This window comes from Astyanax mexicanus, chromosome 10 (genome assembly GCF_023375975.1).
Source record: "Astyanax mexicanus isolate ESR-SI-001 chromosome 10, AstMex3_surface, whole genome shotgun sequence".
Classification (NCBI taxonomy): Eukaryota; Metazoa; Chordata; class Actinopteri; order Characiformes; family Acestrorhamphidae; genus Astyanax; species Astyanax mexicanus.
This window is the reverse complement of record NC_064417.1, coordinates 19,695,167-19,767,255: the sequence shown is the minus strand read 5'-3', so window position 1 is coordinate 19,767,255 and position 72,089 is coordinate 19,695,167. Positions and strand designations below refer to the sequence as shown.

The window sequence follows — 72,089 nt, the reverse complement described above, 5'->3', positions numbered from 1 at the left end:
ATGGAAGGAGACTTAGAATCGTTAATTACGAATTACATGACCATACAAGACCTGGAGCATAGATTGTCTGCCCGAACCCGACCTGACCCGAGGCCGAGATTTACCACCACATTCATCGGGCCGGGTTGGGTCGGGCTCCAGAAAATAGTCTGAGATGTAGGCATCTGTTTTTCTATTATATTTTTATTTTTAAATAAAGCTCTGGTGTGATAATCACAATGTTGCTAAGTAACCAATTATTATTGTTAAGGAAAACCAACCAAATAACGAAAACTGAAAGTGAAAAAACTAATTTATTTATAAGCGCTGTTTTCACTCCCGCAGTTGTACAGCGGGGGGGTGTTGGGCCGATTCTGTCCACAAAGCGGGAGTTGGATTCAGCAGGGTTTCGGATTCGGCACAACAGCGGCAGCGCGGCGGCACCTCGCGGTCCGCGGTGTTAGTTTTAAGCGCTCGCGCTAGCCGCAAAATACGACAGAAAACACTGAGAAACTGCAGAATTCTGTATGGGACTAGAATATGAGCACGAGGAGATAAAAGAGAAACAGGAGATACAGTATGTGAGAACCTTTACCTGTGAGTAGCTCATACACCAGAACACGCAACTCTCTCTCTCTTTCTCTCTCTCTCTCTCTCTCTCTCTCTCTCTCGCACGTGAACTCCTCCGCGTTTGACGTGCAGCACTGTGTGTAGCTGTTCTTAAAAATCATTTTAATTAAATAATAGCTCTATGCTTCTATGTTACAGTGTTAATTACCATAATTCTGATCATATTTCACTCATTCAAACAGCCTGGCGGGTCGGGCTCAGGCAGAACGTGCACGGGCTCGGGCTGGGTCGGGTCGGATTTTTTGGGCCCGATCTAACCTCTAGGACTGACCGGCCACTTCAGAGTGCAGCCCTCAATAGCCATTAATGTGGACAGTGATAAAAACATTGTAGGGTTGGAAATATCTCCCTACAGAGATTGACACCAAAAAAATTGGAAATCTGAAAATGAGCCTCCTGAAATCATGGAATCTATAATAAGGGTAAAAGAAGGTTATTTTAGATATAGAGGGAAAGGTATAGTCTGAAACTTTACCTCATTTTTCCTAACTAATATACAGTGGAGTGAAACAGATTTTTTTTTTTTTTTTGCAAAACAATGATCTAACACACTATAATAATATAAAACCAATATAACCTGAGTAAATATAAAAAGCACTTTCTTTCAATTATGATGTCTTTTATTAAGGTAAAAAAAAACTATCCAAACCAATCTAGCCCTTTGTTTAAAAGTGTTTGACCCACATAAATTAACTGTGATTAATCATCCTTTTCGGAAATTTAAGTTCAATTTCACTACTAACCAGAACCAGGCCTTATTACTCTCAGACCTGTAGAATCAAGAAGTCACTTAAATATGGATCAGGATAAAATATCTAAAAAAGCTACGCATTATATGCCCTGATCTGAAAAAATTCAAAAACAGATGAGAAAACAAAGTTATTGATCATCTATCCATCTGGAAAAGGTTACAAAGTCATTTCTAAGGATTTGGGACTCCAGTGGACCACACTGAAAGCTATTAATCACAAATGGAAAAACATGGAACACTGGTGAACCTTACGGCTGACCGAAACTATTACAAAAGGGCATGGACAACTCATCCAGGAGGTCACAAAAGATCACAGAACAACATTAAAAGAACTGCAGGTCTCACTTAGCTCAGTTAAGTCAGTGTTGATGATTCAATAATAAATATGAGACTGGGTGAAAATGGTCTTCATGGGAAAAATAAATAATTCTGACCAAAAAGAACACATTGGCCCATCTCACATTTACCAACAAACATCATACTGACCGTAAAACATGGTGGTGGTAGTGTGATGATCTGGGGCTGCGTTCCTGCTTCAGGGTCTGAACGACTTGCTGTAATAGATGAAACCTTGAATTGTGCTGTTTAACAGACAATCCTGAAGGAGAATATCTGGGCATCTGTTCATGACCTCAAGCTCAGGAGTACTTGGGTTCTGCAGCAGGACAATGATCCAAAAACAAAATGACTAAATGAATGTTTTAAAGTGGTCTAGTCAAAGTCTGATTGAGATGCTGTGGATGATCTAAAACAGGTGGTTTATGCTTGAAAACCCTCCAGTGTGTCGGAATTAAAACAATTCTGTAAAGAAGAGTGAATTAAAATTCCTCCACAGAGATGTGAAAGACTCTTTGCCAGTTATCGGTAAAGCTTGATTGCAATTGTTGCTGTAACACAGAAGAGGAGGCAGGATGCAAAAGCAGGTCACTTTTATTTTCCATAATTAAAATAAACAAAGAACAAAACACTAGGGACAAACTAAAAGACTTAAACAAACTAGCAAAATAATCAAACAAAGAAACAAACTAAAGAAAACAAACCAGAACACTGTAGACAAAAACACGGCAGGTCAAAGTTTCAACAAACACAACTAAACAAGATACAAACAGAGTAACAGGATGAGGTCAAACAAAAAGCATGACAAAGAACAAAGGAGCACATGGGGTATTTATACACAGGCACACACAAGGGACACCTGTGGAATTAACAAGGGGGTGGGGTTACAAATGAGACAGCAGGGATTACAGATGACAGGGCGGGGCTAAGGCGGAGACAGGACAATAACAAAAACAAAATAGCACATGGCTGGAAACACATGACAGGAGCACAAGGGACCAAATGAGGGAAAAACACAAGACAGACATGGGCTAAGGTGTGACAGTTGCCACAAAGGGTGGCACAACCAAGTTATTAGGTTATAAGGTGGCAAACACTTATTTCACACAGGGCTAGATTGGTTTGGATAGTTGGATGGTTTTATATTTACTCAGGTTATCTTTGTCTCATATTAAAATTTGTTTGATAATATGAAAAATATATCAGTATGACCAAAAAAAAAAAAAAGCTAAATTACATTTGTAATGTATTGTAATGAATGTATTGTTTTATTTTACAATAATCAGCTATTTTCACAATTCTCTGTGCTTGTCCCAGCAATTACCTCAGTTGCCTTCTTGGGTTGGAATCAGTATTCATGATGCAAGCCCATCAATCATGTCGTGTAGTGGATAATTTAATTCTTCAGGGTAAAATGGCTGCCTTCTTTAAACTTCCAGTTGTGATCCATTTAAATATTGCAAGTCGTTAGATATTTATTAGATTCATGTGTGACTCTGGGAACAGGCAGCGGTTAGCATTGGCGGCAGTGGCCTTCGGAGGGAAACTGGAACAAAATGTTTATGAATTTGCATGGGCACACTGAGAGCTTAATAAGATGGCTATCTTTCTCATAATGCATGAGTCATTGTGAATTGTTGGAGTCTGTGATTCAAGGAAATTAGTAAGACCGCAGACTAGTAATTTGCAATTAGGCCCTCTTCAGATTTGACAAGCAGACCAAGTGAAAGAGCTGGGCTTTTAAAAATAATAAAAGGAAAAGCATTTTTTCACTTACCTTCAAAATAGCTTTTATGACAAACCTAAAATTACCTGTATATTAACTGCTCCTATAAAATAAATATAAACAGACCTAAAATGACCTTTACATCCAAATGCACATCAATCCTCTACAATTTCCAGAAAATCAAGACACCACATGACACCTTATGCAGAGCACGTAGCTTTAAAGTACACACCGGCATTCATATGCATGTGAAGATTGACCTTCTGAGAGGATCAGAAATATATCAGCTCCATGCAGTGGGAGGTTTGGTGGGAGTTACATTTATAGCAAGAAACAGTACGTGGTGCATCCTGCTAATTAAAGCTACCGAATATGAACCGAATGGTATCGAAATAGTCTGAAAAGGCCTGGCCCAAATCATGCTCAGTAATGGGGATAGCCTCATAAAGATTTATGGCTGACAGATTGCAAGAGTAAGCAAATATTGATGAGTGCAGTGATAAGGAAAAAAATGCCCAAAGGGTCCTGGCATTTCCCCAGTAATTATTTATAGGCCTACTCAGATGAAACAGAAAGATAATTGGATAAAAAAATGGGGAGATGGTGGTGTAATGTTGATTTTCTTTTTTTTTTTTCTTCATTTTTGGTCCTCTGATGAAACTGGTACTGTCGTTTTATCAATTATTTAAAGTAACTGTTTCTATTTTTGCTACATGTTTTCATACATGAATGTGGTACAGTCTTGCAAGTATATGTGGAAAAAAGTCTTTTTATCCATCAAAATTATGTAAATTAGCAATAAAAAAAACAGAATATACAACAGGCCAAAATTGAGTAGGAAAAAAAAAAACAAGAACAAGGTTTAGAATATTGGGTACCACTTTAAAATAAGGCTCCTTTATGAAGAGTTTATAAACAGTTTATTAATTATGTTGTAAATACTTTATAAACCTTTTATAAGCAGTTATAACATACATAGGAAGGACAACAGTGGCCTGTTTGGCTGTTTGCCAAATAGTGATTTCACATTCATATATACTGTTAAAGCTCAGATCTTTCTGGATGCTTATCTTACTTTGTCTATTACATTAGTCAGCAGTCATTACCATATCTGTTAATAACTTTAACTACCCAGATTAATCATTTATACAATAATCATAGCATGGTTTATATTAACATTAAATAACTAAACTGACTTTCTATATTATTTTATTAGATATGTTGAAGCTGACAGATTAAAAAAAAAATAAACTAAGTATGATACGTTTTATGTGTTGAAAGTAGTTACTAATGGTTCATAAAGTATTTACAATGTAATTATTAAGCATTAATAAACTTCCTCATAGACTATTTATAAACCCTTTATAAAGGAGCCTTATTTTAAAGTGGTACCCACATTTTAATAATCCAGTAACATGATATACTGTTTAATTATTGTCATTTTTATAGCTTCATATACCATGTATAGACAATTATATAATTGTTGTTACACTTATGTCATCACTTAAGCCACAACCCAAAACTCCCTATAATACCCTATAATTGTCAATACTACATGTTTACTATATGTTTGAGTAAAATTAACATTGTTGTTTTATTCTATAAACTACGGACAACATTTCTCCTATTTTTCTTCCATTTCTGCATTTATATGCAGAAAACGAGAAATGGCTAAAATAACAAAAAAGATTCAGAGCTTTCAGACTTCAAATAATGCAAAGAAAACAAGTTCATATTCATAAAGTTTTAGGAGTTCAGAAATCAAATATTTGGTGGAATAACCCTTTAATCCCAGTTTTTTAATCCCAGTTTTCATGCATCTTGGCATGTTCTCCTCCACCAGCCTTACACACTGCTTTTGGATAACTTTATGCCACTCCTGGTTCAAAAAGTCAAGCAGTTCAGCTTGGTTTAATGACTTGTGATCTTGATTATATTTGAGGTTTTCAATTTGGTAAAATTAAAGAAACATATAATTTTTAAATGGTCTCTTATTTTTTTTTCTTTCTAGAGCTGTATACATAATTTCTATATTGAAAAAAAAAGAAAAACAACAGAGTAAATATATTTTGGACAGTTAATGAACTGATTAAATAATTAGGCTATGATGTTACATTTCTAGGAAAGGCCCTTAATCGGGTATAGATACTTTGTACTATTGTAACAATACTTTTCTTTAAAATTTACTCAAAATTATTTTTCCTTAATACAGAAAACTGGTTATTTTTATGAACTGCTTCTTTTTTCATAATATTGTAATTATGATGTACTGTAGCAATTAATGTTAAATGCAATTAATGTTTCTAAACGAATGTGTGCCATCTAACATTTGCTGTAATTAAAAAATTACAGTATTTTGTTTCAGTATTATGGAATGCTAATTGTCTTTAAACAAGCCTGTTTGAGACAAATCTCATTAGAAGTGTGAGGTTGTGTTCAGTTTTTTTTCCTGCTGAGAGGAAAAACTAGCTAGGACCTTGGAGACCCAGCAATTAACCTACACACAGTTTCATATTTCATCACAGATATAACTGCCTATCCTGATCAAGCACTGAATCAAGTGCTATTCCCAGGCCTCAGCTTCCACACGTAACATTCTCATCCCAGAGGTAATCTCCTACTAACGGAAAGAAATCCACCATGAATTCATTACTCACACAGCTGTTGGTGTGGAATATCAATGCGGTTTGTGCAGGCATGCTCTGTGCGTTTAACCTCTACAGTAAGCTAAACGTCAAGTAGACAAACTTAGGGGCTGGGTTTTTTTTATGTTTTTTCATGGAGGCATTTATGCATTTTGCTGTGTTTTGAAGGTCTTTGAAGGTCTTGAAGCTTTTTTCTTTTACAGGAGACCACAGATAAGACTGATCTCAGGTAAAAAAAAAAAAAAAGCTACGAACAGTCCTGGCCACTCTTTAACTAATGCATTTTCAGTCTAAAGGACCATTACACATTAAGTGTTAAAAAATTTTTAATAGTAGACTGTAGACTAGTAATTCCAAAAAGTAATCTGCACTTCTCGATTAGTCCATGAAAAACATTTATAAGCAGCTTGCCAATGGGGACTAATGTAGTAGGATGTGCTGAAGGTTAAGGTGGCAGCTAGGCACTGTAGTATCTGTCCATAAAAAGTAAAAAGTATTGGTGTAAACCAGAAATAGGTTCTTGAGATAGTGACTCGAGTTTGAGTCACAACTTGACTCAGAACTTGACTCACAGCATTTTTGAGGCAAATGTTACAAAGGTTTGTGGAGACTACTTCCACAAGGAATGTATTCAGCTATTTGGAGCAGCACTCATTGCTAACACAGATGTGCAATTACCATATAAATATTTATTGCCAAATAGAATAGGATTACTTGGTGTGGCTAAACATGCTCCAACAGTAGCAGAATAAACTCTCTTTTTAAAAGCCTTGATCTTGGGCCCTAGAATTATGACTTGATATAGAGTTTAGCATATCTACTTTACTTAGCCTCTACCCTAAAGACTTGTGGCTTTATTTAGCCTCTACCCTACAAGATTAGTGGCTTTACTTAACCTCTTCCCTAAAGACTCATGGCTTTACTTAGTCTCTACCCTAAGGACTTCTGGCTTTAATTAGCCTCTACCCTAAAGACTCATGGCTTCAGTTATCCTCTACTCTAAAGACTTGTGGCTTTTTTAATCTCTACCCTAGAGACTTATTGCTTTACTTGGACTCTACTCTAAAGGCTCATGGCTTTACTTAACCTTTAACTTAAAGACTCATAGGTTCACTTAGACTCTAGCTTATAGACTTGTGGCTTTAACTTTCCTCTACTCTAAAGACTCCTGGCTGTACTTAGACTCTTCCCTAAAGACTTTTGGCTTTATTTAGCCTCTACCCTAGAGACTCATGGCTTTAATTAGCCTCTACCCTAAAGACTCTTTGCTTTACTTAGCTTCTACCCTAAAGACTCATGGGTTCACTTAGACTCTAGTCAATAGACGTGTGGCTTTACTTATCCTCTACCCTAAATACTCATGCCTTTTATTAGCCTCTACTCTAAACACTTGTGGTTTTAATTTGCCTCTACCGTAAAGACACATAGGTTCACTTAGACTCTAGCCTAAAGACTCGTGGCTTTACTTAACCTCTACTTTAAAGACTTGTGGCTTTGTTTAACCTAAAGACCCTAAAGACTCATAGGTTCACTTAGACTCTAGCCTAAGGACTTGTGGCTCTAAATACCTGGGGCTTTACTTTGCCTCTACCATAAAGACTCTTGGCTTTACTTAGACTCTAGCCTATGAACTTATGACTTTGCCTCTATCAAGACTCATGGTTTTACTTAGCCCCTATGCTAAAGACTCATGTCTTTACTTATCCTCTGCCCTAAAGACGTGTTGCTTTAATTAGCCTCAAACCAAAAGACTTATGACTTTGCTTAGACTTTAGCCTATAGCCAAAATATACTAAACTGTAACACAGCAACAGTTTCCAAATGCAAATGCCACACCTGGAATCTACTCCAGGTTTGCTCCGGCTTAACCGATGATTGATTAAATAGCGAATGGCCCATGCATCCCATGAAATAAGCTTTTGAGATCATTTGCCAATTACTTTTGAACCCCTGGAATGAGGAGGCTTTGTAAAAAAGGATGACTGCAGTTCCTAAATATCTCATAAGATTTTTTTTATTCAACCCTTTAAAAGTCTACACTTAAACTTCATTTGATTGGTTTCATTTTAAATTAGTGTGGTAGTATCCAGAGCCAAATCATAAAAATTGTTTTACTGTTCAAATATGTATGTGTACTGTACATGATATATGTTTGGTAGTAGAAATCAGTAGCCTCAAAAGAGGCTTATAGAGTAAAGAAAACACATGTACTCCACCAGGGTACAAATATTTCTGGACTCAGATTAGTAGTCGACTCCACACTGTCTGGCCTGGTGTAAAACAGCACAAAATGCTACATGTATGACCAAAAGTAATTTCCCAATCAGTTCTACCACCAGTATTCACTATTGAATCCCAAGCCAGTTACCCTGTTGTAGCACTGGTCTGTTATTGGTTCAGTGATTTCTTTGTGCTGTTGATATGTAATTAAGGGTTCTGACTACCAGGCCGTGATCTTCTCCTCCAAATAACAGAGACTCTTTTCATCCCATTTTCGATTTGTATCCAGTTATAAAATCAATATTTGAAGGCCAAAGTCTTTAACTTGTTGTTTTTGTAGCTTTAGACAGTTTTATGGCCCATAGGGTTACGATTCTACTCTCGAAATCACTGCTGCATTCAACCTATGGTCAGTGTAAAGGGTTGCAAAAATAGTTGAACCAGGAAGAAAGTGTTGTAATGCTATTTTGTAAGAAAGATGAAGATTTAAAGTTATTAAATGTCTAGACTGATATGGACACACAGATGTAGTCCAAGTTGTATATGTTTCTAATGGTGTCTTGAAACAATCCAGTCTATGCATCTTAAAGTGACAGTCCGTATTATTTTGTTTCTAAACTGAAAGCAGAAGCATTTCTAAGTGGAGAAGGGATAAAATATTGTGTTTAATGAACCAGTGTGCTGGAATGACCATCCCTGCTAAGCAAACATATTCATTTTTAAATCTGGGGTGTCAGGTGACTTTTTGTGGGAGTTTTTCTGGCCACATCACACATCTTTAAATACTTACGTCACATGTACAGTCTCTAAAAGAGGATCCGGCTCAGTTTTACTAAACACGAGTGAATGGTGGAGCATTGGAGACTTCAGAAGGACATACTCAGACCTCAGTAGCTCATTCACCCAAAGCAATAAACAAAGTGTGTAGTTGAAGTGAAGTTTCTGATTGAACATAACCTGGAATTGGATTCATCTGCTCTGAAAGGAGACCGCATCACACCCACCCAGTTTAAAATGATTCTTCCCCATGCTGGGTGCAATTCTGGTGCCATTCTCACCAGAGAGGGCCCTAAATCCCAAAACCTATGGACATCAGTTTTAAATATTCAAGCAGTTCCGTCAGATTTTGCCATTTGAAGGAGTTTTGATAGCACAAAAACCCAATAGCAATCTACGCATTTTCAATGGGAGATAGGTCCGCTGATGTGGCAGGCCACTGCGGAGTATATGTGCCTGCAGGGCCGTTTCAAAGGCATTTGTGGGCCCCAAGCAAAATGGACCCGACCACATCAAGTGTAGTTCAAACAGCAAAGCAATGGTATAAAACACACTATAACCACCATCTTTACTGAAATGTTTTACTGTGGTTTGACCAAGATTGAGGCAAAATGAACTGAGTTCAGAGAGAGCACGGCTGCAAATATAACCATATAAAACTCAGTTCAGTTAAATAAACTTAAGATGAGTAAGTACATGTACATCCTGTCAAATATTAAGAATAGGTTGAGGTTTTGGTGTGTTGTTTCCATGATTGGAAAGTGAAACTAATGTCAGAGAGTCAGTAGCTTTATTCATTCTAGTGTTAAAGACAGTGAAAGGCTGGTGTATATGAATACTGCTGAACATGTTCCAGTCTGGTTATATTCTACTGTCAGTAACTAGTGGGAGTCCTGCCCTTGAGGGGGATTCTGATAACAGTGTTGTTGTACTTTCCTGCATTGTCTGTCGCATAATTTTAATAATAATAAATGGCATTCAATTCAGAACCAGTCTTTGGATAAGCATTATCCTGTTGGAATAGCACGCCAAATCTGTGTGCAGAAAAAAGTCTTGTTGCCAGATTGCCAGAGTTATTCTATGACTTTTTGTCAAGACTGCTCTCCAAATTTTATTTCTGTCAGTTGATGTCTTCTGGATGCAACATTTTTATTATTGGGTTGTTTTTGCGAATCTGCTGTGAAGTGGATGTTTAGCTGAGGGTCTCCATCATATCACTGCGTTGTTACACTGCGGATTCCCGTAGCTTGACCCTGTTTTCATTATGGCAGTGGTCTATTATTATTGCTTTGATGTTGTCTTTGCTTAGCGGATGTTTAATTGAGGGTCTCTAATCTACGCCTCTGAACCTGGACTCCGTATCATAGAGACAGTCATGGTCTTACACCCTTTTGAACTGCTCCAATTGCTAATGGCTGACTAGTTACGCTATAATTCTCAACCACTCACGACAGGAGCCGTGCTGAAGTGAGTAAACATGTAAGAAGTTCTCCCAGCAGGCCGGTTAGTGGAGCGCTTCCCTCCCTCGCAGCTCCACTACAACTTGACACGCTTGACATGCGGTTCCCTGCAGCTTCTCCTCCAGCCCCCAGAACCTAATCTCGTCTCAAGGGAGCCTAGTCTGAGTCTCCAGAGTGGGGCCAAAGAGCTCAGTCACGCTCTCCAAAACTGTTTTCATTCTCACCTCCGGCGTGAGGCCTCCTCCAGCGCAGGTCATTCCGCTGACACCACTTTTGGCTCACTGGGGCTTAGAGAGTCTAAAGATGGAGAAACACCTGAGGTTTGCTGCTGGACTCAAGTCCTGAACTTTGCTTTCATTCTGTGCACCATCTAGCTCACGAGCATTGGGTATGTTTTCGCTTTTATGACCAGCGATTTGTGAAACTCCATCACAGACCAGTTTAGACCATCTGAAACCAACCAAAAAATGAGCTAAAGCTGAATTAGTGTGAAGTGTGAAACTACCTGCAACTAAAGCTAGGTATGGCACTACTTTATATAGTTTTTATTTTACTTGCACATTTTTACTAAGTAGTTATTTTGCCATAAACATTTATTTTTATTTATTTTGGTTTTCTTTGTGTGTCCTGATCAAAATACTGAAAGGCATAGGTGGCTCTGAGTGTCAGGTTTTTAGTAATCTACATGTGTCCTAGAGGTGTGATCATCAATATTCTTATGCTTTCAACTCATAAACACTCTAATCTAACCATTTTTGAAAAGATATCTTAGGTGTGAATATATTTAAAGTCTATACATTCAAAAATAATAAAAAATAAAAAAAACAGGCGCTTGGTAAACATGACCTGTTCCAGGAAAATATAACAATTCTGCTACATTTTACATTTTAAATGATTATATTTTTGAGCAGCCGTATGTCTTCTGGAGTAAAAGAGATCAGGGCATGTGTCTGTCTGATATAATTACTGTGTTATAAGACCTGAAAGAGGAACTGACAAAAACAACAAAAAACACCACAAAACAGCCTAGAGTTCAAAGGGTTAAACTGGGCTCAAGTTGAGCCCTCATCTTTCCCTCATCTCTCACTTAAAGCAATGCTAATTAGTGCAGGTGTCAATTAGTGTTCTCCTCCAAGCGTGTTCAGCTGTTGTTGCTTCTAGCAGCAGTTTAATATGATGCAGTTGGCTGGCTTATCAGAACGAGGAGGACATTTCAGAAGTATCAACAACGATTGATATGATGAGGAGATTTGTAGTGCTGAAACAATGCAGTAAATTATTTATCATTAAATTTGTCAAGGAATCTAAGTCCACAGTATTCAAATCCATGTTTTGTCACTTGTTTTTCCACTCAGAGGAGGCCGTGTGAAGTGTGCGAACGGGCACAATCCAGGACAGTAAATATTCACTTATGTCAGCAAATCATTGGGGGGACTTGAGAAAGGTCACACATGCTTGAGAGATCATGCTGGGTGGAAATTGGTCTCCGCTCACGCGTCCTGTTGCCTGGCTGCACTAAGAGGCCGATTTGAACGCAGTCAAGCTGAGCACTTTTGTGATAAATTTCCCTCCGAATTGCAGACATCCCAGCGCTAATGTTTCTGACACTTTCTGTATTTCACCCCACATTACATCTGAGCCAGGGACTCCAGTTCTCAGCGGCTGTCTTGTGAAGCGGCACACCATTTGGGGGATGCTCTCCTGAACAGACTATTGGCTGCACTTGCAACGACCTCAAAGACCTGATTGAAAATTCGAACGAAAAGGAAAGCGAGAAAAAGATGTTTGGGTTACCCCGTTTAAACCTGATTTTAACATACAGCTCTGGAAAAAAAATAAGAGACCACTTCAGTTTCTGAATCAGTTTCCCTGATCTTGCTATTTATAGGTTTATGTTTGAGTAAAATGAACATTGTTGTTTTATTTTATAAACTACAGACAACATTTCTCTCAAATTACAAATAAAAACTTTGTCATTTAGAGCATTTATTTATTTTTTTTAATAGATCTTGCCATGTTCTCCTCCACCAGTCTTACACACTGCTTTTGGATAACGTTATGCCACTCCTGGTGCAAAAATTTAAGCAGTTCAGTTTGGTTTGATGGCTGATTTTTTTTTTTTCCAGAGCTGAATGACTAGCGTTGCTCAGTTAAAAGTGACCAGTAATGATGTGCCATATTGTACTGTACACAATATTATCGCTTTAAATAAGTAAAAGCTGTATTCTCTCGTAAACACTGTCTAGTTTGTATTTGTTGTGCTTTTTACTGTGAAGCTGTATTTTTAATGCATCTACTAAATATACTGCCCTTTAGTATAGTGGAACATTTATTGTTACATTACATAGCTTTTAAGTAACAGGATTTAGTTTGTTACAATATTATTTAGACTTAAATTTGAAAAGTTACTATTGTTTACAAAATAGACAGATGTTTACAGCTTTTACAGTTTTTGTTTTTACTAAATGTTTGAAACTTTCTATTTATACATAATAAAACCTTAAGAAAAAACATTTTAAATATTTTTTTGTTTGCAGTAGTATAGTTTTAAAATAAAATAAGTTTTTATCCTTTCTTTTCTTTGTCAAAAATAGTATAATATAATCGTAATCTAATATCTCAAGCCACATCCGTAGTGTGAACTTTATGACTTGCCATGACTGGCCTCTACCTCAGTGAAAACAATGTGACAAATCAACACATCATTTAAAATATAAAAAAAAAAAAAAACATTTATAGTGCAGTTTTGGCAATCATTTCCAACATTAAATGATCAATCAGCTTCATCTAATTAGTGGTAGCATTGGCTGAGACTTGACATCTGCCATGTGATATTGGGCTAAATGTTGTTTATAACCACCAACCAGAGTATTGTCAAAAGTGTCACGGACCAATATTCCCATAATATACTCAGCAACCGGGGTACTGGCACATGCAGCTTAAGACTATTAACATATTATACTGTAAGTGTCAACCGGGATATTGGCACATGCGGCTCAGGATAATTGCCATGTTATACTCCATGTTATGCACCCAGGCAGTTGATATAAGTGGTCGATTCTCATAATATAGTCATCTACCAGGGTTAGCATAAGTGATTAGGGCTAATTTTGTTATTATTCTCACAGATTGGCCATTTTATACTCTGCAACTGATGTGTTGGCACATGTCACTCAAGCCAAATCCCCATACTATACTCAGCAGCTGGGGTGTTTGCATGACTGACTTGGGTTAATTCCTATATTATACTCAGCAAGTGGGGTGTTGGCACTTGTCACTCAAGCCAAATCCCCATATTATACTTAACAAATGGGTTGTTGGCTCGACTAACTTGGGTTGATTCCTACATTATCCTCAGCAACTGGGATGTTGGCACAAGTTTATTAGGCTGATTGTCACATTATACTCAGTTACTGGGGTGTTGGCACATATTACTCAAGCCATATCCCCATATTATACTCAGCAACTGGGGTGTTAGCACAACTGACTTGGCTAAATCACTACATTATACTCAACAACTGGGGTGTTGGCACAAGTTCCTCAGGCTGATTGTCACATTATACTCAGCCACTGGGGTGTTGGCACATGTTACTCAAGCCAAATCCCCATATTATACTTCACAACTAGGGTGTTGGCAAAACTGACTTGGGTTGATTCCTATATTATACTCAGCAACTGGGGTGTTGGCACAACTGACTTGGGTAAATCACTACATTACACTCAACAACTGGGGTGTTGGCACAAGTGGCTCAGGCTGATTGTCACATTATACTCAGTCACGGGGTGTTGGCACATGTCACTCAAGTCATAACCCCATATTATACTCAGCAACTGGGGTGTTGGCATGACTTACTTGGGTTGACTCCTATAGTATATTTGGCAACTGGGGTGTTGGCACAAGTGGCTCGGGCTAATTGTCACATTATTAAAAACAACCAAAAAGTAAGTTATTCTCTGTAACATATTATACTACTTGCCAACTTAGGAACTCCATATTATACTTGGCAACTGGGGTTGTTAGCACAGTACTTAGCATTTGGGCCAGAATCGGGCATATCTTAAAATTGGAGCCAGGCCAAACACCACATTTTAACTGTTTTGGTAATCGAAACACCCAGTATAAATGTTAATGCAAGGTGTGAATGCATTCAAAAAGAGCTTTGGGGAGTCATCAATCCAGATACTGTCTGGAATTGGTCAAAGATGTTTCCCAAACCATGAAGAATACGGCATATTATAAAGGATTAGAAGCATTAAAAGTCGCTCAGGCATCTGACCGTGTTTTAGCATCAGAGCATGAGGCAGATACTTGTGGAAAATTAGCCATTTCCTGTTGCCTTATGCTAATCGGCCTCAGTTATATAAGCTTTAATTTGACGGATTGTGTGATTTCAGGAGAAACAATGTTTGTTAGGAGGCTGAATACATTAACCAGCCGAGCAGAAATAAAGCACATGTTCTGCCTCCTCTGACGTTCTTTAAAAAGCATTCATTCAACTCAAAATATAATCCCACTGAGCTCGGGAGATTAAGATATTTTGCATGCTAATACCCTCCTGTGCAATTTTAAACATTAATAACTTTAAAGATTATGTGCTGACATAGTATTTGTTCTCTCTCTCTCTCTCTCTCTCGCTCTCTGTTCTTTCTCTCTGATTTCCTCTTTCTCTCTCTCCTGCTCTTCACTTCCATGCACATCTCTTCCTGTCAACAATTCAACACTATAGCGTGGGTGTGCACTTAGGGTCAAGCTGTGTTCTATCTGAGCAAATGAGTCCTTTTCCACTCATTTCCTAACATCCGTATGAATCGGGAAGAAGAGCACGGAGGAAGCTGCATGAATAATTGTTGCAGAAGCGTGTACTAAACATGTGGAAGTGAAATGTGGATGCATAATAAATCTGGGAGTTTTGAGCATGAATAATTAAAAATAATCTAAATATAAAACAGTATGATTTTTTAATCTGAAAAAAAAAATGTCAGGATTAAAGAAGGTGTACTTTTGAAAAACAAAACTTACTTACTTAAAAAATTGCTTAACATATTTGGATTTCCAGTTTTCAAAAAATAAAAAAAAAATCTAAATGGAATATTTAACAGTCAAACTTAACAATGACATTTTTTCAACAGTTAGTAATTGGAAGAAATTATATGACTATGTTTTGTTCCCTGTTGTTGTTTATTCACTGTCTATTTTTCTATTGTTCATTATTATAGTGATTTTAACTGTAATTTATTTGATTTAATTTGTAACGTATTTGTCTGTGTCACACATCCCCTATATTCTCCTCACCTCAGTTGTTAAATGTGTAAAAAGCAAATAAAAAGTGGATCACAAAAAATGTGTTTAGAGTCAGGCCTATATATTGTTACTGTCCAATTAAAAACAAGTATCTCCAGAACAGCAACTTTACAGAAGAAAAAAAAAAACCCTTCTAAACGTTCAATGGAAGTCAATGTAAAAAGAGTTTATTTCAGGTCATCTAAAGGAGTTTCTTTTGGTCCATTCATCAAGAAATTTTGGCACAGTGTAAGGGACAGTTTAACTGTTCAAATTCTGTAGTAAATTAAAAATTGACAAAAATAGAGATTATTGTTTTTCATTGGACAGCAACGAAATCCAATTACCAATTCCAAAAAAGTTGTGGTACTTTGTAAAATGTAAATAAAAACAGAATGCAATTATCTGCAAATCTGATACACCCATATATTATTGACAATAGAATGAAAAAATATATATCAGATCTTAATGGCAGTAACACATCTCAAAAAAACTTGCACCGCACCAGGGCTACTGTTTTTTAGCATCTCCTCTTCTTTTAAAAACAGTCTATAAATATCTTGAAAGTAAAAAGACAAATTGCTGGAGTTTTGAAAGAGGAACCAACTTGTCTGAAGTATGTTTCTAGCTTCTTAATAGTAATGCATCTTCTTTTTTCCCCATTTAGTTTGTTTTATAATGTGCCAAAGTTTTCTTTGGTAAAGGTTTAAACCACGGGTCGGCACTTAGTTTTGGCCGTGGGCCAGATATTTTCCAAGCCATTGCGTGGCGGGCCACAAAAAAAATCTGTTTTTGGAAAATGAAGCAGGTAAACCATAGAAATACACTACTGCTGCCCTGTCTAGTGAATTGGGACACAGCCAGGAAAAAAGGCCTTACAAGGAGATAGGGATCCCATTAAAGGGCGGAAAAATGAGAACTCGTTCACCAGAGAAGCATTTTATTTTTATTTAATTTTTTTTTATTAACGTTCATTATAGTTCAAACAACCTCACAGGCCAGATGTTTCACGCTTGCGACCCTTGGTCTAGACAGCAATTCAGCATCCAGACTTTTCATCTGCAAAGTAATGCTGTTGTGATGGATGCAGTGTGTGGTTCAGCATCGTCTCGCTAAAATATGCAAGACCTTTTTGAAAGAGACTGAATTGTCTGGATAGGAGCAATACTGTTCACTATTGATAGTGTCTTTCCAGATGTTTGAAATGCCCACACCATAGACACTAATGCAACCCAATACCATTAGAGATGTAAGCTTTAGGACTGTGCACTGATAGCAAGTTGGATGCTCCAATCTCTTCTTGACTCTGTAGAATACGACATCCATTGTTTAAAAAAAAAAGATTAATCTCATCACAGAACAGTTTTCTATTTCGTCTCATTTTTATTCATTTTCAATGAGCTTTGGTCCAGAGAAGAGACGTACAATATGTATACATATACATATGGCTTCTTCTTTGCATTATACAGCTTTAAGCTTTATTTGTGGATTGCACAATGAACTGTGTTCAGAGACAACAAAAAAAGAAACAGAAAGTGTTTTTCAGCGCAGTGATGTGATTTCCAGTACAGAATCATGCTTGTGTTTCATGCAGTGTCACCTGAGGGCCCAAAGATCACCAGCGTTCAATTTTGACTGCCGGCCTTGTACTTTACACAAAAGGATTTCTACATATCGTCGCTGTCCAATGAAAAACACTTTACAGGAGAGAGAAAAAACCTTGTAAACTTTCAATGGAAGTCAATGTAAAAAGAGTTCATTTCAGGTCATTCTGAAGAGCTTCTATTGGTCCGTTTATCAAGAAATTTTGGCACAGTGAGAGGGACAGTTTGCCTGTTTAAATTGTGTAGTAAACTAAAATTCGACAAAAATGGAGATGAGTGTTGGCCATTGGACAGCGACGTTATTCTCTGAACATTTCAATAATATTATGTTTTGCAGATGGTTTGGTGGGATCTCCAAACTCTAACAACAATTTTTTGTAGAGGAAAACTTTTCTTAAATTGTTCTAGTTTTTTTAGACACATTTTTGCTTCAGAGAGACTCTGTAAAATGCTCTTTTTTACCCAGCAAATTGCTCCTCCAGATGTTTTTTTGCTGTATTTTTATCACTACAACTTACTTTTCCAGCAATTTGTTTCCCCCTCACTTACTGAGGACAAAACTAAAGGCCAAAGTGTGCACAAATAAGCAGCAATTGAAGATGGCTGCAGTTTTAGGCCTGGAAAAGAGAGAAAACTCAGGATTTGGACTAAAAGCTTTCTAAAAGCTTAATGCAGTATTTTTGTAAACTCCACAAAATAAACCTAGAAACTAGAAACTGTTACTGACCAAAACGTATAAAACAGATTGCACATAAGCACATACGCTTGCTTTAAATCTCGCACACTGATGCAGCAAGGCATGCCCAAGATGCTGTCTCTGTGCTAGACATCTGCTTTACAGCATATGCAGTACAACCTGCTCGGAGGCGAGTTTGAGAGCAGGATGCAGGAGGTGTAGCTGGAGCGTCAGACATGGGACCTGGGAAGAACCTGGCAAGGCCTGAGTTTCTCTTTCACCTGGCTGCCGGATCAGAAGCTCAGCAGAACACCGCGTGAGGGGGTTCCGGGAGCTCCAGGGCCAGATGGCATAAAGGTAACATAATTATTCAGCCCATTAGCCAGCCTAATTAAACACTCCCCTCATTCAGCTCCACTGCTATCTCTTATGACTGTGGTATATTTCGCAAAGTGCTATGTATATATATAACCCCAATTCCAAAATAGTCGGGGTGCTGTGTAGAATGTAAATAAAGGTCACTAAAGGAAGAATGCAAAAAATGTACAGATGTGATGAAAATGTACATCTCATAAAATACTATTTATTTACAATATATAACATAGAACATGCAGTGACATGAGAAATGATTTGTCCCCTTGTTTTCTTTTGTTTTTGCATTTTTGTCAACACACGTTAATATCAGACAAAGATAACCTGAGTAAATATAAAAAGGGCATTTTTTTCAAATGATTATTTTGTTTATTAAAGAAAAAAAATACTACTCAAACCAATATAGCCCTGTGTGAAAAAGTGATTAATCACACTTTTTGAAAAACTGAGTTCAATTTCACTAAACACAACCAGGCCTGATTACTGCCAGATGTATAGAATCAAGATGTCACTTAAATAGAGCCAATCTGAGAACATGAAGCAGCTAAAAGATCTCAAAAACAACACAATTATGCCCTGATCTGAAGAAATTCAAAAACACATAAGAAAAGGTTACAAAGTCATTTTTAAAGCTTTGGGACTCCAGCAGACCATAGTAAGAGCTACTATTCACAAATGTAGAAAACATGGAAGCTGCCGGATAATCAAATTTCTTCCAAAAGGGCATGGACAACTCATCCACGAGGTCACAAAATAGGCTGTTTTTATGGTCTCTCAACAACTCTTAAATAGTGTTATGAGCAACAAAACTTTTGAAAATAAAGAAAAGACATGATGTCCATTGTAATGGATGAAGGATTTCAAAATATTTCAAAAATTGTGAATTGAGTGTATTAAACAGAAATCTGTCCTCAAAAATATGGATTTTGCAGCAAACGTAAGCATGTTTGATTCCTTACACTTCAAGGATCTCCATTACATTTATCCTTGCAATTCTTTGTTTATTAAATACTGTGAATTCCATTTGTAATTAGGTTTTTATAGCTTCTTATTATTATTGCAAGAATATATTTTGATGTAATTAATTTTTTTTGTGTGTATCAAAAAACAAATCATCCTCATACATTAATATGATAGACTGCAAGCTCTCATATTTTTCTCTGTTTGTTCTAAACGGGGAAAAATAAAGGCTATTTTCCAGTTAACTGGAAAATATTGGACTTTAGGTTTTGTTCGTGAGACTCAAAGCCGACTGCCAACATACAAAGCCCGCTTTGAAAGCACCAACCGCAGGGAGTTTTCTACCAGCACTTTTGATCAGGTATTATTCCCCAGGTTATGAAAGTCTCTAAGTTGAAAAGTGTTTCATGTGTCAATAAAGGGGAGTTATAAGTAGCGATTTCGAAGTTTATTCCCCGATGTGGGAACTTCAAAATCACATGTTTTATGTATGAGAGCTTGGGAAACAAACAAAGAGTAGGAACACCAACCTGCAGTCAGAAGTAACCTGTTTGAACAGTGTCAAATCTGAACAGTAAAGAAAGGTACTTTTAAGTTATCCCAGTAGACTAGTGTACAATTACATCTCTAGGAACAGCGAGTCGTTTTCATCCCTGGAAAGGTTTAGTCTTTTTTTTTACTTTGTAAAAATAATTAAGCACGATTAGGCAAGTCGTGTCTGAACGCAATTAGTGAGAAATAAAAAAAAAAAGATTAAATGTGATTAGATGTGACAAAAAAACAAACAGACACAACAACAGAATACTGTGGCATAAAGAGAGAGAGAGAAAGAGAGAGAGAGGCCATTAAATAAAAAAATGCTGCATATATGAAGGACTTCAAAATGTCTTCTTTCTGCACAGTTCTGCTGTTCCTGCGCCTCCAGGCGTCTGTGGTGGTCTCTTGTGAAGTCTCAGAGTGGTAAACAAACACATCTTTAAACTCAACCATAACACCATAAACCATCTACACAACTTTAAAACTTTATTTTGTAAGTGAAAATCAGTGATTTATTTACACATATTTGTTAGTTTTCCATGGGTGATGAGTGTGATGTACACTACCAGTCTATAGATTCGATACACCTTCTGATTTAATGTTGTTTTTTTTTTTTTTTTTTTTTCTACTTTATATATGAATACTGAAGTCATCCAGACTATAAAGGAACACATAAGGAATCATGTAGTAACTTTAATGTATTAAACAAGCCAAAATACTCTATGAAGCATTTAGGTGCTCCTAATGGCAATCGGAAAAGTCAGGTGAGCCGGAACGTTGTAGTGTCACATGATCCGGCTTTTTCGGGAGGTTAGACACAGGTGCATTCTGGGAAATGCAGTCTTCAGAGCGAGAATCAGGACAGAGAGTCTGGCAGTTACTATGAAAATTGAATAATGTAGTATAAAATATGGAGTAATATCCGTGACAATGGTCCAGCAGGGAAGACAACATATGTGTTATAGAACCTCAGAACTGTTTGACTAGAAGACACTGCTAGAACACATGCATGAATGTACCAGTAACACCCAAGACACATTTGTGACACTAACCCTAGTTTATTAGTAGACAATTTAATTTTGAAAGTCTGGTGTTTAGTTAAGAAGTTCTTGCCATAATATTGATTAGAATATTACTCAAAACAAGCTATTCACTGTATACCTGTGACTCTACCTCTTCACAACTTTACAACTGATGCTCTCAAACACATTAAAAGACAAAAAAATCAAGAAATTAACTCTCGACGAGTTCAGCACAGCTGTTAACTCAAAGTTATTCCAGGTGATTCTACCTCACAAATTTGTCTCATCTAAGCATCAAACATAAAACACATTCTGGCTTGTTTAATACTTTTTAATTGACATCATTTGTGCCTTATTTTTTTCTTTGTAGTATATTTAGAATACTACAGAACCCTGCTGTTGGGTTGTAGCTAAAAAAATGAAGAAAACTGTGATGGGTTTTTATTATTTATCGTATATACTGTGTCCCTAAACCCCTGCAGAGGTCATGTAAGTGCATAGTGTTTTTTAAGTGCCTTAAGGCCACTCTCCCCTGATGCTTGCACGTAAAAAAAACAATGCATCAATCTGAATCAAAACATTAATAATAGTTTACAGCACGCACTTAAGGGTCCTGCCCTGTCTGATGACAGGATCCCAGTCAGAAATTGTCAGACTAATTAGATTAGCTCATGCTCTTCCAGCTTATTCAGAATAACGTCAGAATGCCAGAGATGACCTAGGGGAGTTTGTGTTCCAGACCTTAAATGACAGATGAGAGCGTGGGTGGGTTTTGCATAATGATCAGTGTCGCATACAGATGAACCGGGACTGAGACGAGATTGCATGGCTTCCTAGGGAGCTCCTGGAGGTTACATTGTGGGAAAAGATCAAAGGTTGATTATGAACTGACATGGATGCACGTCTCTATCTTTTTCCCTTTTCTCTTTTTTTATTTTTCGTAGGAGTCACAATTGCTCAACAGGGAATTTTAAGCATGAGCTAATGTACATTTTCCACGCACAGTTAGGGCTCAAAACCTCATCATAGATAGGAAAAAATAGAATTAATTATTCTCTAATGCTTTCCTTACTATTGCTACATGACCCAGATCCAACTCATGTTCCTGCAGTAAACGCTCATTGGAGTTTTATTTATTGAAATATCTTCTCAGGGCAGCATGTCATACGATTGGCTCTGGGAGACAGCCAATCGGAACACTGGGGGGCGTGGCTATCAGTAATTTGTAATTTGCGCCAAACGGCAATCCCTACGGAGCAACGAGGCGGAGAGGACCACGAGAGTTAAATAGAGTAAGGGAGAATCCTTGAAATAAAGAGGTAAGTGCAGGCGTAATAGCAATTTGACATGTTTTACTTTTGGGTATTTTAAACAAGAGAAAGCATAGCAGTTGAGAAGTTATTTCATTGAGCTAGCTAGCACGGTTGATAGCTGACTGTCTGCTTAACTTTACCTTGAAATTAACCACAACCTGCTAACATGCTAATCTAACTTGCCTTCTAATAGTAAGAGACTAGAAGCAAATGCCTGAAACGCTGGTTTCTGAGCCTCAGCTCTTAAAACACCTGCATTTTAACTACTGGGCTAGCTAGCTAGCGTTAGCTTGCACAATTTAATCCATATCCTTTTAACAGTTTGCCCTTTTCTGTAGCTTACAGCTCCTAAAGCAGCTTGTGGTGGTTATGTTTATATTCTTTTCTTAGAGCAGCTTACAGTACAGCTCCTCTACATTCTGCTCCTAAAGCAGCTTGTGGTGGTTATATTTATATTCTGTTCTTAGAGCAGCTTACAGTACAGCTCCTCTATATTCTGCTCCTAAAGCAGCTTGTGGTGGTTATATTTATATTCTGTTCTTAGAGCAGCTTACAGTACAGCTCCTCTATATTCTGCTCCTAAAGCAGCTTGTGGTGGTTATGTTTATATTCTTTTCTTAGAGCAGCTTACAGCACAGCTCCTCTATATTCTGCTTCTAAAGCAGCTTTTGGTGGTTTTGTTTATATTCTGTTCTTAGAGCAGCTTACAGTACAGCTCCTCTACATTCTGCTCCTAAAGCAGCTTGTGGTGGTTATATTTATATTCTGTTCTTAGAGCAGCTTACAGTACAGCTCCTCTATATTCTGCTTCTAAAGCAGCTTTTGGTGGTTTTGTTTATATTCTGTTCTTAGAGCAGCTTACAGTACAGCTCCTCTATATTCTGCTCCTAAAGCAGCTTGTGGTGGTTATATTTATATTCTGTTCTTAGAGCAGCTTACAGTACAGCTCCTCTATATTCTGCTCCTAAAGCAGCTTGTGGTGGTTATGTTTATATTCTTTTCTTAGAGCAGCTTACAGTACAGCTCCTCTATATTCTGCTCCTAAAGCAGCTTGTGGTGGTTATATTTATATTCTGTTCTTAGAGCAGCTTACAGTACAGCTCCTCTACATTCTGCTCCTAAAGCAGCTTGTGGTGGTTATATTTATATTCTTTTCTTAGTGCAACTTACAGTACAGCTCCTCTATATTCTGCTTCTAAAGCAGCTTGTGGTGGTTTTGTTTATATTCTGTTCTTAGAGCAGCTTACAGTACAGCTCCTCTACATTCTGCTCCTAAAGCAGCTTGTGGTGGTTATATTTATATTCTGTTCTTAGAGCAGCTTACAGTACAGCTCCTCTATATTCTGCTCCTAAAGCAGCTTGTGGTGGTTATGTTTATATTCTTTTCTTAGAGCAGCTTACAGTACAGCTCCTCTACATTCTGCTCCTAAAGCAGCTTGTGGTGGTTATATTTATATTCTTTTCTTAGTGCAACTTACAGTACAGCTCCTCTATATTCTGCTCCTAAAGCAGCTTGTGGTGGTTATATTTATATTCTTTTCTTAGTGCAACTTACAGTACAGCTCCTCTATATTCTGCTCCTAAAGCAGCTTGTGGTGGTTATGTTTATATTCTTTTCTTAGAGCAGCTTACAGTACAGCTCCTCTACATTCTGCTCCTAAAGCAGCTTGTGGTGGTTATATTTATATTCTTTTCTTAGTGCAACTTACAGTACAGCTCCTCTACATTCTGCTCCTAAAGCAGCTTGTGGTGGTTATGTTTATATTCTGTTCTTAGAGCACCTTACAGTTTGCAAGTTTTTTGTAACTAATTTTAAAACATTTAGCTTAACATTCACTTTATGCCTCCTTTTTACAGTTTGCAACACTTATGTTGAATTTTCATTGAATTCTCTCTAAGAGTTCTGTTTTAAATTCCCACAGGAATATTGTCCTACTTCCTGTAATGTACGGTAGGTATGTCTTAATACTGGATACACATTGATGATTTGTGAGTATCAATTTGAATTCTGTTTAGAATTTAAAATTATATAATATATTAATTTGTTTTTTTCATTTATACAGACCTTGAGAAACTAATGAAGAAGGATGACGTCCCTGGCCATATTCTTTTGGGACATGTGGGGCTGTTCCCACTAACTGTAGACAGCTTTCGGTCATTGTATGGCCCAAACAGAATTTCAGATGAGGTATGTATAGCCTGAAACACACCAACATTGGACCTTTGCACAGGGAGCCACTCATAAATTCTTTGCCATTACAATTGCATTTGTATATTGCAATATTTTTATTCTTTATTTTCTGTACCACAATGTAATGTCTGGCTTTTAATTTTAATGATGTATTTCTTAGAGCATGTTTGAATAAAATGTGCTATTTTTTTTCTGCCATCATCACATATCTGGTAATGCAAAAATAAATTTGCGTCTTAATTTTAGTGCTGTTAGAGTTAAATGTTTTAATGTAGTTGAAGTGTATTGGTTTTACTTGGTGACGCAAAAATGATCCACAATCTTGCTGTAAAATTTATTGTAAAAGACAAATAGATAAATTCTCCACATGATTTTCTACTTTTCATTTCACTCTGTCCATCTATCACCAACCTTTCGTATTCCCTTTAATAAAACATCTTTCAGGACAAGTTGGAGCACAAATGCACCACTGTTTTCTTTATTTTCATGACTATTTACATTGTAGATTCTTACTGAACGCATCAAAACTGTGAATGAACATGGAATTGAATGAACGTGGAGTTTTGTACTTCACAAAAAAGGTGAAATAACTGAAAACATGTTTTATATTTTAATTTCTTCTAAATAGCCACCCTTTGCTCTGATTACTGCTTTGTACACTCTTGGCATTCTGAAATGGTTTTCCAAGAGTCTTGAAGGAAGGAGTTCCCAGAGGTGTTTAGCACTTGTTGCCCCTTTGCCTTTGTTGCCCCTTTGCCCCTTTTGCCCCTTTGCTCCAGCTCACCCCAAACCATCTGGATTGGGTTCAGGTCCGGTGACTGTGGAGGCCAAGTAATTTTTTGTTAAGTACATAAAACTCCACATGTGTTCATTCATAGTTTTGATGCCTTCAGTGAGAATCTACAATGTAAATAGTCATAAAAATAAAGAACGCATTGAATGAGAAGGTGTGTCCAAACTTTTGGCCTGTACTGCATATTACTATTATTACCCCTACTTTCTTTGTTTCCAATGTGTGAATTCCTCTGATATTTGTGTATACTGACTTCTGTGCACTGATGTCTTATTTGTCAAAACTGTTGAATAAACAACAATTTGCTTTTAGATCATGGATGCCCTTTTCCACATTAAGAGCAAGGTAATGTGCTATTTCATATTTTGCAGTGTTATTTTTTTACTTAACATTCTTGAATATTAAGAAAAAATGGCCTCTGCAACATTCATAGGGTGATTTGGATCTTCTTGCCATAACGACCCATAGCATGTCAAAGATCCTTGATGGGTGCAAAAGGGCAAGGAGTACATACTTCATGAAGGTATAATTAACATTCTTAAAACCTGACGTTTTATATATATATATATATATATATATATATATATATATGTGCGTGCGTGTGTGTGTTAAGACACAATCCTTTCCAATATTATTTTGCTTTCAAGACTGACAAACTACAAAACTACAAAAGAGTTATGGGTCCTTACCTAGAGGGAGATCACTGGACCTTTGTTGTAAGTAAATCGGTTTTGCAAATCATTATTTAAGTGTTTGCTTGCAGTTAGGTTGAGTATTTGAGGTAATTGTGGTGTCACAATGATTGTGAAGGTTTGAAGCAAGGAACAGATGGATCAAGCAGTTTAAGTACATCTTTTTAAATTTAGATTACCCTATTAATCGGTTCAGTTCTTACTCATTATCTATATAATATTTTATATATAACTTTTGAATATTTGATGCTAATTGAAATCTCTAGAATTGTGACTTGCTCTATATTTGTCTTTGTTTTAGCATTGCAACTTGGAAAGTAAAGAGATTGTGTATTGTAATTCCTTTGGAGAGTCAAAGGAGAAATGTGAAACCATCAGAGACACCTGGGAGTAGGCAAAATCTTTCATTAATATTTCCTGTCTTTCATATTGCATATGATTTCACTTTCACTGTGACATTTTATATTCTGTTTTTGTCTTTTAATAGACTGTTTGCAAAGAGGAGAGATATTCTTGGTCCATGGACAGTCAAAACCTTACCACATTCAACACAGCTGGATTCCGTGTCATGTGGAGTTTTCACCATAATGGTAAATTAATGTGGCACACTTATGTGTTTTAAGTTTGAGAACCTTTGAACTTAAAGCAATGATATTTTTGGGTTTTAGTTTGCAGAATGTGTTCTTGATGGTAAGGAGTTTCCCAACATCTGTATACTAAACAAACGTAAAGACCTGGCTTCTGAGCTGTGGGCAGGACTAGGTAAAGGCTAATTTTTGAGATTTCATTTATTTAACATCTGTACTCATAATTTCAGCTAATTTCACATGACTAATAAGATAATTGATTTACTCAGTTTGTATGCATTCCTTAGATCACAAAAGAAATTATTGCAGTTGTGGTGAAAGATTCCTGCCTAAAGATGGGGTACAACAACATTTTAGAATCTATTAATTATTTGTTAATGTCCATATTTAATTTTTGTCAGATAAATATTACTCATTTAATTTTATTTTTTTTATTTTCATTGATGTCTCTTCTCTCTTATGTACAAGGTTAAATGCAGTGCCTGCAGTGGGTATTTTCATGGCAAGTGCCTCAAAGCAAAAGGCCAGTGTGTCATCTGTGCAGGTATGTGCAGCTTTTTTAATTAGGGATTTTTAAGCGTTCCTATTCATTTGGTACCCTCCTCTACCTGCTTTGTTGTGGCTTCTTCTCTCAAAGGATAAATTCTTTGGATATTTTCAGCTGGCTGTAGCAGCACTGAGCAGGTGAACACTGATGTCTGTGAGACCAGTCAGAAGAGTGGGTATTCGTGTAAGCTCACTGGATGTTTAAATTAGGAAAAGAGAGACAAATCAATGCATTTTAAGGAGCCTATGAGTATTTATAGGCATGCTTTACTATACAATATTAACTTAAATGTTTGTAATTATTTTTTTCCCTGTCTTCAAAAAGGTGTGGATGAAGACCAGATCACCCTCAGGGTCTGTGACATGGGTCAGTATCAGCTCATACATTATGCACCATTTAATGACCAAACTTTTGTTTTACACAGGCTGTGGTGCTACACTTCCTAGGACTTCAGTCTTTATTGGTTTGTATAGGTTTGCATTTTTGGAAGGTTTGCCAAAACAACTGTCAATCTCACCATTTTACATGTCTGTTTGTTCTATACAGTCAGCTGTGAAACTGAGGAGCCACATGAGGAGGAGCCACATGAGGAGGAGCCACATGAGGAGGAGCCACATGAGGAGGAGCCACATGAGGAGGAGAGAAAAGGTATTTATAAAAAGTAATAATACAAAATAAAGATGCAGTGTCTGTGTAAACTGCTTATAATTCATGGACATTATACATTTACACATGACTTTTTACATCTGTTGTTTTTGTGGTATTTGCACAGGTCAGGTTAAATTGTAATAACTCATTGTACTTTGCCATCCTACTCTGTTTGAATGTGTACATTTACTGACATTGCAGATGGGTTCTATGTAGAGAGCCTTCTCAAAGTTGCAAGCTCCAAGAAAGTTAAAAGGTACATACAGAGTGCTTATTCATCAACTTGTTGCATGAGTAATAAAGATAAATTTGTTTATGGAACAGATACATTTTCCGGATAATCATCATACAGGAAATGCAGACAAAAAAAGTGTCTTAAAACTTGGTACCACATTCCGCAACTCAGATAATTTTGGGATGATTGTACTGATTTTATTGTACAGGCACTTTGTAACAGTTGCAGAGCTACAGAGGAGATGCTCAGCCCCAGAAAACTACTCTGCCAACCTCATGGTCACATACTTGAGGAAGGCAAAACATAAGAAAAAGGAGTTAGAAGGGCAGTTGAGACAGGCAGGAGTGCAACCTTCTAAATATGCAGCAAACACTACTATGTGCTCCCGGCTGGTGGAAGGTAACATTTAGGCTTAGGCAGTACTTTCTGAGGTTGTAAAAAACGTGTTTCTGTTCTGAGTACATAGTTCATTCTTCACGTAAGGTTGAAGTAATATATTTAGTGTTTCAGTGAATGGATAGACAGTTAGTTTGTATTTTTTCTTGTACATCACAGATGAGTGCAAAAGTCTGGCAGAGGACCTTGGACAGCTCACAAAGCACATCCCCTTTGAAAGCATTGGGAAAAGACTGGCTGAGGGCAACAAAAACATACCATCTGCTATTGTAAAAGTTGAAGAATTGAGGTAAATTTCTTATACTTCTAGTTTCCTTTGTCTTCCCTACGTTACACACACATGCGGCAAAAAGTACCACTGCATTTATATATACAGGCAGAAAACAGTGTGAATTGAATTTCTTTTGATTACATGTTTCACACTATGCAAATGATGACTTATTTTTGTATGTTTGCAGTGCTGAACTACAGGAAGTGGAGAAAGTCCTTAATGAACACTTTGAGACCTATAACAAGGTCACACACACGCTTGGGCCCAGTGTCAGCCATGTGGTGTTCAGTTTGATAAAACAGTGCCTAACTGCAAAAATGACTGCTCTAGAAGAGATGAACAGCTGCTGATCAGCTTAGTTGTTTTTTTTTTGTACATATGCACATTGTTCAAATTGCACATTGTTTAAAAAAAAAAAAAAAAAAGTTTGTGTTATCTGGCAGTTCTTGCTTAGCAAACTGAAGAGTCAATTCTGTGATTGGATAGCTTTTATGCCCAGTGGGTTGTAATACAAACGTTTGTAGTACAAACGTTCTGGATGCAAATTTATCTGTAGTAGGCCAGTGTAGCTGCTGGTTTCTGTTCAGTTCACTTCTTTTAATTAGCTAGGGGGAGTACCACAAATCAGGTTTTGTCCAGTTCCTTTCTAGGTCTCAGTACTTGCTAGATTTTCATTGGCATTGCACTTGTCATGTAATTCTGTTTTTATCTTTCTAGGTTTTTCTTTTATAATTTTTTTTATCATTTGCTCTGGCAGTATCTCAACTGGAGTTTATGGCCTATTTGTACTTGACATTCATTTGTGCTAGTGACAGAACACTAAGCATTTTTGTATAAGTTGCTCTAAATAAGAACAGCTGCTTAATGCTGTAAAATTTAAAATTATAAATACTCTTGAATATCTTGTTTCTTTCCTTTGTTGTTTGTTTATATTTCTATCACTGCATTTGAAAATATTTCAACTGTGGCGTCATACAACCTGATTGGTATAATGATGAAGTTGAATTTAATTGAATACTTCATTAGTTAGATGTGATTTAAGGCAGATAAAGTTTGTCATTCCTTTTAGGACTTTTTAAACAAATTAAAACAAAGCTTAAAAAACAAAGTAATCAACAATTTATTTACATTTATAACATCCATATCAAGAATCAACATCCAAATATACACTTGGTGGAGTTTTTAAACACTGTCCATTCTGTTGAGTTACCTTGACCTAACTAGTTGTAAAGTCAGAGATGATGGCTCAATTATTGCTGCCATTTTTGTTATAGTCCTTCATCAGTGCTTTCCAGTTGGCTAAAAAGTTTTGGTTGGTGGACCAGTCCAAAGTGTCACAAGAGGTAAAAAAAAAAAAAGCACAGCACAGCTGTGTCTGATCTACCCACACCAGCAACACATAAGTGTCACTGCAATGCTGAGAATGAAAAACAACACAAATAATACCTGCTACATGGGGATACTTAGTATTGAAGAACTAGGTAACTGCTGTGACTGATGGATGACAGCAAATGTAATTTGCTGTAACAAAGTGGTCCTACATGTTCATTGGAGCTGATAAATTACCATTAGGGTATATCCACCATATTTTTAAAGTGTTCACTGAGAAAAGGAGAAAAGAAATGTGACCAACAGTTACACAATTCCCTCTCTTGACACACTTTTCTTCTTTATGTTCCGCACACGTAACCTGTGTGACCTTACAGGTTTAAAAGTCTCTCTAGCTTCACGTTTGGCCTTCTCAATACGTTGCCGATATGCATGCAGGGCAGAGATTTTGCGTTTCTTAGAAACTATTCCAAAGTTTGCAAATGCCATTTTGTGTGCTTTCTGGATTGTATTGTGCAGTTCTCTGCTGTACTTGTAGTTTGGTGAGTGACTCCATTCAAGCAAGTCTGACAGCATGGTCTGCACTGTAGGCTTTGGTTTAGGACACAGCTGATGGGCAATCTCACTTTCAGTCATGGCCATGCAAGAAGAGGTCATGTTAATTTCAAGGATATCCGCAAGATGTAGGCACACACATTTTTCTTGGTAACTGTTGGCAGTACAAGTGCAAAAAGCAGATTCACCTCTAAAGACAAATGTGGCATTGCCATCATGATGGTATACTGAAAGACAGTCTCCATCTATGTAGAACTGATCATTGTCAAAATATTGTTTTGCCACTCTATTGCGTAAAACTTGTATGTTTATGCCTCTTCTTTGTGCCTCAGTTTTGGCCATCATGGTGTGCTTGCACAGATTGCCTCTGTCATAGGTTTTGCAGTCACAGAGCATCCAGACTAAATCAACTGTAATTATACGAGGGTCTGACACTGTTGACATGAAATCTTCTGGCAGTGAACATCTCCCATCTTCACCTATGTGAATTTTTTCATGCAGACCATCCCCCAGCATACTTGTAGTAGGTACAGAAGTAGATGATGATGATGATGATGATGATGAAGAAGTGTTAAGTCGTCCAGCATGTATGAGGTCATCCAAATAACTAGAAGAAAGCAATACATTGTATAATAACAACCACCAATGAATAACAAATAAACCAAAAACCCTAATTGAATCTGACCACTTTCCTATTTATTTATATATTTTTTTAAACAATAGAGAAACAGTCTTATTTATTCAAGTTTCCCCATGCAACTAACATAATAGCTAATTGATGAAAGCCAAGACCTAATGAACTTACTTGTAATATTTTTGGACATCTCCACAAAGCAATTGAAGAAGCTGGTCAACTCGTTTGTTTGCTTGACCTCGCAAAAACTGGTATTTTATAGTGAAGAAGAATCTGAAAAGGGGAAGAAACATACATGCACCTGTAGTAAAATCCTGAATAACACAGCAGAATAATTTCACACCTGAAGCTTCTTGCTAGGTGGTTGCAAAGGTGGTTGTTCCTGTTACTGTGGTATTAGTGTTTTTGGGATTAGGAACAGGATTGCAACTGTGGATTAAAAACAGAGGAGTGATGGTCAGTACAGATGTGGATTAAAAACAGGAGTGATGGTCAGTACAGATGTGGATTAGAAACAGGAGTGATGGTCAGTACAGATGTGGATTAGAAACAGGAGTGGTGGTCAGAATAGCTGTGGATTAAAAACAGAGGAGTGATGTTCAGTACAGATGTGGATTAGAAACAGGAGTGGTGGTCAGAATAGCTGTGGATTAAAAACAGAGGAGTGATGTTCAGTACAGATGTGGATTAAAAACAGGAGTGATGGTCAGTACAGATGTGGATTAGAAACAGGAGTAATGGTCAGAACAGATGTGGATTAGAAACATGGAGCAATGGTCAGTATAGCTGTGGATTAGAAACAGGAGTGATTCTTAGAATAGCTGTGGATTAGAAACAGGGGTAATGGTCAGAACAGCTGTGGATTAGAAACAAGAATGATGGTCATTATAGCTGTGGATTTAGAAACAAAGGAGTGATGTCAGAATAGCTGTGGATTAGGCACAGAGTAATGCAGGTTGCTGTTAAGTAATAATAGTGATGCAAAATTCTTTGCATTTAACATCATAATTTTAAATGAAATACATTATGCCATTTTACAGTTGCTAAGATTAATCTGTGGAAACATACAAGTTTGCTTTATTTACATAATTCCTTAATAACTGATTGCAGGAACTACCTGTATGATTACTCTATGCCAGTACCTCTCTGCTTTGTTGTTGGTGTCACTGCTGTTGTGCTGAAACAATCGTCCAAAGTTTGCCCAGAGTGCGGCGAAAGGAAACCATTGGTCCCTGAGGTAATGGGTTACCCGGCTGCTACCAAACTGGGCCTCAAGGTCTCTACACTTTGAAGCAGACACACTTTCAAAATCTTCTTCCTGAAATGTGTCACAAGCAGACGATTATCTTTTTCAATTTATCTTGCAAACAACGTAACATATAGAAATATATATTTTTCCTTTGACAAAGTGAAACAAGAATAATAACATTCAGTTGCAAGATGTCACAGAAATCCCTCCTTTAGTACCGTCATGCAGGCTTTCATTGTCATCATGGCATGTATAACGGTGTTTCTTTGGGCAGGTGATAGGTTTCCTCCATCTTTTTTCACCAGCCAGCGATGTACAGCCTTGAACATACAATACAAATACACTTAGTGCTGGGCGATAAAAAGATAACAATATTTATTGCAAAATAATAGAGGGAAGCTTGTGTGATTTGGGACGGGTCCTTGCACGAGTAAAGGCAGTGCAGCTTTTAGCAATCAGCTTTTGTGATTAAACTATGAGAGTGTTTCTGTCAAAGTCACTAAATATTGAAATGAATAATAATGATAAATAATATAAATAACAACAGTCATTATTATTATTATTATGTCAGTCAATTCTATTTGTGTCAATGTAAAAGTTGGTGAAACAAGTTTTGGTTTGTGTATTAGTATTTATTATTTATGCATTTTATTTTTCAACACATTTAAACAATATCACTATAATATGATAAGCGTGACAGTTTTGGTCATTATAATGCTGATATAAAATGCAAATATTGTTTCATCAAATATTGTTTCAAGCACACAGCACAGAGTGCAGAGGGAGCAGTGGTTTAATCCACATGCTAATGTTTTGGTTACTGCAGATGAATGAATCACAGACATTTGACATGAATAATTGCGCACCCTGTGTGAGGCAACAAACTCCCACATCTCAATATCTTCACTTATCAATGAGTAGTACAAAGTAACCTTTAGATGTAACAGAAATAATGGTTTGATTATATCGTGATATATATTGATATTGACTGATATAAAAAAAATATTGTGATATGATTTTTTCCCATATTCCCAAGCCTTAAATACACTGTTATATGTAGAGGGTAAATTGTTGGACAAATATAAGAAAATGCAGCTGAAAAGTACATTTTATATTTCTGTAGACCATAGGTGTCAAATTCTGGCCCGCGGACCAAATTTGGCCCATAGTGTAAACATATTTGGCCAGTGAGACAATACCGCATGACTCATAGAACTGGTCCACTGGTATTATACAGCGCATGTATCACTAATATAACTGCAATGCTCTGGGGCAGATACCTTGCAACCGGAGTGCAGTATGATAACTACAAATCCCAGAATGCTCTGCTGTTTTTTTTGGCGTTTAAAATTCAATTTTGCATGTATTCAATATTAACCCTTGTTTTAGGGTCTGTGGGACCCGTTTAATTTTTTTATCAAAAGAAAAAAAAAGATAGTTATTGTAATTGGGAAGAAGTAAACATTTGTTTAATATTTTAACATATAACTGATTGTGTTGATTTGAAAACCTGAGAACCTGAACACTGGCTGAACACAAAAATAGGAACAACACAAGGGTTACGTTATATATTATATAATATTAAGCTTTGCTTGTTCCGTTTATGTTTGAGCAAAAATTGTTCATGACCATATAAAAAGGTTAATTGTTATATCTAGTGGAAGATTTTTTATCATAACTATCAATGTCGGCCCGCAACTTTGTCCAAGTTTTAAATTTTGTCCCACTGTGTATTTGAGTTTGACACCCCTTCTGTAAACCATTCTGAACAAAATTAAGGGAGGCAAGTAGTGCATCAGGTAAAATTGAGAACAGGCAAAATTATTTCCAAAGCTGATTGATATTATTATACAGCTTGTTCTATAATTACATTTTATATAGGGAAATATATAAAAATGTATTTATACTAACTAACTAACTGAATACTACCTACACAAATAATGCAATTCCTCCAGGAGATATTTCGAAATTGTTAAAAACTAAAAAATAAAGTAGTGTTTTTCTACTTAATGTTAAAATAGTGTTTAACAGTTTTTCAGAGCAAATAAACCATTACTGTTCAGATAAATATTTTTTTCATTCCTATTTTCTCAGATAACATGTTCACATATTATATTATTACACTGAATATTCTGTGTTATGGAAGTGTAATACACACCTGCAAAACATGAAACCAGCATAAGAGAACTTTGGTCTTTGGGAAGGTCTGTCGTATGGCACCAAGTTCTTTTAAGTCACGATCTATCATTACTGACCTACAGAACACACACACACACACACACACACACACACACACACACACAGAACATACATATGCAAATAGAAATATGTATGTGGGTACAGTGTTATGGGTGCAATTATAATTGTCAGGTCAGGTGGCTGGGTGACAGGTTATGGGGACATTGAACATTTTGATTTTTTTTGAGAGAACATGACTAGTGGATACATGTGAATGGACAGACAGGTGACTGGAGACAGGTGACTGGAGACAGGTGGGTGGGTGGAGACAGGTGGGTGGGTGGAGACAGGTGGGTGGGTGGAGACAGGTGGGTGGGTGGAGACAGGTGGGTGGGTGGGTGGAGACAGGTGGGTGGGTGGGTGGAGACAGGTGGGTGGGTGGAGACAGGTGGGTGGGCAGGCACTCACCTTGGGTAAAAGCCTGGATTGCACGAGGATAGGCTCTTCAAGCAAACAGTCAGTGTTTCAGATGATTCATGGCTTACAATAAAGTAGGCAAAAGGAACTCCTCTTCCTGTTTGATTCACTAATAAAAGGGCATAAAAGGCATAACCATATGAGGTTAAACCTTTGTAGGACGCATCCACGAAAATCATGGGATTGGGATTTTCTTGCAAAAGAGCCTTCTGTGCTGGTGTTTGAACTACTATGATCAAAGGTTGATCTTTTGTGATTGGTTGATAAAAACAAATGTTTTCCTTCAGGTCAGTGCTGATCAACTTGTCAACACTCACAGAATCATCAATATCAGGTAAAATGATGGATTGCAAACTTCGCTTTACTAATCTAACATCATTAGGGGTGAGATAGTATCTTCTGTTGTGCTTATCTGTGTGCCCATGACTTTGTGCCCAATTACAACTTTTTAACACAACTTGGGATACTGACAGTCCTTGGTTAAGCCACATCTCCACAAATCCTAATAATTCAGGATCAACTGGGTTCTTCGTTAGCTCTTCAGGATTGGATACATTGTGTCCTGTATGTTCCAACATGTGTCGAATTATTACAGCTTTGTATCCAGCCTCCCTGACCATTTTAAAAGAAACATAAGCCTGGCAGGAATTGGCTCTTGTTTTACTGGACTCCCCTTTGCTTTGTCCTTTTGCCTTATTTGATCTTTCACAGGCATAAAAATAATAGTCTTTGCTGGTGGACTTAGGTGCTTGGAAAAAATAATTCCTTTCCTCTTGGATCTTGGTGATGTAGGAGTCCATAAATTCCTTCTCATTTCCATTAATAAGTTGGACTTCTGTATTTACTTTAGAATCTTTGGGTTTCCTCAGATTTTTTGCTATTCCTTCAAGCCACACCTTCTGCATTGTCTACAAGAAACACAATTAGAGATATTAATAACTTGCCATAATAACATTTTAAATGAACTAAATTTAGATTTTATTGTATTTAAACATAATAAAACATACAGAATGAAAGAAAACGGTAGAGTAAAGAAACTGATATACAAAACAATGAATATTATGATTGTGCAGGAAAAATCAAACGTTTGTCATGTCTACTACATACACATTAGAATAATCTAAACATAGGAAAGGGATGTAATTAATAAAAAACTGCTTATAGAATATTTAGGAGTATAATGTAGAGGAGCTGTTCTGTAAGCTGCTCTAAGAACAGAATATAAACATAACCACCACAAGCTGCTTTAGGAGCAGAATGTAGAGGAGCTGCACTGTAAACTGCTCTAAGAACAGAATATAAACAAAACCACCACAAGCTGCTTTAGAAGCAGAATGTAGAGGAGCTGTACTGTAAGCTGCTCTAAGAACAGAATATAAACAAAACCACCACAAGCTGCTTTAGGAGCAGAATGTAGAGGAGCTGTGCTGTAAGCTGCTCTAAGAACAGAATATAAACAAAACCACCACAAGCTGCTTTAGGAGCAGAATATAGAGGAGCTGTACTGTAAGCTGCTCTAAGAACAGAATATAAACAAAACCACCACAAGCTGCTTTAGGAGCATAATGTAGAGGAGCTGTACTGTAAGCTGCTCTAAGAACAGAATATAAATATAACTACCACAAGGTGCTTTAGGAGCAGAATGTAGAGGAGCTGTACTGTAAGCTGCTCTAAGAACAGAATATAAACATAACCACCACAAGCTGCTTTAGGAGCAGAATGTAGAGGAGCTGTACTGTAAGCTGCTCTAAGAAAAGAACATAAACATAACCACCACAAGCTGCTTTAGGAGCAGAATGTAGAGGAGCTGTACTGTAAGCTGCTCTAAGAACAGAATATAAATATAACCACCACAAGCTGCTTTAGAAGCAGAATATAGAGGAGCTGTACTGTAAGCTGCTCTAAGAAAAGAATATAAACAAAACCACCACAAGCTGCTTTAGGAGCAGAATGTAGAGGAGCTGTACTGTAAGCTGCTCTAAGAACAGAATATAAATATAACCACCACAAGCTGCTTTAGAAGCAGAATATAGAGGAGCTGTACTGTAAGCTGCTCTAAGAAAAGAATATAAACAAAACCACCACAAGCTGCTTTAGGAGCAGAATGTAGAGGAGCTGTACTGTAAGCTGCTCTAAGAACAGAATATAAACAAAACCACCACAAGCTGCTTTAGGAGCAGAATGTAGAGGAGCTGTGCTGTAAGCTGCTCTAAGAACAGAATATAAACAAAACCACCACAAGCTGCTTTAGGAGCATAATGTAGAGGAGCCGTGCTGTAAGCTGCTCTAAGAACAGAATATAAATATAACCACCACAAGCTGCTTTAGGAGCAGAATGTAGAGGAGCTGTGCTGTAAGCTGCTCTAAGAACAGAATATAAACAAAACCACCACAAGCTGCTTTAGGAGCAGAATATAGAGGAGCTGTACTGTAAGCTGCTCTAAGAACAGAATATAAACAAAACCACCACAAGCTGCTTTAGGAGCATAATGTAGAGGAGCTGTACTGTAAGCTGCTCTAAGAACAGAATATAAACAAAACCACCACAAGCTGCTTTAGGAGCATAATGTAGAGGAGCTGTACTGTAAGCTGCTCTAAGAACAGAATATAAATATAACTACCACAAGGTGCTTTAGGAGCAGAATGTAGAGGAGCTGTTCTGTAAGCTGCTCTAAGAACAGAATATAAACATAACCACCACAAGCTGCTTTAGGAGCAGAATGTAGAGGAGCTGTACTGTAAGCTGCTCTAAGAACAGAATATAAATATAACCACCACAAGCTGCTTTAGAAGCAGAATATAGAGGAGCTGTACTGTAAGCTGCTCTAAGAACAGAATATAAATATAACCACCACAAGCTGCTTTAGAAGCAGAATATAGAGGAGCTGTACTGTAAGCTGCTCTAAGAAAAGAATATAAACAAAACCACCACAAGCTGCTTTAGGAGCAGAATGTAGAGGAGCTGTACTGTAAGCTGCTCTAAGAACAGAATATAAACAAAACCACCACAAGCTGCTTTAGGAGCAGAATGTAGAGGAGCTGTACTGTAAGCTGCTCTAAGAACAGAATATAAACAAAACCACCACAAGCTGCTTTAGGAGCAGAATGTAGAGGAGCTGTACTGTAAGCTGCTCTAAGAACAGAATATAAACAAAACCACCACAAGCTGCTTTAGGAGCAGAATGTAGAGGAGCTGTACTGTAAGCTGCTCTAAGAACAGAATATAAACAAAACCACCACAAGCTGCTTTAGGAGCATAATGTAGAGGAGCCGTGCTGTAAGCTGCTCTAAGAACAGAATATAAATATAACCACCACAAGCTGCTTTAGGAGCAGAATGTAGAGGAGCTGTGCTGTAAGCTGCTCTAAGAACAGAATATAAACAAAACCACCACAAGCTGCTTTAGGAGCTGTAAGCTACAGAAAAGGGCAAACTGTTAAAAGGATATGGATTAAATTGTGCAAGCTAACGCTAGCTAGCTAGCCCAGTAGTTAAAATGCAGGTGTTTTAAGAGCTGAGGCTCAGAAACCAGCGTTTCAGGCATTTGCTTCTAGTCTCTTACTATTAGAAGGCAAGTTAGATTAGCATGTTAGCAGGTTGTGGTTAATTTCAAGGTAAAGTTAAGCAGACAGTCAGCTATCAACCGTGCTAGCTAGCTCAATGAAATAACTTCTCAACTGCTATGCTTTCTCTTGTTTAAAATACCCAAAAGTAAAACATGTCAAATTGTAGTGATGCTACCCTTGAACCTGAAGCTTCGAGGCGTGTGTTGAAAAAACGACACGCATTGGTTCGAATCACTGAGCCGATGCTTGATTCGTTCTACAAAGATCACGTGACCAATGACGTCCGAAGCTTCATTTCGGCACACAACCACGTGACTGCTTCAGGGAAAGATTCAAAAGCGGCAAATCCTGGCGCGCAGTTCGAGGGTTGTTAGCGGAGATACAGAGACAGAGAGCGAGAGAGCGAGAGAGAGAGAGAGAGAGAGAGAGAGAGAGAGAGAGAGAGAGAGAGAGAGATAGATAGATAGATAGATAAGATAAGATATAGATAGATCATATATAGATAGATAGATAAGATATAGATAGTAGATAATAAAATATTAGAATGGAACCAGTAAGAAAAAGAGGCCGTTCTGAAGTTTGGGAACACTTTGAACTTTTGCCATCAAATAAGGTAGAAAATTATTATTTAGAAAATATAAACTTTGAAAGAAAACTATGCCTTTTAGACATATGGCATTTTATTAGTTCTGTAAGAGTGTACAATAATTATATATATATATATATCCTCATAGTTCAATGTGTGTACTGTCATGGCATACATCCAGTAAAAGTGTTGCCTTATGACAACATATTTTGAAATAACCAACTGAACCCCAGCACTGTGGAAAATTTTTTATTCCTAAATAAAAACTAAATTACACATGTACATAACCACGTCCATTAAATATGTGCCCCCTGCCCCTTACACAAGCACCTTCACCTTTATGAGCATACATTTCTTTCATCAAATTCTTCCATATCCCCCATGCAGCATATCTACATGAGCCTTGCCTATGGACAAATAGGCAATGGACTAGTGATACATGTAAACATGTTACAAACCCTGCTTGGAAAGATGTGAATAATAGTGAATAATATAATTTTAAAATGTGGTATATTAACAGATTAATAACATGGTGAAGGGAAAAAAGCAACAATGTGAATGCAATTAGAATTACAAGTGTAGTTTCTCCAGTGTGCCTTATCAAGGTACATTCTAAGTGTATTATATATTAATTAAAAATATATTACAGTTATGTCTTTTAATATAATGCATTAAATTATCCAGACATCAAAGTATTCTTCCATTTCCTTTTTTCAGTTTTTATTTAAACCTCAAATGTCATGTAAATGCACTGGAACAGGTTTAAAAACTGTAAAAAGACAAAAAAAACGCCCCTCGTCCTTTAAATACACAAAGCACTTTCAGGTTTTGCCCACCAGGTGCCGCTGATGTCCACTGTGTTATGAAGCTCCGAGTAATGAACCTTTTTTCGATACAATTAGGAAAAAGGCTTCAGTGCTTCAGAAAGCCTCGGTTTGCCATCACTATCAAATTGCTATTACGCCTGCACTTACCTCTTTATTTCAAGGATTCTCCCTTACTCTATTTAACTCTCGTGGTCCTCTCCGCCTCGTTGCTCCGTAGGGATTGCCGTTTGGCGCAAATTACAAATTACTGATAGCCACGCCCCCCAGTGTTTCGATTGGCTGTCTCCCAGAGCCAATCGTATGACATGCTGCCCTGAGAAGATATTTCAATAAATAAAACTCCAACGAGCGCAGTAAACCAATCTCAGAAGCAAAGCCAATTCCTAGATGGTTAAAATGTAAAAGTGTTGGGGATTTGCCAATGCTTTTCTGGCATCCCATTTCCATGCAATGCTTGGGCAACTCTTCAGGGAGACACATTTCACTGAATATCAAAAGCCTGGCTAGTGGTACAGCTTTCTACTAATGGAGGAATGTTCGGATTTAGGAACATCTTTAACCCTCTGTAGTCTGAGGCCCTTCAGACACTTCTGAATTAGTATAAAATAAAAATAAAAATTTACAAAAGGTGCTTCCTGTTACTAATATATCTCGCAAAGTGATCTGGAAATATGTTTACATACATTTTAATACTATACAGTGGCATGGGAATTGTGTACTGTATTTGCCCCCTGCAGAATTCTTTTGTTTTTGCTTCTTTGTCATACTAATATTTTTCCAATTATCAAAAAAATTAATATACAGACAAGATAACCTGAGTTAATATTAAAAAGCACTTTTTTAGTACTTATTTTATCTATTAAAGCTGGAAAAAAGTCTAGCCATGTGAAAAAAACATGTTTTCCACCTAAACGTTTACTGATAACTAGCAATGAGTCTTTTACATCTCTGTGAAGGGATTTTGTTCCACTCTTATTTACGAACAGATGGCTAGACATTCTCCTTCAGGATTGTCTGGTAAACAGCAGAATTCATGGCTTCATCTATTACAGTAAGTTGTTCAGGCCCTAAAACAGCAAAGTGGCCCCAATCCATCACACTACCACCACCATGTTTTATGTTTAGTGTGAAATAAAACCGCGAGAGGAGGTGATCTCAGTCCAGTTTCAAACAGACTATAGATCCGACCTTGATTTGAGAAACCCCTCATGTTGGGTCTAAACTGTTTTTCAGGTGCAGTTTAACCTGATTTATTACCCAGATAATTACTACAGTTACTATATAATGCCAGCTACGCTGCTGCTGCCCTATGCTAATCTGTTTCACACTGAAAACCTTGCTGCTCACACCGCACAGCTCAGCTTAATAGGAATTTTATGCCATGTTTTCAGAATAGACCGTATGCTTCTGTGTTTGTTTTTTTTTTTTTTTTGGGTGCATTTCAGTGCATTTAAGTTTGAGCCTGTGTGAAAACAAACCAAACCAAGTAAACCAACTTATCAACTGATTTGGACAAGAGAAACAAACTAGGCTCTTATACCCTGTACACACCTTGCTTTAACTTGCATACTGGGTTATCCAATCACAAGTAGGCAGAAAAAAGTACTGGTGTAAATGGGATACAATGTATCTTAAGAAAAAACATCAAAATCCAATCACTCAAACCACATTTGGAGCTGGCCAGAGACAAATATGAACACATTTTAACTATAGTGTGAAGAGCACACAAGACCACACCATCCACACCAGTAAGCTGAGCATGCTACACTAACGAGCTGACGAATAAAAGTGATATTACTACATGCCTCATCTAGTAGATATGGGCTGAGGAGAAAGAAAAGAAAATAGGAAACCTTGTATTGTAACTGCTGCCTCCTCCATTCACAAGCATTCACAAGGAGATGCATTTCAAATGCCTGGTGTGAATGGCTATGCATTTTCCGCAATCATCTGTGATCAGATCACCCTTGAAACATGTTAATGGCAGGTTTGAACAGGGCTTTAAAATACATTTTTAGGTTTAGATTGTGAACCTTTTGAACCAGTAAGTTTTTCTCTGATTTTACTTTTACTGTTTCAGATCTTAGAACACTGTTTAAGAAAATCATGCAATTAATCGTATTTTAAAACTCTGGAATCATCCCTTTATATCCTGTTTCATCTGCCTCTGCTTTCGAACCCCAAAAAAGAACTGAAAAATGCTTCCAAAAAGAAAGTTTGAGTTAAACCACTTTGCGCTAAATATCCGAGTCAGAGAAGCATGTTTAAAATAGCTAATGCATGCTACAGTGTCCTAATGATGCAGTGCTGGGTGGTATTTATTTAAATATCTGGCTGGAGGCGAGTGAAAGAACACATAGAGGCGATTACTGTCAGCCTCTCCTTATCAGCGCCCTATTAGCTTCCCCAGCATTCCCGCCTCGCGTAATCCCAGCTGACTATGTATAGCATGGCACCTTAAGACATCAAACAGATATACATTTTCCTTTGTCTCCATTAACACGACTGACTTAATCCTAACACAGTGGGCCGCGCTAATGCAACATCAAGGAAGCAGATGGCAACTGCTAATCCAAAGCACTTTGGAGAGCCCTGGATAGCACTGGATACAGCAGAGCTAATCTGGAAAACCAGCAAATCCTAAATGGAGAAAGCGAAGATGTCAATTCATACTGGAATAGAATGTGACACTCGGTGTAAGGACTTGTCGTGGCGGGGGGTACGGCGCTCAGGGCTCTGCAGTGTGTTCTTGGCCTTTCTCCATCCAACACAGCCAAGCCCTGGGAGGTAAGCTTAGTAGTACCCACGTCGCACCTTCAAGCGTGTAATCAGAAAATTAATTTCAAATTAATTTAGTCTCTAGACAACCTGAGAGAAAAATGCCTCTGCTCTGTTGTGTGGGAACTTCTTTGGGACACGGGGGAGACAAACTTTAGAGGTTAAAAGGTTAAAACCTTTAATTACACTTTGTTTAGCTCATTTTTTGGCATATTAACAATTGGGAATTCTACTTAGATGGACTATTTAAACAATGCCGCCAAAAATATCAGTAAATACACTGCGAAAATCCATTTGTAATTCACTGTGCTTCTTAAATACATGAGATTACTGCCTCTCAAGGGCTCTATGTTTAAATCAGGGCATTTGTTTAATCAAAAGTGAGAAAATTCAGCTGATACTCACCAATATTTAAAATGTCTGTACAGTATTTACCATGGCATTCCAAAATCATGTGTCAGAAATAAAATAATTGCATTGTGTGTTGACCAAAACAATCACACCAAGACCAAGCTTACTTTTAAACATATTTAAACACACAAACACATCATACTTTAGTTCCCGAATACATTGCATTTTGGCTAGCTTCCAACAACAGCCTAAAGACTAAAGACAACCTGGAAGAAAATGCCATTGCTTTGTTGTGTGGGAACATTTGTGGGGCACAAGGGAACTAAACTAAAGAGATTGCAAGGTTAAAACTTTTAATTACAATTCGTTTAGCTCATTTTTGGCATATTAACAATTGGGAATTCTACTCTGGACCATTTAGACAATACTGCCAACAATTTCAGTAAATATACTGCGAAAATCCATCTGTAATTTGCTGTGTTTCTTAAATACATGAGATTACAGTCTCTCAAGGGCTCTATGTTAAAATCAGGGCATTTGTTTAATCAAAACTGTGAAAATACAGCTGATACTCACCAATATTTAAAATCTCTGCACCAACTATCAGGTGCAGAAGAGTCAAAAGCATTTATATTGTTGGGGAGGGGGGCACTGTTGAAGGGATTGTGGTTTGTTGGGGGTCTTCCACTTTTAGATCTGTAAGGAATTAGATGTGATTTCCTGCATTCTGGTGTATTTTAACATGTTTTGAACACCTAATTTAACCTACAATAGTGACTAATGACTATTTTAGAGTCACAGCTCCCTAGAGTCAGTAGCTCTATCTCTACGCAGCTCAGTGTCCAGTGTTCTGTTTTTTTTAAGATTAGTTAAACACACTTTTAAACATATTTAAACACACAAGCACATCATACTTTAGCCCTACTGAATTAGCTAGCAAACCTCATACATGCCATTGTGGCTAGCTTCAAACAACAGCCTAAAGAAAATGCCTTTGCTTTGTTGTGTGGGAACTTCTTTGGGACACGAGGGAGACAAAGTAAAGAGGTTAAAAGGTTAAAACCTTTAATTACACTTTGTTTAGCTCATTTTGGGCATATTAACAATTGGGAATTCTACTTAGACGGGTCATTTAAACAATACTGCCAAAAATATTAGTAAATACACTGTGAAAATCCATCTGTAATTTGCTGTGTTTCTTAAATACACAAGATTACTGCCTCTCAAGGGCTCTATGTTTAAATCAGGGCATTTGTTTAATCAAAAGTGAGAAAATTCAGCTGATACTCACCAATATTTAAAATGTCTGTACAGTATTTACCATGGCATACAAAAACCATCTGACAAATATACTGTAAAATAACTACACTCCAGTGTGGACCAAAAGAAAATCACACCAAGACCCTTGAAAAGAGGAGATAGTGTCGAACCTGTTGCAAACAAACTGGATGGGGCAGTTTGTTTGTGGTGAGAATATAATCTGACTATCAGGTGCAATAGGATAAAGAACATCATCAAAACAATAATGTTTTGGGGGGGTACACTTTTTTAAGGGACATTTTAGTTTGTTCGAGTTTTCCACTTTCAAATCGGTAATGAATTAAATGTAATATCCTAAAATATGTATTTTATTAAGTTTTAAACACCTAATTTTACCTACAATACTGACTAATTACTGTTTTAGTGTCACAGCTCCCTTGTCAGTAGCTCTAGCTCGGTGAAGCTCAATGTTCGTGTCCTGTATTTAGTAAAAGAATGGGTCGCTCTCAGAAGCTCAGTGTTACTGTGGTAGGATGCCACTTGTGCAACAAGTCCAGTCATGAAATTTCACTACTCACTACTAAAAATTCCACAGCCAACTTTCAGATATATTTTAACAAAGTGTAAGTGGCTGGGGATGACAGCAACTCATCGTCAACATAAAATGACAGAGCAGGGTCAGCAGATGCTTAGGAGCACAGTGTGCAGAGATCACCAACTTTATGCAGAGTCCTTCAGTGGCCTTTAGATTAACTCAAGAACAGTAGAGCATAGAGAGCATCATGGAATAAGGTTCCATGGCCAAGCAGCTCCATCCCAGTCTAAAACCACTACGGCAAGGCAAGGCAAGGAAGGTGAACGGATACTTTTGGCAAGGTAGTGTATATGTAAATCTATGTAACCCTTATTATGTGTCCTTATATGTAAAATTCAGTGTGCATTGCCCCAGTATCACATGATGCAACCAGTGCTGGAGGGTGAAGGCTAGCGTGTGCTTCCTCCTCCAAGTCACATTATGCAAGCCACCGCTTCTTTGCCACCTGACGCTAATGCAACGTGATTGGACAGCTGAAGGAGTAAACGCTTGGAGGAGAGCACTAAGCTGCCAGTTACATTATGTCATCCTACAGGCCCCCTCACTGTTCTTTTTTACTGTGCTTTAAAAATTGGTTCAACCTTTCAACTTACAAAAAAAACTTTGTGTGGCAACAAAGAACTGAACTGTTGTTGTTGTTGTTTTTTTTAAATTCAACTCTTTGATTTAAAGAACCATTAATTATTATATTTTCTGTAGTATTCATGGAAATCTATGTGGGTTGTGGCCCTTAAATCTGGCAACCACCCTTCCCCCAGTCCCATTTCTACACCCAGGGTTGCCAGGTATAACAGATAACAACATGCAAACAGTGTGCTGCATCCATGGACAAAGAAAGGCTGGCTATTTTGTCTGCTGAACAGGTAATCACTGAGCTTTAGTAGGGTTGCTGAACGTAGGTATTTTACCACCAGCACTAGCATTAAAGAGATTAACTTTTTGGAAATTGTTAAGCATATTTTCACTAATAAGCTACAGAGGAACACTCATAATTGCTTGCCACTGTGTGTCAATCTGGCAACCTGTGAGAGCTTCACATCTGGGAGGAAAGGGAAGGGAAGAGAACTATGTCCAGTGTTTGGAAATTTTTCACATTTTCACACAGTGTTTTTTTAGGTTGAACAGACAAACACCCTCTACAGTGAATTGTATCTCTGAGGCTCTTAACCTTTTGTATCTCCTCCATAATAAAAATATGAAATCTTTTAATTCAAGCTTATATACATAAATCAACTGATGTTTGGCATGTTAACCAAATAGACCTTCTATTTACATATACCATATTTATTTCTAGAATAAGAGTCTTTCATAGTCTTACTTAAATTGCACTACATTTGCGATACATTTGGGCTAACTATCTAACTATCAGGTCACTTGTGAGAGGAAAACTGGGGATTGGGGTTTGTTGGGGGTCCTCAGCTTATCCCTTTTAATGATTTAGAATCCATTTCCTGCATTCTGGTGTATTTTAACACCTAGGTCCCTGTTTAAGCGATCTATTGTGCACTGGTCAAATGTGTATCGTGATGCGTGTGTTTGGTATTGTGAGGGCGGAAAAAATACACCTTGCTAATCTGAAGTTGTTATCAATGTTCAGAAATGGGTCTGGGCTCTTATGGGCTAATCTGAAGTCCACATGCTATTATGCATCTCAGTGACCTAACTGTCATTTCCACTGTGTTATAATATCACTGACAGTTGGCTGTGGAATATATAGTAGTGAGGAATTTTCACAACTGGACTTGTTGCACAGGTGCTGCATTCTATCACAGTATCATGCTGGAATTCACTGATCTCTAGAAGTGATCTGTGTGCCTAGACCAGGGGTATTTAATTATAAGTCAGTACAGTGCAGTTAGAGAAAATTTTGTCAGGCCAAGATCCGGACCGTTGTCATTTTTAACTTGAGTTATAAGTCAGAGCTATATCCTGTTTACTGAAAAAACAGGCCTAGTAGTTCTAGTGTTTTATGTCGTCAACAACTGAAAGACAAAACAAATTACAAATACTATACAAATACTATTTATACAATATATAGTATATATTGTATATATACTATATACAAAATTTATTGTTTTAAATAGGCCTGTCACAATAAATACATTATCAACTTATCATACAATAAATGGACACCCCCTATTATTTAACTGATTGTGTCTATTAATGTGAATATGTATGTCAATTCTGTTTAAAAATGCTATATTTATTCTATTTGATTTTATTTATAATAGATTTAGGCCTGCCTGTCATGATAATTATATGAATGACAAATCGTACAATATATGGAGAAATGTTTGCTGAACTTGGCCAGAATGTCAGCTTTGTTTAAAAACAGCAGTTTTATTTTATTTACTGTTATTTTAATTACTGTTAGTATGTTTTTATAAATGTAGTATTTTAATTTCTTTTCTAGTGCACACCATATAAGTTTAGCCTTTCTCGCTTTACTCTCTGACTGCAACGTCTCACTGTGTAATCCACCTGTGTGTGGTTCCGCCCTCCTGCATCTGCACAGATCTGATTGGCAGAGGAGGGCGTTTGGTGATCTAACAGCACACCTGATTGGTGTGTGAGTTTACTGCGCCGCAAAGCACGTAAACCACAAAGACAGTAAAAGTTCCGCCACTTTAAATGAACTCTGTCAGAATTAAATCCTTCTCAGTAGTTTATAGGTTTGGGTCCGCATTGAACAACGTCTGGGTCCGGACCCGCCTATTAGTGACCTCTGGCCTAGATGCATGTTTTATACACTTGTGGTCATGGAAGTGATTGGAACTGGCACAGTAAAATCCACAGTGTTAAAATCACAGTGTAAACATGCTCTCTGTGTCTCTGTGACTTTTTTAACAACCCTTTGTGATAAACAATCCACAGAGTTGGTGATATTATTCAGAGTTAATATTTAATTATTGTCCACCTCTTGATTCTGCTTACCTATTATCCATTATTCTTTCTTTAGTGTGTGTGTGTGTGTGTTGTGTATCTTATATGTGTTTGTAGGTAAATGAAATTTAGTTGTGGTGGTTTCCCTGATGGAGCGTTATTCATCCTCTTGGTGGTGTTGGGTTGGATGGTGGATAAGGGTCTCCACCCAAGAGTTATTGTGTTATGGGAGAACCACTGCTTTTTTTGGCAATTGTGGATGGTCTCTCTTGTTCTAGATGAGAAAGTATTTTTTTCTGTGCTCACATTTTATAATGTTTTATAGATATTCAGTTATATAGTTTCGGGTGAAGCTCAGAAAACATACAAAATAAATTCAAACGGACTTAAAAAATGAAAATCATTAATAATTTTGAGAGTTTGTTTTTACCTTGTGGGTTAAAATGTGTTAACACTGATTTGAGTTACATAAAATACATATATATGACTCCATACAGTGTTAAACAAACTCTATAGTGAATGGGACCATATGGTATCTAGGACAGTGTTAAATGTAATTAACTTAGTGTTAAAAAAAGTTAATTTAACACTGTAAAATTTGCTGTGATTTGATAAGTTCAGTGATTTTATTAGGTGAGTGAATACTTTTGAATATAAAGCTCTTTTCCCTGTTGTTCAACCTCCACTGCAAGCTATCAATCCAACCCTTTGGGTGCTGCCAATGGCTAGGTAAGGCTAGGTACACATATCCACGTGATAGCACTTTTTCATTATTCCGTTTTTTTCTTTTTTTAGCTGCGTTCTCTCGCTTTCCTGGAAAACCTCAGGGCTAACTCTAGTGTTTTTGACCCTTGAAATTAGTGAGAACAACCGAATTAGAGCTGCAGCTTGTATGATGGATTACCTCAGAACTTGCTGTCAGGTGTAGCAATGGCACAGGAACATGTGCATGTAGCGCAGTACACGTTCCCTCATGTTGCTGCTCTCGCTTTCCCGACTTCAAGCAGTTCTGGAGCGACCAATCCCAGTGTTTTCCAGCGTACTTATGCAAGAATTCTCTACTTTAAATCGGATTGGTGTGATTTTAAGCGGGCCTGTCTCAGACGCCGCTGTTGGAGCTTCGGGGAGACGGGCTGTTTGTTGTCGTCTTTGTTGGCGATATTCCTTCTGACAGCATTAATCTCACTTTTAAAAGAAAAGATGTTTAAGTACTAGAGGTGGGCGATACCGGGAATTTTGGTATCGATCCAATACCAAGTAAATGCAGAGCCAGTATTGCCGATATCGATACTGATACCGATACTTTTTAATATTTAAGCTTTATACATGCAAATGATCCAAAAATCCAGGATATAATTTTGCCAAACATTGTAAGTGATAGCAAAATACTTTATCACAATCAACATTTTTTGTTTAGAAACAATGGAACAGTAACAAAAGTTTGCCTTAACATTAGGAAAATATATGTCTTTAAAAAAAATAAAATAAAAATTCTACCCTCACTAGACATCTTTTCTAATTCTAGGCATCTTTTCTAAAAAAAAAAGGAATTGTCTTTCTTTCAGTGCAGTTCTTTCAGTTTTTTTCTTAAATTAACAGTGTAAAAAAATACCACTCAACACAAATCTCCTAAGGTAGATTCGTGTCAACTCATGGAGAGCGCTGAGTGGGCGGGGCCAGGCTGAGCCACGTGACGCAAGAGACCAGAGAGTAGACTGTGGTGAATCTCGTGCGAAGCAGTCAGTGCGTGCGGCAGAGAAAAAAGCTTGAATATTGATATTTTTACACGAGTATTGCTCAATACCAATACCAGCGTTGGTATCGATATTATCGATATTTGGATCGATCCGCCCACCTCTATTAAGTACGTTGCTGATTAGACGGTGAAGCGTCTCTTGGTAATGGCTGCAGTTTAGTAATTACCCATTCAGTTACACCATCTCATTTGCTTATTACCTATCCGACCACTTCATCGCTGCAGCTATACAAAGCGCGTTCCCTTATTCAGCCATTTCCCCAGAATATCCTCATTTTCCTCAAACATTAAGAGCGAACCTCGCTGGATAAGATGCTCTGTGCATGCTGACAGTGTCCCCTAGGCCGGAGCACATGAGTCAACCAGTGCAACCTTCTTGGTAATGCCAGCGTGTTCACCGACATAGTCTACAGCATGCTAAGCGCTGCCTTGCTTACTGACGCTGTAGTATTTATGTTTATCTGCCGACATTTTTACTGACACTATCTGACAGTATCTGCACTTATTTACCTTACGATCTGAGTAGTACTATATATAGTCATTTTGTGATATATTTTAAGTTTTATTTTAAGTAAGTATATCAGTTTTAGAAATTCAGCAAAAACAAACAGTAACTTACCAAGACCAAGGTGTTTCCTACATTGTAAATGAATACTAAAGTCATCCAGACTATGAAGGAACACATAAGGAATCATGTAGTAACTTAAAAGTGTTAAACAAACCAAAATACTCTGTGAAACATTTAGGTGAGAAAGGTAAGAAAGGTAAGAAGGTAAAAAAGCCCAGCAGCGCCTCTACTTCCTACGGAGACTGAGGAAAGCACATCTCCCACCCCCCATCCTCACCATGTTCTACAGAGGGATTGTAGAAAGCATCCTGAGCACCTGCATTACCGTCTGGTTTGGGAACTGCAACACCTCAGACCGCAAGACCCTACAGCGGATAGTGCGGACAGCTGAGAAAAAAGAGTCCCTCTTCCCTCCATCACCGAGATCTACACCACACGCTGCATCCGCAAAGCTACCAGCATTGTGAATGACCCCATCCATCCCTCACACGGACTCTTCGCTCTGATGCCGTCCGGCAGAAGATACAGGAGCATCCAAGCCTCCTGCAACAGCTTCATCCACCAGGCAGTCAGACTTCTCAACGCACAGAGACAGAACTGAACCCCCACCCCACCCACCACTCACACAACACACTCACACAAAACTAAACTGAACACCCCACCCCCCCTTACACACACAAAGACTGAGCTTCACCCACCCACACACACACACACACACAGTCAGCACACAGAGACTGACATGACTTTATTCCCTTCAGCAATATTTGCTGCACTCTTAAAAACTATAAACTATCTACCTCAGTAACTGCTGTGATTATATATGTTCTATATGTTACAGTATGTCACACATCTCTGCACCTTATCCTCACTAAACACTCTATATAACACTCTATATAACACATTATACCGTATCAGTACTGCACTGTCCTGTCTTTAAATTGTCTCGCCTATTGTATTTATTGTTATTTAGTGTTATAATTTTATAATTTTATGTTGCACTGTCGTCACTCCTGCACTTAATGTTGTCTATTGCTTGTTGTTCCATGTTGCACCATGGTTCAGGAGGAACGTAATTTCATTACACTGTGTACCTGTACTCAGATGTAATGACAAAGCCTCTTGACTTGACTCTTGAATTGACTTTACTTGAGGTGGCTTTTTCTGAGGCTGGTAACTCTGATGAACTTATCCTGGTCTTCCTTTTCTGGGGCAGTCCTGATGAGAGCATTTGTCCTGTGTGGGTGTGGGCATCCGTACACTGATTACATTAGTTAAACATGGTGACACCCTAGTTTGATGTAGGCATCCTTAGCAGTGTACAACATTGAAATAAAGAAAAATAGCCGTCGTCCAACGGAAATGCCGTGTGTGCTCCACACAGTTTTTTTTACGCACAGATTTACAGCATTGTTAACGATACTAAAATAATGTTTTATGGTGGGATTGTGAAAATAAAGTTCAAGTGTTCGTCTAAGGCAGGAACTGGCATGTTTTGGGAGAGGGATGCAATTCTGGGTGAGTTACGCCACTATCTGCCAATAGATCGTGGATGCCTGGGCTAAGGTATCACTCTCAAGTGTCGTCTGACGAGACTGATTTGGATAATGATGAGAGGGATCTGGACATGCTTGATGCTGATATCGCCCAACTGTTAAACTCAGACACTGAAGTTGAAGAATTTGATGGATTTGTGGAATAAATTGAACAGAAAAAATGAGTGTATTGTCTTGTATTTTGTGTTTAGCAACTAAACAATGTTAAGAGTTATTGTTAATGAGTTGAATAAAGTATGACTTACAGTTTCTAAATGTTTTGTTTTGCTTGATGCACCTTATAATCTGGTGCACCATATGTATGAAAATACATCCATTCATTGATAGTGCCTTATAATCTGGTGCACCTTATATTCCGAAAAAATATATACATATATTATAAATATATGTATATACATATACATATATACCAAAATATTAAAGTACAATAATGATGCATATACAGGGTTGGACAATGAAACTGAAACACCTGGTTTTAGACCACAATAATGTATTGTCCTGACGGACAGTTCTGGTGGAAACAGGAGAGTTGAGGTACACTTTGAATTCTGCTGTGATGTTGTGAAGCTGTGGTTTTATGTTTTTTGGATACAATCCGGGTTAGCACCCGAACATGCCTTTCAGACAGCTTCCTCTTACAGCGTCCACAGTTAATCCTGTTGGATGTGGTTAATTCTTCTTGGTGGTATGCTGACATTACCCTGGATACCGTGGCTCTTGATACATCACAAAGACTTGCTGTCTTGGTCACAGATGCGCCAGCAAGACGTGCACCAACAATTTGTCCTCTTTTGAACTCTGGTATGTCACCCATAATGTTGTGTGCATTGCAATATTTTGAGCAAGACTGTGCTCTTACCCTGCTAATTGAACCTTCACACTCTGCTCTTACTGGTGCAATGAGCAATTAATTGGACAGATTAGGGAATGAAGATGGCCACCAGGCTGCTCCAATTTAGCCATGAAACCTCCCACACTAAAATGACAGGTGTTTCAGTTTCATTGTCCAACCCCTGTTTGTTTCCACTTTCTTTACATATTCAAAACAATATGTATTTTCTGTTACACAGATCCCTCGCTATACATCAGTATTATACAATTTCGTATATGGATAGAATTTAGGCATAGCTACAGGGGTGCCCTGGGGGGGTTCATCCCACACAGCAAATTTCTGGAGTTCGAAAATCTGGAGTTAAACAGAAATGTGTGAAAGTGTTCAATTGTGTGAGTTTATTCTACAACTTAAACTACAAGTTGAGCTGAGGGGAACTATTTAGTGGTGTAGTATTTCAGAGTGTATTACAAGGTGTTAAGGGGCGTGACTAAACTCTCTAATAGGTGTGTCCCCCAATCCCAGCTTACCATCAGTGTGAAGTCTTGCCCACGAGGGCTCCTTCCATGGGGTATTTTCTATTATACTTTATAAAATAGTTGTTTGGCTAGCCATCATGTTGTAGGCTAGAAGAGCAAGTTACCATCTTCTGCATTGTAAAGTGTGACAAAGTGCTGGCAATGCACTTAGAACCACAGTGCAAGATTAAAACTCCCATGCAAAGGAAAATTACACTGGCATACACTTGTTAAGTATGAAATTGATATTGTAATCAGTAATGATGCTTTTTGTTGTCATTTTTACTCCTAAATGTTTCAGGGTTTTAAAATATTCAAATGTTTTTGTTTATAATATTGTCACACTGCCTTGCTCTCCTTCCACACTACCAGACTCCATTTCCCAGAAACCTATGGTTTATGACGTCACCGTCAGTCGCTCTCCTTCACCCAATCGCGTTACGCTCCGTTGCTCTAATTCACCTGTGTTCTGAGGAAGTTCCGGGTTATGCTCATCTAGTTTTCTGTATTTAAGGCTGCATTTTGTAAACAAACTCCGCAAGGTATTGTCGACTTTAGTTGCATACTGAGCGTTATTTCCATGTGTTTTTCTCGGTTATCGGTTTATGTCTCTTGTTTTGCCTCTTTTGGATTTAGTGTTTGGTTGGACTGTCTTTTGGTTTCGAACACAGACTGTTTATACTACTACGACTCCTGTATTCGATGCGATTATTGTCTGTTTGGCTCTTGTATCTGTAATATCTGGTTATCAGCCTGTTAATAAACCTGTCTGTTCATTTTACTCAGCTAGCGTCACTCCACTCTGTCTGGCGTTACAAATATTAGTTTAAAAACACAAATGTTTGCATTATTTGTTAACACTATAACGTAGTTTATGGTAAAATGAACTCCAGCAGAGAGCTGTATTTTATTCTAGATGGGATAAATATTTAAATTTCCACAACAGTTCAGATTTAACTCCTGAACAGAGTTAAAAAGCCAACTCCCAGAAAAGAGTTACTTTAACTCTGGAATGATCCATCCGTCTGGAAGCCACTATTAGGCCTCACTCAAACTGGTTGTAATCTACATTGCCTTGCCATGAGCATGGTTAAATACTGTTGAGTATACGGAACGTTTAATATTCAATTACAGTGCAAAAGTATTCATACTCCTTGTCACATTACAACCAAGAACATAAATATATTTCATTGGAATTTAATGTGAAAGACCAGCACAAGGTGGTATACAATTGTGAAGTGGAAATAAATAATAAAAAAAAAAAAAACTGCCAGAAGCAATATGGGAGATACAGCTAACATGTGGAACAAGGTGTTGTGATCAGATGAGACCAAAATTGAACTTTATGGCCAAAATGCGAAATGCTGCTTTGTGTGGCAGAGAATTAACACTGCACATCACTCTGAACACACCATCCCCACTGTAAAACATGGTGGTGGCAGCATCATGGTCTGGGGCTGCTTTTCTACAGCAGGGACAAAGAAGTAGTTCATAGTTGATAGGAAGATGGATGGAGATAAATACAGGGCAATCCTGGAAGAAAATCTGCTGGAGTCTGTAAAAGATTTGAGACTGGGACGGAGGTTTACCTTCCAGCAGGACAATGACCCTAAACATAAAGCCAGGGCTATAATGGAATGGTTTAAAACAAAACATATTCATGTGTTAGAACGACCCAGTCAAAGTCCAGATCTAAACCCAATCGAGAACTTGTGGCAAGATCTGAGAACTGCTGTTCACAGATGCTCTCCATCTGATCTGACTGAGCTTGAGCTGTTTTGCAAAGAAGAATGGGCAAAATTTCAGTCACTAGTCACTGTGCAAAGCTGGTGGAGACATACCCTAAAAGATTTGCAGCTGTAATTGCAGCAAAAGTGTTTTTTATTTATTTTTTTTTTATTCCAATGAAATATATTTATGTTTGTGATTGTAACGTGACAAAATATGGAAAAGTTCAAGCGTTATTTCTCATTCATAGTCCTAGAGGCAACCTGCCCTGCACAATTTAGTGATTTCCCTGCTTTAACACACCAACTGCTACTGCAAATGACTTTTTAATCAACCGATTAGTTAAATTAGGAATGGGTGGAGAATAAAAAGCACTAAAATGTTTAAGGTCTGGTGCCTCCAGGACTGAGATTGAGAAACACAGAGAGCAACGTGGTATTTTTAGGTGTTAGATCAATCTTGACCTAGAAATGACATGTGATGTGTGTAAAAAAAAAAATAAAAAAAAAACTAGCAGCACTCTCACACCAGCACCCTGTATTGTACCATGTCATTGTCACTGCCGAGCCAGAGTAATATCAGGACAACAGCCATGCTGTGGTCAGAAAATGAACAATGATGAGTGGAGAGGTTGACGAATTGTGCCTGACACCAGACATGATAGGTCAGAAATTGAACATGTGTATAGTGGAGCAGGAAAGTACATGAATCTGATAATTGAAGATCTCTGAAGTGGACCTAGCACATAGATGGGTCTTACATTGAAGGTCAGTATAGTGGATCTTGAGCGTACATGTATTTCATAATTGAAGATTTTTAAAGTGGACCAAGCAGGTGCATGAATCTCTTTAATAAAGATGTGTTTAATAGGACTTGGCCCTAGAAGGTCAAGAGATTTCATAATAAAAAATAAAAAAAATCTGTAAAGTGGATCTAAAAGATACACAGCTGAACAAACAGTAATGTACTTTATAACCTTACTTATAGTTATACCCATAACTGTATCTAATAAGTATAATAATAAACTGTATAATGGCCCTTCAAGGTGCATTTAATTTATAATTGAAGATGTATATACAGGTGTATCTCAAAAATTAGAATATTATTGAACAGTTACTTTATTTTAGTAATTCAGTTCAAAATGTGAATCTCATATATTATATAAATGTATGACACACGGAGTGATCTATTTTAAGTGTTTATATCTTTTATTGTGGATGAAAACCCAAAAATAATTGTCTAAAAAATTGAATTTTATATAAGTCCAGTTGGTACTTTTGGCAGTGTGCCAAGTCCTGCTGGAAAATGAAATCTGCATCTCCATAGACATTGTCAGCAGAGGGAAGCATGAAGGTGCTGTAAGATTTTCCAGGAAAACACTGCACTGACTTTGGACTTGATAAAACGCAGTGGATGAACACAGATTTTATTTTCCAGCAGGACTTGGCACACTGCCCGCCCACACTGTCAAAAGTACCTATTGGTCTATCTGGTAAAATCTGGTAAAGATCTAGTGGATCTTGAACGTACATACAGTAGATCTCATTATCGAAAATATGTGTAATACAGTTAGGACACATATTCTCATTCAATGTTTTTTTTTTTTTGTGGTCCTACTGTTACGACTGGGCAGAACACATGTAGATGCAAATTAAAATATACTTAATTAAATAAATTAGCAGACAAAGGGGTAGTCAGGAGGAGCCAACATAGGTAAACAGCAGCAAGAGAGAGTACACATAACAGAATCGTAATACACTGCAAGGCAATATCGGACGGAAAGGCAAAATCAGGGTTGGTAAATACAAAAACAAGGTTGTATACAAGAGAGTTAACGAAGGCAAGGAAAAACACGTTGTATGAGGATAAAACGTAAATACTCAGCAAGGACAGTGGGAGGTAAGGGTGTGTATATAGTGAGTGATACAGGTGAAATCAATACTCAGGTGATTGACTCCCTGGAAGTGCCACGTGCTCGTGAATGTGATCGTGAATGGGAGGGATGTCAGTGTGTGGTGCATCCTGGGTAACGTAGTCCAGAGACTAGAGATTGCAGGTAGAGCTGAGTGTGGGAGAGACAGGAGTGCTTTCGGCACCAGGCTTAACACCTATGCTGTAAATTAATAGTGAAGTCATCCAGACTATGAAAGAACACATAAGGAATCATGTAGTAGCTTAAAAGTGTTAAACAAACCACAATGCTCTTATCTGATGTACTGTTAACTTGTGATTTGTGAGGCCGGTAACTCTGAGGAACTTATTTTAGGCAACAGAGGTAACTCTTGGTCTTCCTTTCCTGTGGTAGTTCTGATGAGAGCCAGTTTCATCATTAACATTTTTTATGTTTTTTTTTTTTAGACTGCACTTGAGGATACTATCAGAGTTCTTGAACCTGTTTCTTTATTAAATAATACCATATGTTTTTTTTTTTTCTTATGCTTGTCATAGTTTGTATAAAGTATTAATCTACTATGCAAAAAATAACAATTAAAAATGAAACTACTGTAATAAACTTTTGACTGGTACTGTTACACTGACCTACTGATTCAAGACTGTTACGTGGGCCTTGAAGGTACAGTGAAGATTTTCATAAAGGAATTACAAGGTAAATGCATCTCTTTATTGAAGATTTATATATATATATATATGCACAGATACCATAATTAAACATATGTGTATTAGACCTAGCGGATACACAGATTTCGTATCATGATCCGTAAGTACATGGTACACATGGTTCATATGTCAATTGCAGGAATTCATTGTACCCAAACATGACCTTTGCTGCTCTCCCTACGATTATCTCCTCCGTCCCTCGTGACCGACCCATTTTCTACTGTTACTGCTATAATTATAATCACAAAGAAAATGGGTAGGGCCCCTATTGTGGCACTCGATGGATGCCAGTGATGGTAATTAAGTAATGAGTTTGGTAGACTTTGCCCTTCTCTTCTGTCTCTCCTCTAAGTTCACAGTGACCTATTTAACTTTTGTTCCCTGCGCCTGCTACTCGGCTCATTTGCATAAGGGAGTGTGTCAATAGGCCTCATTAATACATTCATTAATGTCAGGGAAATCTAATTTGGAAAGCTGAATTATTTAAAATCCCACAGACACCTGCTGCACTCAGGTACCGCTCAGAGCCTTCACCGATACGTCCATCCCTCACTCGGCGGGGGACGGATTTACAGACTGGGGATGAATGGCGGAGTCTTATGAGGTCCGTGTGGATATGTGTGGGTCTGAGAGAAAGAGAGAGAGAGAGAGAGATTGATGAAGTGGCAGAAAGAGAACAGTATGTGCTTGATCCCTCTTTTTTTTTCAGTACGTGAATCAGTTTTTCAGTGAAAGCCACTTACGGCATGCAAATGTTGAGCGTCAGATAATTGCGGATGACGTTTCTTGTTTTAACAAATGGTACACAAAGCAGTGATTATGCACAAGAGGCTGAAAGGTCAGAAATTATTCATCAAGCAAAATGTCTGTGACATTCAGCTTTTGTGAGAAGAGAAAGCTGTAAATTATACTGTTTATTGGAGACGGAGCTGCTCACCTCAGACCTCCATGTGTTTTTCTGGGCTTTAATAAAGGTGACTCCCTTAAATTCATGCTTTTTTATAGTATTAGTAGTAGTAATAATAATAATTGCAGCTGTAGTAGTAGTAGTAGTAGTATTAGTAATAGTATCGTAGGTGTAGTAATAATAGTCATAGTAATGATGGTGGCAGTAGTAGTAATGGTGGTGCAGTAGTAAAAGGAGTAATATAAAGGATTATCTTATCTTATCTAATAGTAGTAGCATTAATAGCAGTAGTAGTAGTATCAGTAACAGTAGGTGTAGTTGTAATAAAAGTAGTAGTTGTAGTAGTAGAATTAAACATAGGTGTAGTCGGAGTAGCAGCTAAATCATAGTATATAATGGTAGGTTTGGGAGTAGCAGTATTAAAAATAATAGGTGTAGTAATAGTGGTAGTAGTAATTGTAGGTTTAGTAATAATAGTAGTGGTAATAATCATGTTAGGTACTGTATAGAAGTAATGTGTAGTAATAATAGTAATAGTAATGTTAAGTGTAGTAATAGTAAAGGTAGGTGTAGTAATCATATTAGTAGTAATAATGGTAGGTGCAGTAGTATTAATAGTAGTATTGGTAGTAGTAGTAATAGTAATATTAGGTGCAGTAGTAGCAGTACTAGTAGTAGTAATGGTGGTAAGAGTAGTGGTAGGTTTAGTAATAGTAGTAGTAATTGTAGGTGAAGTAACAATGGTAGTAGCAATACTGGTAAAACTAATGTTAGGTGTAGTAATAGTAGTATTAGTAGTAGTATTAGTAGTAATAGTAGTAGTAGTACCAGGTGTAGTAATAATAGTAATAGTATTGTTAGGTGCAGTTGTAGTAGAAGTAGTAGTAGTAATGTAGGTGTAGTAATAGTAGTAGTAATAATGGTAGTACTAATGTTAGGTGTAGTAGTAGTAGTAGAAGTAGTAGTAGTAGTAATGTTAGGTACAGTAGTAGTAGTGGTGGGAGGTGTAGTAATAAGGGTAATAGTTATTCCTTGGCTTTTAAGACTTTGTTCTTGTTTTATTTATTTAATTATTTTTTTAATTGTTTTTTTTTTCTGTTTTTATTATTTTATTTTGTTTAACTTTTACTTTACTTAGCTCATAGATTTATCTATTTTTATAACATTTTTATTGATACCTAGATTTTAATTTGTCTTATTGTTTGTAGTATTTTGTTTTTATCCTATAATTTGCTATGTACAGCATTTTTTGCAGCTGTTGTTGTTTTTAAAGTGCTCTATAAATAAAGTTGAGTTGAGTTGAGTAATAGTAATGTTAGGTGTAGTAGTAGTACTAGGAGTAGTAAGAGTAGTAGTAGGTGTAGTAATAGTATTGTTATGTGCACTAGTAGTAGTAGTAGTAAAAATGATAGGTGTAGTAATAATAGTAGTAGCAATAATGGTAATAATGTTATGTGCAGTAGTACTAGTAGTAGTAGTAGTAGTAGAAGAAGAATAAATGGTAGGTGTAGTAATAGTAGTAGTAGTAATAATGGTAGTAATGTTTTGTGTAGAAGTAGTAGTAGTAGTAATGGTAGATGTAGTAATAATAGTAGTAGTAATAATGGTAATAATAATGTTATGTGCAGCAGTATTGATAGTAGTAGTAGCAGTGGTAGGTGTAGTAATAATAATAATAATAATAGTAATGTTCTGTGCAGCAGTAGTAGTAGTAGTAGTAGTAGTAGTAGTGGACAGGTGTAGTAATAACAGTAGTGATAACAATGGTAGTACTAATGCTTGGTGTAGTAGTAGTAGTAGTAGTAGTAGTAGTAGTAGAAATGTTAGGTGTAGTAATAATAGTAGTAGTAATAATGGTAATAATAATGTTATGTGCAGCAGTATTGATAGTAGTAGTAGCAGTGGTAGGTGTAGTAATAATAATAATAGTAATGTTCTGTGCAGCAGTAGTAGTAGTAGTAGTAGTAGTAGTAGAAGTAATGGACGGTGTAGTAATAATAGTAGTGATAACAATTGTAGTACTAATGTTTGGTGTAATAGTAGTAGTAGTAGTAGTAGTAATGGTAGGTGTAGTAATAATAGTAGTAGTAATAATGGTAATAATAATGTTATGTGCAGCAGTATTGATAGTAGTAGTAGCAGTGGTAGGTGTAGTAATAATAATAATAGTAATGTTTGGTGCAGCAGTAGTAGTAGTAGTAGTAGTAGTAGTAGTAATGGACAGGTGTAGTAATAATAGTAGTCATAACAATGGTAGTACTAATGCTTGTTGTAGTAGAAGTAGTAGTAGTAGTAGTAATGGACAGGTGTAGTAATAATAGTAGTGATAATGTTAATACTAATGTTATGTGCAGCAGTAGTAGTATTAGTAGTAGTAGTAGTAGTAATGGACACGTGTAGTAATAGTAGTAGTGATAACAATGGTAGTACTAATGCTTGTTGTAGTAGTAGTAGTAGTAGTAGTAATGGACAGGTGTAGTAATAATAGTAGTGATAATGGTAGTACTAATGTTATGTGCAGCAGTAGTAGTAGTAGTAGTAATGGACACGTGTAGTAATAGTAGTAGTGATAACAATGGTAGTACTTATGCTTGGTGTAGTAGTAGTAGTAGTAGTAATGGTAGGTGTAATAGTTTTATTGTCATGCGCAGTAAGCTAGTTAATTTTTGGACGTCTGTAAAAAATGTATGATTGACTGTGATGGGAGTATCTACTCAATTTACACATTCTGGATTTAACGGAGGTTTGCCAGCAAATTGAACAGTCTGAGCTATCTGTGACTTTCACAACAAAACTAAATATGCCCTCACACCACTGAAAAAAAAAACCCTCAAAACAAATCAAACAAAAAACAAGACTCCAACATGGCAGAGCCCTGTCCAGGGTTCTGAAGTTTCAGCACCTTTGTTTTGGACAGCCCCGACATCATGTCGCTGGGGTGAGACCCAGGCATCACCTATGGGTGTTGAGGCCTAATGAGGCCACCTGTACACACTCAACTCCCAACCTAAAACATGAAAGTGTTAGCAGATGGATGAATGAGCCGCCTGAACCACTTCAGAACCATAGAAATAGAGACAACAACTGAGATTTTTTTTGTTCTCCTTGTTAAATGGGAATGGCATTGTGGTGGTGTGTTAGTGGATCAGATGCAGCAGTGCTGCTGGAGTTTTTAAACACTGTGTTCACTCACTGTCCACTCTATTAGACACCTCCCCCATAGCTGCTCCTCTGTTTATTTGTTAATTAATCTCTAGTTCTTAATCAGAGCTCACAGAGTGCTGTGTGTGCTTCTGTGTTGGTTCTGTGGGGGTCTGGCCATCGAAGAACACAGTAAAAAAGAGGATAAAATATGCAGAGAAAAAAAAAGAACTACATTCTGTAATTATAGAACTACAAAGTGCTTCTATGTGGTTAGCAGAGCTAACCTAATTTTAAAACTAAATGTATACTATTAGAAGCATAAAAGGGACACTTAAAAAAAAATACAGTTTGTTTTAATTAGTTTCAGTATAATAATACAGTACAGTAAAATAATAATTTCTGCTGCATGCCACACAGGTAATACGAGGTATAGACATGTGCAGATACTTAACATAAGGTTTATTTACAAAATGGTTAAATTTGCAAGAGTTACATGGGACAGGCATGTGTAATTAACCAAAAACTGCAGCAAGATACAAAGTACCAGAGAGAAACAGGCAATAAGGTCATACACAGGCTAATCCAAAAAGAAAAAGATGGGCAAGGAAAAAGAGTTGTCAAAGTAACAAAACAACTTCAGTAACAAAGAAGCAAATTTACAAAAGAAACGCAGGACAGAAGAGTTAAGGTTTAAGGTACAATACTCGGCCAATGGGAACAGAAACAGGGAGGTATTTATACAAGGGCAAACAGGAAATAACAATTGGAACAGTCAGGTGAGCCGGAACGCCAAAGCGCCACGTGATCCGGCATGTTCAGAGGGTTAGACACAGGTGCATTCTGGGATGATGAAGTCTTTAGAGCAAGAACTAGAGTCCATGGCAGGCAGAGAGTCTGTGACAGGACTAACACTCTCACCTCTACTTTAAACTGTGAATATCTTCAATGAATTTTTATAAAACTAAATACTTAGGAGGTTTTCACACCTGTAGTTAGTTTCTCAGATCAGTTGATGAGTTTGTTTAGTTGGAGCGTTTTTCTCCCTTTTGTTTGGTTTGGTTGCACACAGACATAAATCTAAACGCACCAAAATGCAGCACCAATAAACTATGTGAGCAGGCTGTGTCCTCTCATTGGTCAGAGCTGTCTAGGCTGGGAGTAAATATAAATATATTTAAAAAAAAAAAGTAAATATAGCGAGAAGATTCTGTGTTTCAGCTCGTATATCTGGGCTTTAACACTGAACGGTGAAACGCTGTGCTTTCAAACACAATGTTTGGACGTGCAGCGCAGATGTACACATAGTAATCAGAGTCACGCGGCTGTGAGCAGTGAACACAGCACAGACGGCGCGTGCATGGACACAGCATTTGTTCACAGCTGTGGTAATTAGCGTTTTCTGGCTAATGTATCAGTTTAAGCTGCGCGTTATCAGCAGTTTAGCTCAAATAAATGGACTATATTTAATAGCTGGATCCGATCGAGACCGGATCATGTTCTCACCACAAGCGAACCGTTCCAGAGTTCGTTTGGGACCAAACCGAGACCACCTCTTCTAGTCCAGTTCTTTTGATCTGCACCCGAATACAATTACTGTTTTCACACCTGCTCAATCAAACCGCACTAAAGGTACAAACGGACCAGAATTTGTTTTAACTGGACCAAACAGTGCTCGGGTGAAAACGCCCTTAGAGTTTATTAAAAGAAAAGGGTCTAATACACTAATCTTTGGAAAAAAGTCTGTCAGAGATAAAACTTGGTAGGGAGTCGTGCCAGACTGTCATGGAGTGACCTTTGCTAGATGAAGATGACCAACAAATCCATGTGTCTGGATTCAGTGGACTTATCTTTTCTGAACGCACTCTCAATTGTGCTTTTTTTCATACTGCTGCCATCTCAAGACTTTGTCTTATTGATGCTAGACCCTATTGGCCAGCCACATTACCAGATCTATCTGTGACTAAGAACATGTGGGAGTGAGTATTGCAGGAAATCATTAGGAACTTCTACATCTCCAGGCCTAGACATCTGGCAAAAGCTTCCAATATCAGTCTACATCTTGAATCATTCCAATTTTTGTTCCTGGTAATCTTTATCTTCCTTCAATGTTTTCTCTTTCTTTATTTCTGTGTTATAGTGTGTTATGGTGTTATATTTCATAGTCACAGTACAGCTTCTTCTGCTATGTAAGCCTCAACATGTCGGAGCTGAGCAAGGACTTTCGTTCAGGAGCTCCTCGCCACGTAACTTTGATGACTTACTTAATAAGCTTTTTAATAGACTGTTTTGTGACGGACAATCTCGAGAAGCCGTTTGATGGCCAAATGGGACGTCTTCATTAGCGGCGTGATGTAAATGGAAAGCGGCGCCGACGTGTTGTCAGTTGATGGCGTACAGCTTAATTGGAGTCCTCCGTATCATTACAGTGGACGGCCACTGCCCGGGCAAGATTAATTGGGAGTTGGTGCAAACTCTGGAGAAGCTTGGAGCTCACTGGCACTGTGCGCGGAGCTTTCCCAGAGTTAACCTTTATTAGAGCGGCAAAGGCCTGTCAGGAACATTCCCCCAGCTCCAGAGTGAAGTCTCGGCCAGCGCTGGCCAGACAGTGCTCAAGAGCAGGCCTCAGTAGTCAGTGGGCGTGGTGCGGTTTGGCGTGAACTTCTCCTCCGAGCTCCCCTGTAGTTAAATGAGTAGGCGGCACAGTTGGATGGTGGCTACGTCGCTTGACAGCGGGTCCGGAAGGGAGCGGCAAGGGTTGCGTTCCTCCAGTCACTTTAATTATGGGACTGCTACAGAGCCACCGTGTTAAGGGGTGGAGGACTTTGCATAGCGAACATGATACGTGATAGATCACAGGCACAGGCGAGATCCTGTGAATCATCCCAAACTGGACGAGTGTGAATCAGATGGTGTCGGTTACAGTGAGTGTCTGTTCAGCCGGAACTGAACAAAAGGCAAATGGGGAAAAAAAGAAACAAAAAAAAAAAAATGAGACAGAATGAGAACAAAGGTTTCAGAAAGGTTGCCGAACTTCAGACGCATCAAAACCAACTCAAAAGTTTGGTTTCAGACAGACAGAAGTGGGAAGCTCTAATTATGTAGAGTTACTGGACAGTGCTGGACAGTAATTAGATTACAGAAACTTTGTTAAACAATAGCTTCTTCAAGAAGTAGAGTCTATGAACTGGCAAATATATGAAATATAATCTTTGGGTTCATTGCAATACATTTCATTTAGAAGATAAACTGTATGCTGTATTAATGGTATGTTACATACATGTTAATACGATTCACTTTTAATCTCACTTTTAATCAATAACCATCTGTCCTTAAATCAAATATTTAAAAAAAACTTTACTACACACTTTACCCAAAACCAACCTCTAACCTCCTAACGGACCTAATATCATTCTGGACCTAACCCTAATCTTCACTTATGCCTTCTCTTTAGCCTAAGATTACAATCTGGTCTCAAGAGGAATTTGTACATACATAACCTATGACTAAACCTAAACCTAAACTTAACCTACATCTCAGCCTACACCTAAACTTAACCTACACCTCAGCCTAAACTAAACCTACACCTCAGACTAAATATAAACTTAACCTACACCTTAATTTAAACCTAAAGTAAACTTCAGCCTAAACCTAAAAAAATCTTACACCTCACCAATTAAACATAGTGAACCTACACCTCAACCTAAACCTTAACATAACCTACACCTTAAAGTAAACTTTAAAAAGCTTACCTCTCACCAACTAAACATAAAGTAAACCTAAACCTCAAACTACACTTAACCTACACCTAAACCTTAACTTAAATAACACATCAGCCCACACCTAAACTTAACCTACACCTCAACCTAAACCAAACCTACACCTTAATCTAAACATACTCCTCAGCCTAAACCTAATCTTAACCTACACCTCAGCCTAAACCTAATCTTAACCTACACCTCAGCCTAAACCTAATCTTAACCTACACCTCAGCCTAAACCTAATCTTAACCTACATCTCAGCCTAAACCTAATCCTAACCTACACCTCACCCTAAACGTAAACTTAACCTACACCTCAGCCTAAACTTAATGTTAACCTACATCTCAGCCTAAACCTAATCTTAACCTACACCTCAGCCTAAACCTAATCTTAACCTACATCTCAGCCTAAACCTAATCTTAACCTACATCTCAGCCTAAACCTAATCCTAACCTACACCTCACCCTAAATGTAAACTTAACCTACACCTCAGCCTAAACCTAATGTTAACCTGCACCTCACCCTAAACCTAATGTTAACCTGCACCTCACCCTAAACCTAAACTTAACCTGCACCTCAGCCTAAACCTAATCTTAACCTACATCTCAGCCTAAACCTAATCTTAACCTACATCTCAGCCTAAACCTAATCTTAACCTGCAACTCAGCCTAAAACTAATCTTAACCTACACCTCACCCTAAACGTAAACTTACACCTCAGCCTAAACCTTATCTTAACCTACACCTCAGCCTAAACCTAATCTTAACCTACATCTCAGCCTAAACCTAATCTTAAACTACATCTTAGCCTAAACCTAATCTTAACCTCCAACTCAGCCTAAACCTAATCTTAACCTACATTTTACCCTAAACGTAAACTTAACCTACACCTCAGCCTAAACCTAATGTTAACCTGCACCTTACCCTAAACCTAATCTTAACCTGCACCTCAGCCTAAACCTAATCTTAACCTACATCTCAGCCTAAACCTAATCTTAAACTACATCTTAGCCTAAACCTAATCTTAACCTCCAACTCAGCCTAAACCTAATCTTAACCTACATTTTACCCTAAACGTAAACTTAACCTACACCTCAGCCTAAACCTAATGTTAACCTGCACCTTACCCTAAACCTAATCTTAACCTGCACCTCAGCCTAAACCTAATCTTAACCTACACCTCACCCTAAACCTAAACTAAACCTACACCTCACCCTAAACCTAAACTTAACCTACACCTCAGCCTAAACCTAATCTTAACCTACATCTCAGCCTAAACCTAATCTTAACCTACACCTCACCCTAAACGTAAACTTAACCTACATCTCAGCCTAAACCTAATCTTAACCTACACCTCACCCTAAACGTAAACTTAACCTACACCTCAGCCTAAACCTAATCTTAACCTACACCTCACCCTAAACATAAACTAAACCTACACCTCACCCTAAACCTAAACTTAACCCACACCTCAGCCTAAACCTAATCTTAACCTACATCTCAGCCTAAACCTAATCTTAACCTACACCTCACCCTAAACGTAAACTTAACCTACACCTCAGCCTAAACCTAATCTTTACCTACATCTTACCCTAAACGTAAACTTAACCTACACCTCAGCCTAAACCTAATCTTAACCTACACCTCACCCTAAACATAAACTTAACCTACACCTCAGCCTAAACCTAATCTTAACCTGCACCTTGCGCTAAACCTAATCTTAACCTACACCTCACCCTAAACCTAAACTTAACCTACATCTCAGCCTAAACCTAAACTTAACCTAAACCTCAGCCAAACCTTAGTCAATTACACTCAACTAACTCAATTAGACTAATTCTAGTCTAATAAAAAGGTAACCTACCATTAACCAAAAATAGAGAAAAGCAGCAAGAATATAGCTGAAGCAACACTGTTTTCTCAGTTTTTCCTCAAGTACACATGGCAGACAGGTTGTGTTCATTTGGCAAAACTGTACCACCAGTTGACATGAGCTTAATTTGTAAATTCTACAATATGCATGAAATATGTTTGTGCAAATTTCATAATATTTTAAGGTGTTCTCCTGGGTACACAAGTTAGTATAAATATTAGGCATCTTGTACAACCAAAATTTGAACCTAGAACTTAGACCTCAATCCACTTCCAATAATTTCCACGGTCACTCTGACATTGGCTGATTGTGATTGGTCACTGCTGGACAATTCAGGTTCAATTGCTGACATCATAATTATATAATCTATCTAAAATGTTCAACTGGTAAAAAAAAGTTTCACAAAAAGGCTATGCTAGGTGATCATCTAATGGTTTAAGGCCAGAATTTGATTGCCAGAAAGTCATTTAAGGTTTTATTTTAACACCCCCTTCCTGTTCCATATAAACATAGCAGAACAAATGTTCAGCAGGAACAAAATTCAGTGTATACTTTAAAAATAAAGCATGCTTGTAATAAAGAGAAGTGAGCGCAAAACCTTCAAACTGTTCTTCTGATTCTATTATCACTGTCACAGGCTTGGTTCTTCATAAAAACAAAAGTGGTTCTTTTATGGCATCACTCAAAAATCAATTTTTAGAAGTATATTTTTAATAGAGTAACGCTTTCACAGGGACGTTAGATGATATTTTCTGATTTTAGTTTCCCCTCCCCACTTCACTTCTCATTTGCATTGAACATGGTTGAACTTCATTGCATCACTCACACACTGATCGCAATGTTGCATCGTTTCACAAAACTTGGCGTCAGAACTTCTCGTTGAAAATTAATGATTCCTACAACTTTTACTGTTTTTTGCAAACACGGAAACACACAGTTATAAGAAAATGCATTAAACAAGCATTAAAAAATTTAAGATACAGGCCCTTTAAAGCAACATTATGCAGTGTTTTTACTTTAAAATGTCAATTTTACTAGCATTTTAATGTTCCACTGTTTTGGTACAGGTTGAATAGCATATCTGTCAATGGTATTTTGGGCTAAAACACTACTACTGCGCTAATAATGCTAATAATGCACTACCTCAGTACATATGCTTGTTTCACTTAAATGCTGCTTGTCAACAAATCCATGTGTATAGTAGGGGTGTAATAAAATATCACTATTGAATCATATTGCAATATTATGTTTTCCAATACTGTATAAATTAATAAACACACTTAAAAAACAACATTTAAAATAGTGGTGTCAATTTGTGTTGGTTTACACCTCAACCTCTAGATTCAAATTATATAGATTAAAATATTAATGCATCACCTTAGTACATACAGTATGCTCCTTTCACTTCAAGTGTAGCTTTTTTTTTATCACTCAGCTTGTCAGCAAATGCATGTGTACAGTTGGGATATTAGAAAATATTGATATTGATATTGTATCACAATATTTTGTTTTGCAATTCTGCATTAATTTTGAATAGAAATATTTTTAAGATTGATCTCAGACAGTCTTTTATTTTGTGTTGTGTGTAAATCCCACCCACTCAATGGCAGTGTTGTACTAGCAAGATCCCACTGATCTGATTGGATAAAAGGCAAATCTTTCATGAGTTTCTCAGATTTCTTAAATACTCTGCAAAAACTCCATTGGCAAAAACTAGATATTTGTAATACAAAATATATGTAAACTGGGATGTAAAGCATAGTATTAGGCAGTATGGGGGCACCAAGTGGTCCAGCTGTCTGAAGCGCAGCCACTAGGATCGAGAGATTGCTGGTTTGAATCCCGGTCATGCAGCTTGCCATCAGCTGCTGGAGCCCTGAGAGAACACAATTGGCCTTGCTCTTTCTGGTTGGGTACAGTAGATGGCGCTCTCTCCCCTCATCAATCCTAGGATGATGTCGATCAGCATAAGGTGTCTGTGAGCTGATGTATCGAAACCGAGTCGCTGCGCTTTCCTCCGAGCACGCTGTGATGCTACTCAGCAGCAGCAGCAGCATCAGCAGCAGCTCAAAAAGAGGTGATTGGCTTCACATGTATCGGAGGCAGTGATGGTATAGTTACTTTGAAAAAGTAATCCGATTACTGATTACTGATTACTCCTTTAAAAAGTAACTTAGTTACTTTATGGATTACTTGATTTTAAAAGTAACTAAGTTACTTTACAAGTTACTTTATTAGTTACTTTCAGCAGCTGCAGACACCACCTCCCGCCGCCTTAACATAAACATTATAACCAGTTTTGCCAATACTCCCTTTATTGGAAAATGCATTTTTAACAGCAACAATTTATCTCTATTAAGTTGAACTATTTCCTAAAAAAATATGTTTTTTTTTTTAATAAAAATAAAAAAATTAACTTAACATAAATATTTTTTTTATAAAAAATAAAATATGGTCTTTCTTGATTTTACTAAACATAAATACTTGTTTTTATAAAAATATATATAAAATAAAGAAAGTCTTTCTTGACCTGACAGAACCGTGTATAGACCAGGGATCACATATTTGCAGACTGGGGTCCGGGTCCGGGTCCAGACGTTGTCCAGTGCGGACCCATACCGGACCCAACTACTGAGAAGGATTTAATTCTGACAGCGTTCATTTAAAGCACCGGAACGTTTCTTGTCTTTACGGTATACGCGCAGTGAACTTCCAATCACGTGTGGTGTAAAATCTTTAAATGCTCTCCTCTGCCAATCAAATTTGTGGCAGACCGCTGCCCTGGCTAGTGAATTGGGACGCGGCCGCAAAAAAAACGCCTTTATAAAGAGATAGGGAGCCGAGAACTGGCGAAAAACGAAAATGGGCGGAAACTAAAGACACGCCGAGCGCGAGAGAGAGAGACAGGGGAGAAAGCGAGACGCGTGTGATTGGGGAAGAGCGGAGGGGGGATGGGTAAGGGAGCGGGGTGTGTGTGTGTGTGTGTGGAGGAGATGAGGTGGAGAGAGAGAGAGAGTAACGCACAGTGACTTAAATAAGTAACTTTAATCTGATTACTGGATTGGAAATAGTAACTAAGTAACGCGTTACTGACATCACTGATCGGAGGAAGCATGTGCTAGTCTTCACCCTTGTGTTGGCCTAGCTATTTTGGGAGGAATATGGGACAATTTAAAAAAATATATATATTAAGCAATAAAATATTCTAATGGGTCAAGCTATTTTTTCTCAAAGTCTCAAAATTAGTGAAGTAAGACTTTAATCAAGCTAAAATCACTGATTTAGTTTGTTTGACTTTAGATGCAGGAATCTAAATAGCTTGACTTTAAATTAATTACTTTGAATAAGGTGAAGTAAGACTGATTAATATCATTATTCCTAAAATAAAAACAAAATTACTCTTACACTTACAATTCTTAGAAATACAAACATTTCTATCAGACAAAAAATATGCATATATTGCCTTGAGATTAGATGGTTTCTCTTTCACTAAAATTATTTTTTTTGCAGTGTATGATGGTGGATTTTTTTTTATAATAAGACCAATAAAATGTATCTAGTATCACAATGTATCTCTATACTGTATATTTGATAGTCTTCAGCTGTCCATGAAGGTGATCTTAAAGCACAATTTGTATTTACTCCAGTGGTGTTAAACTGAATTACACAGAGTCCTTGGCTGTAGGGGGAGCCCATGAGTCAGTAATAGCCGTACTTATACTCACATAAAGCTACTTTAAGGCCTTGAAAGTAGCTTGGATGCAAAGTCTCTCACTTGCTGTAGATTACTCACATTATGCTAGGCTACAGGGTACGACCTTTTAAACGAAGCGTAATCCGAAAAGTAATGCCCTGCGCTCAGAATAATCCCTCAGATTACACTATTGATTACGTAATGCACCTTTCTTCAGGTAATTACACATCTTAATCTGGAAGGGAATGAATTGGGAGTGTAACCTTCCTCGCCCTGAGATTATGCTAAGCGTTTTTTTTTTTTTTTTTTTTCCTCTGGCAGCTGATAATTTCGCTGAATTTCGCAGCTTGTCAGTGGGATGACTCATGCCTCGGCAGCAAATAGATCTTTTATATTCAGTATATTGTGCGGCTCTTTGACGTGTTAGCAGATAAATCGAATGCGGCCTGTCTTCGGGACGACCTCAACTCTAGCCTTTCAGCTAGATTGACTGCTGATGTGTTCATAAAGTGACGCGTTAATGCAATTTTGAAAGCTTCGTGCATTGTGAGCCCGTTGTAAGAAAGTACTATAGGCATAGAATTGGAGTGAATCAAAGCGTTGTGTACTGTAGACCTCGCTTTTTTTTTTTTTTTTTTTTTTTTTTTTTTTTTAAACCTATTTTGGAAATTGAATAAGAGCAGAAATGCTGAAGGACACATTGAGTCTCGAGTTCCATTCAAATGAGCGCTTTTTAATCAGATGAATGGTGCGGTCTGATTCGTTGGCACCTGGAAAAGCTGGTAAATTCGAGGAAGAGCACTGATGAGGAAGGAGCAAATTGAGCTGCTGCTTTAACGGACCTGTTTTGATACAGTAAAAATGCAGGAACGGGTCTAAGAATAGAAAGAAGATTGTTGGCCCACACAAATGAGCCATTCCCTCTGCTGAGACTGGCCACAGGTTGTTATGGCAACCTTTAGCGGCGCTGAAGCAAGTACCTGAGATACACCGGAGTGTGCAGGGACTACCTGTCAAAAGTCTAAACTGCAAAACAATGCCTGACTGAATACATAATGTCCTGTTAGTGTTTTATCAGCATTAGTGAGAGTAGAGTAATTGATGTAGTTATTAACAGTGCAATCTCAGAAAAACAAGGGTGGCACTTGTGGTTCCCTCAAGAACCTTACAATAGCTGGACCTTTAAATAAACAATAGGTCCTGTTCACATCTGGCATTAACATGTG

General features: G+C 37.5%; 2 protein-coding genes across 10 annotated transcripts; one reads left to right on the top strand and one right to left on the bottom strand.

Annotated features, from left to right (window-relative positions):
* The first annotated feature begins 22,097 nt into the window (after nucleotides 1–22,097).
* Nucleotides 22,098–29,553, top strand: LOC125780507 (uncharacterized). 8 transcript variants are annotated; one of them, XM_049484162.1, is made up of 18 exons: nucleotides 22,098–22,295; nucleotides 24,212–24,240; nucleotides 24,353–24,477; nucleotides 25,586–25,618; nucleotides 25,707–25,796; nucleotides 25,921–25,989; nucleotides 26,267–26,355; nucleotides 26,453–26,555; nucleotides 26,634–26,727; nucleotides 26,840–26,892; nucleotides 27,021–27,096; nucleotides 27,214–27,270; nucleotides 27,424–27,465; nucleotides 27,646–27,747; nucleotides 27,949–28,003; nucleotides 28,191–28,381; nucleotides 28,538–28,667; nucleotides 28,837–29,553. In XM_049484162.1, the coding sequence occupies exons 2-18, from the start codon at nucleotides 24,234–24,236 to the stop codon at nucleotides 28,997–28,999; spliced, it is 1,479 nt and encodes a 492-aa protein (XP_049340119.1). In that variant the 5' UTR covers nucleotides 22,098–22,295; nucleotides 24,212–24,233; the 3' UTR covers nucleotides 29,000–29,553. The 8 variants fall into 8 exon arrangements, with proteins under 8 accessions (XP_049340119.1, XP_049340118.1, XP_049340120.1 ...); XM_049484161.1 differs by having other exon boundaries at nucleotides 27,214–27,282; XM_049484163.1 differs by having other exon boundaries at nucleotides 24,212–24,244; nucleotides 27,214–27,282.
* Nucleotides 29,554–29,745: 192 nt separating this feature from the next.
* LOC125804753 (uncharacterized) lies at nucleotides 29,746–40,394 on the bottom strand. 2 transcript variants are annotated; one of them, XM_049484160.1, is made up of 7 exons: nucleotides 40,198–40,394; nucleotides 35,063–35,979; nucleotides 34,575–34,671; nucleotides 32,635–32,736; nucleotides 32,285–32,485; nucleotides 31,339–31,440; nucleotides 29,746–31,140 (listed from the first exon to the last, which is right to left on the bottom strand). In XM_049484160.1, exons 2-6 carry the CDS (start codon nucleotides 35,974–35,976, stop codon nucleotides 31,384–31,386), a joined length of 1,371 nt encoding a protein of 456 aa, XP_049340117.1. In that variant the 5' UTR covers nucleotides 35,977–35,979; nucleotides 40,198–40,394; the 3' UTR covers nucleotides 29,746–31,140; nucleotides 31,339–31,383. The 2 variants fall into 2 exon arrangements, with proteins under 2 accessions (XP_049340117.1, XP_049340116.1); XM_049484159.1 differs by having other exon boundaries at nucleotides 32,310–32,485.
* Between the last annotated feature and the right edge of the window lie 31,695 nt (nucleotides 40,395–72,089).

Bases quoted from the DNA above. Each gene is read 5' to 3' on its own strand.
- LOC125780507 (XM_049484161.1), top strand. The intron at 26,556-26,633 runs GTAAATTAATGT...TTTGGGTTTTAG, and splicing joins GTGGAGTTTTCACCATAATG to TTTGCAGAATGTGTTCTTGA. The intron at 27,283-27,423 runs GTAAGCTCACTG...GTCTTCAAAAAG, and splicing joins TCAGAAGAGTGGGTATTCGT to GTGTGGATGAAGACCAGATC.
- LOC125804753 (XM_049484159.1), bottom strand. From the start codon at position 35,976: ATGCAGAAGGTGTGGCTTGAAGGAATAGCAAAAAATCTGAGGAAACCC. The intron at 34,672-35,062 runs GTGAGTGCCTGC...TGTGTTCTGTAG, and splicing joins AATCCAGGCTTTTACCCAAG to GTCAGTAATGATAGATCGTG. The intron at 32,486-32,634 runs GTACTAAAGGAG...GACACATTTCAG, and splicing joins CAATGAAAGCCTGCATGACG to GAAGAAGATTTTGAAAGTGT.